We start from the raw sequence: 72,089 nt of genomic DNA, 5'->3' as shown, positions 1-72,089 counted from the left end.
GAACGTGACCATAATGTCCTTATGGCGAAGAGAAAATAGCTGATTTTAGCATATTCTGGCTATTTTCTCTTCGCCGTAAGGACATAACCATGAGAGGGCTAATAAGGTCCTTTTGGATAAGAACGTGACCATAATATCCTTATGGCGAAGAGAAAATAGCTGATATTAGCATATTCTGGCTATTTTCTCTTCGCCGTAAGGACATAACCATGATAGGGCTAATAATGGTCCTTTCGGATAAGAACGTGACCATAATGTCCTTATGGCAAAGAGAAAATAGCTGATTTTAGCATATTCTGGCTATTTTCTCTTCGCCGTAAGGACATAACCATGAGAGGGCTAATAATGGTCCTTTCGGATAAGAACGTGACCATAATGTCCTTATGGCAAAGAGAAAATAGCTGATTTTAGCATATTCTGGCTATTTTCTCTTCGCCGTAAGGACATAACCATGAGAGGGCTAATAAGGTCCTTTTGGATAAGAACGTGACCATAATGTCCTTATGGCGAAGAGAAAATAGCTGATTTTAGCATATTCTGGCTATTTACTCTTCGCCGTAAGGACATAACCATGATAGGGCTAATAATGGTCCTTTCGGATAAGAACGTGACCATAATGTCCTTATGGCGAAGAGAAAATAGCTGATTTTAGCATAATCTGGCTATTTTCCCTTCGCCGTAAGGACATAACCATGAGAGGGATAATAAGGTCCTTTCAGATAAGAACGTGACCATAATGTCCTTATGGCGAAGAGAAAATAGCTGATTTTAGCATATTCTGGCTATTTTCTCTTCGCCGTAAGGACATAACCATGAGAGGGCTAATAAGGTCCTTTCGGATAAGAACGTGACCATAATGTCCTTATGGCGAAGAGAAAATAGCTGATTTTAGGATTATCTGGCTATTTTCTCTTCGCCGTAAGGACATAACCATGATAGGGCTAATAATGGTCCTTTCGGATAAGAACGTGACCATAATGTCCTTATGGTGAAGAGAAAATAGCTGATTTTTGCATATTCTGGCTATTTTCTGTTCGCCGTAAGGACATAACCATGAGAGGGCTAATAATGGTCCTTTCGGATAAGAACGTGATCATAATGTCCTTATGGCGAAGAGAAAATAGCTGATTTTAGCATATTCTGGCTATTTTCTCTTCGCCGTAAGGACATAACCATGATAGGGCTAATAATGGTCCTTTTGGATAAGAACGTGACCATAATGTCCTTATGGCGAAGAGAAAATAGCTGATTTTAGCATATTCTGGCTATTTTCTGTTCGCCTTAAGGACATAACCATGATAGGGCTAATAATGCTCCTTTCTGATAAGAACGTGACCATAATGTCCTTATGGCGAAGAGAAAATAGCTGATTTTAGCATATTCTGGCTATTTTCTCTTCGCCGTAAGGACATAACCATGATAGGGCTAATAATGGTCCTTTCGGATAAGAACGTGACCATAATGTCCTTATGGCGAAGAGAAAATAGCTGATTTTAGCATATTCTGGCTATTTTCTGTTCGCCTTAAGGACATAACCATGATAGGGCTAATAATGCTCCTTTCTGATAAGAACGTGACCATAATGTCCTTATGGCGAAGAGAAAATAGCTGATTTTAGGATTATCTGGCTATTTTCTCTTCGCCGTAAGGACATAACCATGATAGGGCTAATAATGGTCCTTTCGGATAAGAACGTGACCATAATGTCCTTATGGTGAAGAGAAAATAGCTGATTTTTGCATATTCTGGCTATTTTCTGTTCGTCGTAAGGACATAACCATGAGAGGGCTAATAATGGTCCTTTCGGATAAGAACGTGATCATAATGTCCTTATGGCGAAGAGAAAATAGCTGATTTTAGCATATTCTGGCTATTTTCTCTTCGCCGTAAGGACATAACCATGATAGGGCTAATAATGGTCCTTTTGGATAAGAACGTGACCATAATGTCCTTATGGCGAAGAGAAAATAGCTGATTTTAGCATATTCTGGATATTTTCTCTTCGCCGTAAGGACATAACCATGATAGGGCTAATAATGGTCCTTTTGGATAAGAACGTGACCATAATATCCTTATGGTGAAGAGAAAATAGCTGATTTAGGATTATCTGGCTATTTTCTCTTCGCCGTAAGGACATAACCATGATAGGGCTAATAATGGTCCTTTTGGATAAGAACGTGACCATAATGTCCTTATGGCGAAGAGAAAATAGCTGATTTTAGCATATTCTGGCTATTTTCTGTTCGCCGTAAGGACATAACCATGATAGGGCTAATAATGCTCCTTTCTGATAAGAACGTGACCATAATGTCCTTATGGCGAAGAGAAAATAGCTGATTTTAGCATATTCTGGCTATTTTCTCTTCGCCGTAAGGACATAACCATGATAGGGCTAATAATGGTCCTTTCGGATAAGAACGTGACCATAATGTCCTTATGGCGAAGAGAAAATAGCTGATTTTAGCATATTCTGGCTATTTTCTCTTCGCCGTAAGGACATAACCATGAGAGGGCTAATAATGGTCCTTTCGGATAAGAACGTGACCATAATGTCCTTATGGCGAAGAGAAAATAGCTGATTTTAGCATATTCTGGCTATTTTCTCTTCGCCGTAAGGACATAACCATGATAGGGCTAATAATGGTCCTTTTGGATAAGAACGTGACCATAATGTCCTTATGGTGAAGAGAAAATAGCTGATTTTAGGATTATCTGGCTATTTTCTCTTCGCCGTAAGGACATAACCATGATAGGGCTAATAATGGTCCTTTTGGATAAGAACGTGACCATAATGTCCTTATGGTGAAGAGAAAATAGCTGATTTTAGGATTATCTGGCTATTTTCTCTTCGCCGTAAGGACATAACCATGATAGGGCTAATAATGGTCCTTTTGGATAAGAACGTGACCATAATGTCCTTATGGTGAAGAGAAAATAGCTGATTTTAGGATTATCTGGCTATTTTCTCTTCGCCGTAAGGACATAACCATGATAGGGCTAATAATGGTCCTTTTGGATAAGAACGTGACCATAATGTCCTTATGGCGAAGAGAAAATAGCTGATTTTAGCATATTCTGGCTATTTTCTCTTCGCCGTAAGGACATAACCATGATAGGGATAATAATGGTCCTTTCGGATAAGAACGTGACCATAATGTCCTTATGGCGAAGAGAAAATAGCTGATTTTAGCATATTCTGGCTATTTTCTCTTCGCCGTAAGGACATAACCATGATAGGGCTAATAATGGTCCTTTCGGATAAGAACGTGACCATAATGTCCTTATGGCGAAGAGAAAATAGCTGATTTTAGCATATTCTGGCTATTTTCTCTTCGCCGTAAGGACATAACCATGAGAGGGCTAATAAGGTCCTTTTGGATAAGAACGTGACCATAATATCCTTATGGCGAAGAGAAAATAGCTGATATTAGCATATTCTGGCTATTTTCTCTTCGCCGTAAGGACATAACCATGATAGGGCTAATAATGGTCCTTTCGGATAAGAACGTGACCATAATGTCCTTATGGCAAAGAGAAAATAGCTGATTTTAGCATATTCTGGCTATTTTCTCTTCGCCGTAAGGACATAACCATGAGAGGGCTAATAAGGTCCTTTTGGATAAGAACGTGACCATAATGTCCTTATGGCGAAGAGAAAATAGCTGATTTTAGCATATTCTGGCTATTTTCTCTTCGCCGTAAGGACATAACCATGATAGGGCTAATAATGGTCCTTTCGGATAAGAACGTGACCATAATGTCCTTATGGCGAAGAGAAAATAGCTGATTTTAGCATAATCTGGCTATTTTCCCTTCGCCGTAAGGACATAACCATGAGAGGGATAATAAGGTCCTTTCAGATAAGAACGTGACCATAATGTCCTTATGGCGAAGAGAAAATAGCTGATTTTAGCATATTCTGGCTATTTTCTCTTCGCCGTAAGGACATAACCATGAGAGGGCTAATAAGGTCCTTTCGGATAAGAACGTGACCATAATGTCCTTATGGCGAAGAGAAAATAGCTGATTTTAGGATTATCTGGCTATTTTCTCTTCGCCGTAAGGACATAACCATGAGAGGGCTAATAAGGTCCTTTTGGATAAGAACGTGACCATAATATCCTTATGGCGAAGAGAAAATAGCTGATATTAGCATATTCTGGCTATTTTCTCTTCGCCGTAAGGACATAACCATGATAGGGCTAATAATGGTCCTTTCGGATAAGAACGTGACCATAGTGTCCTTATGGCGAAGAGAAAATAGCTGATATTAGCATATTCTGGCTATTTTCTCTTCGCCGTAAGGACATAACCATGATAGGGCTAATAATGGTCCTTTCGGATAAGAACGTGATCATAATGTCCTTATGGAGAAGAGAAAATAGCTGATTTTAGGATTATCTGGCTATTTTCTCTTCGCCGTAAGGACATAACCATGAGAGGGCTAATAAGGTCCTTTTGGATAAGAACGTGACCATAATGTCCTCATGGCGAAGAGAAAATAGCTGATTTTAGCATATTCTGCCTATTTTCTCTTCGCCGTAAGGACATAACCATGATAGGGCTAATAATGGTCCTTTCGGATAAGAACGTGACCATAATGTCCTTATGGCGAAGAGAAAATAGCTGATTTTAGCATAATCTGGCTATTTTCCCTTCGCCGTAAGGACATAACCATGAGAGGGATAATAAGGTCCTTTCAGATAAGAACGTGACCATAATGTCCTTATGGCGAAGAGAAAATAGCTGATTTTAGCATATTCTGGCTATTTTCTCTTCGCCGTAAGGACATAACCATGAGAGGGCTAATAAGGTCCTTTCAGATAAGAACGTGACCATAATGTCCTTATGGCGAAGAGAAAATAGCTGATTTTAGGATTATCTGGCTATTTTCTCTTCGCCGTAAGGACATAACCATGATAGGGCTAATAATGGTCCTTTCGGATAAGAACGTGACCATAATGTCCTTATGGTGAAGAGAAAATAGCTGATTTTTGCATATTCTGGCTATTTTCTGTTCGCCGTAAGGACATAACCATGAGAGGGCTAATAATGGTCCTTTCGGATAAGAACGTGATCATAATGTCCTTATGGCGAAGAGAAAATAGCTGATTTTAGCATATTCTGGCTATTTTCTCTTCGCCGTAAGGACATAACCATGATAGGGCTAATAATGGTCCTTTTGGATAAGAACGTGACCATAATGTCCTTATGGCGAAGAGAAAATAGCTGATTTTAGCATATTCTGGATATTTTCTCTTCGCCGTAAGGACATAACCATGATAGGGCTAATAATGGTCCTTTTGGATAAGAACGTGACCATAATGTCCTTATGGTGAAGAGAAAATAGCTGATTTAGGATTATCTGGCTATTTTCTCTTCGCCGTAAGGACATAACCATGATAGGGATAATAATGGTCCTTTTGGATAAGAACGTGACCATAATGTCCTTATGGCGAAGAGAAAATAGCTGATTTTAGCATATTCTGGCTATTTTCTGTTCGCCTTAAGGACATAACCATGATAGGGCTAATAATGCTCCTTTCTGATAAGAACGTGACCATAATGTCCTTATGGCGAAGAGAAAATAGCTGATTTTAGCATATTCTGGCTATTTTCTCTTCGCCGTAAGGACATAACCATGATAGGGCTAATAATGGTCCTTTCGGATAAGAACGTGACCATAATGTCCTTATGGCGAAGAGAAAATAGCTGATTTTAGCATATTCTGGCTATTTTCTCTTCGCCGTAAGGACATAACCATGAGAGGGCTAATAATGGTCCTTTCGGATAAGAACGTGACCATAATGTCCTTATGGCGAAGAGAAAATAGCTGATTTTAGCATATTCTGGCTATTTTCTCTTCGCCGTAAGGACATAACCATGAGAGGGCTAATAAGGTCCTTTCAGATAAGAACGTGACCATAATATCCTTATGGCGAAGAGAAAATAGCTGATATTAGCATATTCTGGCTATTTTCTCTTCGCCGTAAGGACATAACCATGATAGGGCTAATAATGGTCCTTTCGGATAAGAACGTGACCATAGTGTCCTTATGGCGAAGAGAAAATAGCTGATATTAGCATATTCTGGCTATTTTCTCTTCGCCGTAAGGACATAACCATGATAGGGCTAATAATGGTCCTTTCGGATAAGAACGTGACCATAATGTCCTTATGGAGAAGAGAAAATAGCTGATTTTAGGATTATCTGGCTATTTTCTCTTCGCCGTAAGGACATAACCATGAGAGGGCTAATAAGGTCCTTTCGGATAAGAACGTGACCATAATGTCCTTATGGCGAAGAGAAAATAGCTGATTTTAGCATAATCTGGCTATTTTCTCTTCGCCGTAAGGACATAACCATGAGAGGGATAATAAGGTCCTTTCAGATAAGAACGTGACCATAATGTCCTTATGGCGAAGAGAAAATAGCTGATTTTAGCATATTCTGGCTATTTTCTCTTCGCCGTAAGGACATAACCATGAGAGGGCTAATAAGGTCCTTTCGGATAAGAACGTGACCATAATGTCCTTATGGCGAAGAGAAAATAGCTGATTTTAGGATTATCTGGCTATTTTCTCTTCGCCGTAAGGACATAACCATGATAGGGCTAATAATGGTCCTTTCGGATAAGAACGTGACCATAATGTCCTTATGGTGAAGAGAAAATAGCTGATTTTTGCATATTCTGGCTATTTTCTGTTCGCCGTAAGGACATAACCATGAGAGGGCTAATAATGGTCCTTTCGGATAAGAACGTGATCATAATGTCCTTATGTCGAAGAGAAAATAGCTGATTTTAGCATATTCTGGCTATTTTCTCTTCGCCGTAAGGACATAACCATGATAGGGCTAATAATGGTCCTTTTGGATAAGAACGTGACCATAATGTCCTTATGGCGAAGAGAAAATAGCTGATTTTAGCATATTCTGGATATTTTCTCTTCGCCGTAAGGACATAACCTTGAGAGGGCTAATAATGGTCCTTTTGGATAAGAACGTGACCATAATGTCCTTATGGTGAAGAGAAAATAGCTGATTTAGGATTATCTGGCTATTTTCTCTTCGCCGTAAGGACATAACCATGATAGGGCTAATAATGGTCCTTTTGGATAAGAACGTGACCATAATGTCCTTATGGCAAAGAGAAAATAGCTGATTTTAGCATATTCTGGCTATTTTCTGTTCGCCGTAAGGACATAACCATGATAGGGCTAATAATGCTCCTTTCTGATAAGAACGTGACCATAATGTCCTTATGGCGAAGAGAAAATAGCTGATTTTAGCATATTCTGGCTATTTTCTCTTCGCCGTAAGGACATAACCATGATAGGGCTAATAATGGTCCTTTCGGATAAGAACGTGACCATAATGTCCTTATGGCGAAGAGAAAATAGCTGATTTTAGCATATTCTGGCTATTTTCTCTTCGCCGTAAGGACATAACCATGAGAGGGCTAATAATGGTCCTTTCGGATAAGAACGTGACCATAATGTCCTTATGGCGAAGAGAAAATAGCTGATTTTAGCATATTCTGGCTATTTTCTCTTCGCCGTAAGGACATAACCATGAGAGGGCTAATAAGGTCCTTTTGGATAAGAACGTGACCATAATATCCTTATGGCGAAGAGAAAATAGCTGATATTAGCATATTCTGGCTATTTTTCTCTTCGCCGTAAGGACATAACCATGATAGGGCTAATAATGGTCCTTTCGGATAAGAACGTGACCATAGTGTCCTTATGGCGAAGAGAAAATAGCTGATATTAGCATATTCTGGCTATTTTCTCTTCGCCGTAAGGAAATAACCATGATAGGGCTAATAATGGTCCTTTCGGATAAGAACGTGACCATAATGTCCTTATGGTGAAGAGAAAATAGCTGATTTAGGATTATCTGGCTATTTTCTCTTCGCCGTAAGGACATAACCATGATAGGGCTAATAATGGTCCTTTTGGATAAGAACGTGACCATAATGTCCTTATGGCGAAGAGAAAATAGCTGATTTTAGCATATTCTGGCTATTTTCTGTTCGCCTTAAGGACATAACCATGATAGGGCTAATAATGCTCCTTTCTGATAAGAACGTGACCATAATGTCCTTATGGCGAAGAGAAAATAGCTGATTTTAGCATATTCTGGCTATTTTCTCTTCGCCGTAAGGACATAACCATGATAGGGCTAATAATGGTCCTTTCGGATAAGAAAGTGACCATAATGTCCTTATGGCGAAGAGAAAATAGCTGATTTTAGCATATTCTGGCTATTTCTCTTCGCCGTAAGGACATAACCATGAGAGGGCTAATAATGGTCCTTTCGGATAAGAACGTGACCATAATGTCCTTATGGCGAAGAGAAAATAGCTGATTTTAGCATATTCTGGCTATTTTCTCTTCGCCGTAAGGACATAACCATGAGAGGGCTAATAAGGTCCTTTTGGATAAGAACGTGACCATAATATCCTTATGGCGAAGAGAAAATAGCTGATATTAGCATATTCTGGCTATTTTCTCTTCGCCGTAAGGACATAACCATGATAGGGCTAATAATGGTCCTTTCGGATAAGAACGTGACCATAGTGTCCTTATGGCGAAGAGAAAATAGCTGATATTAGCATATTCTGGCTATTTTCTCTTCGCCGTAAGGACATAACCATGATAGGGCTAATAATGGTCCTTTCGGATAAGAACGTGACCATAATGTCCTTATGGAGAAGAGAAAATAGCTGATTTTAGGATTATCTGGCTATTTTCTCTTCGCCGTAAGGACATAACCATGAGAGGGCTAATAAGGTCCTTTCGGATAAGAACGTGACCATAATGTCCTTATGGCGAAGAGAAAATAGCTGATTTTAGCATAATCTGGCTATTTTCTCTTCGCCGTAAGGACATAACCATGACAGGGATAATAAGGTCCTTTCAGATAAGAACGTGACCATAATGTCCTTATGGCGAAGAGAAAATAGCTGATTTTAGCATATTCTGGCTATTTTCTCTTCGCCGTAAGGACATAACCATGAGAGGGCTAATAAGGTCCTTTCGGATAAGAACGTGACCATAATGTCCTTATGGCGAAGAGAAAATAGCTGATTTTAGGATTATCTGGCTATTTTCTCTTCGCCGTAAGGACATAACCATGATAGGGCTAATAATGGTCCTTTCGGATAAGAACGTGACCATAATGTCCTTATGGTGAAGAGAAAATAGCTGATTTTTGCATATTCTGGCTATTTTCTGTTCGCCGTAAGGACATAACCATGAGAGGGCTAATAATGGTCCTTTCGGATAAGAACGTGATCATAATGTCCTTATGTCGAAGAGAAAATAGCTGATTTTAGCATATTCTGGCTATTTTCTCTTCGCCGTAAGGACATAACCATGATAGGGCTAATAATGGTCCTTTTGGATAAGAACGTGACCATAATGTCCTTATGGCGAAGAGAAAATAGCTGATTTTAGCATATTCTGGATATTTTCTCTTCGCCGTAAGGACATAACCATGATAGGGCTAATAATGGTCTTTTTGGATAAGAACGTGACCATAATGTCCTTATGGTGAAGAGAAAATAGCTGATTTAGGATTATCTGGCTATTTTCTCTTCGCCGTAAGGACATAACCATGATAGGGCTAATAATGGTCCTTTTGGATAAGAACGTGACCATAATGTCCTTATGGCGAAGAGAAAATAGCTAATTTTAGCATATTCTGGCTATTTTCTGTTCGCCGTAAGGACATAACCATGATAGGGCTAATAATGCTCCTTTCTGATAAGAACGTGACCATAATGTCCTTATGGCGAAGAGAAAATAGCTGATTTTAGCATATTCTGGCTATTTTCTCTTCGCCGTAAGGACATAACCATGATAGGGCTAATAATGGTCCTTTCGGATAAGAACGTGACCATAATGTCCTTATGGCGAAGAGAAAATAGCTGATTTTAGCATATTCTGGCTATTTTCTCTTCGCCGTAAGGACATAACCATGAGAGGGCTAATAATGGTCCTTTCGGATAAGAACGTGACCATAATGTCCTTATGGCGAAGAGAAAATAGCTGATTTTAGCATATTCTGGCTATTTTCTCTTCGCCGTAAGGACATAACCATGAGAGGGCTAATAAGGTCCTTTTGGATAAGAACGTGACCATAATATCCTTATGGCGAAGAGAAAATAGCTGATATTAGCATATTCTGGCTATTTTCTCTTCGCCGTAAGGACATAACCATGATAGGGCTAATAATGGTCCTTTCGGATAAGAACGTGACCATAGTGTCCTTATGGCGAAGAGAAAATAGCTGATATTAGCATATTCTGGCTATTTTCTCTTCGCCGTAAGGACATAACCATGATAGGGCTAATAATGGTCCTTTCGGATAAGAACGTGACCATAATGTCCTTATGGCGAAGAGAAAATAGCTGATTTTAGGATTATCTGGCTATTTTCTCTTCGCCGTAAGGACATAACCATGAGAGGGCTAATAAGGTCCTTTCGGATAAGAACGTGACCATAATGTCCTTATGGCGAAGAAAAAATAGCTGATTTTAGCATAATCTGGCTATTTTCTCTTCGCCGTAAGGACATAACCATGAGAGGGATAATAAGGTCCTTTCAGATAAGAACGTGACCATAATGTCCTTATGGCGAAGAGAAAATAGCTGATTTTAGCATATTCTGGCTATTTTCTCTTCGCCGTAAGGACATAACCATGAGAGGGCTAATAAGGTCCTTTCGGATAAGAACGTGACCATAATGTCCTTATGGCGAAGAGAAAATAGCTGATTTTAGGATTATCTGGCTATTTTCTCTTCGCCGTAAGGACATAACCATGATAGGGCTAATAATGGTCCTTTCGGATAAGAACGTGACCATAATGTCCTTATGGTGAAGAGAAAATAGCTGATTTTAGCATATTCTGGCTATTTTCTGTTCGCCGTAAGGACATAACCATGAGAGGGCTAATAATGGTCCTTTCGGATAAGAACGTGATCATAATGTCCTTATGTCGAAGAGAAAATAGCTGATTTTAGCATATTCTGGCTATTTTCTCTTCGCCGTAAGGACATAACCATGATAGGGCTAATAATGGTCCTTTTGGATAAGAACGTGACCATAATGTCCTTATGGCGAAGAGAAAATAGCTGATTTTAGCATATTCTGGATATTTTCTCTTCGCCGTAAGGACATAACCTTGAGAGGGCTAATAATGGTCCTTTTGGATAAGAACGTGACCATAATGTCCTTATGGTGAAGAGAAAATAGCTGATTTAGGATTATCTGGCTATTTTCTCTTCGCCGTAAGGACATAACCATGATAGGGCTAATAATGGTCCTTTTGGATAAGAACGTGACCATAATGTCCTTATGGCAAAGAGAAAATAGCTGATTTTAGCATATTCTGGCTATTTTCTGTTCGCCGTAAGGACATAACCATGATAGGGCTAATAATGCTCCTTTCTGATAAGAACGTGACCATAATGTCCTTATGGCGAAGAGAAAATAGCTGATTTTAGCATATTCTGGCTATTTTCTCTTCGCCGTAAGGACATAACCATGATAGGGCTAATAATGGTCCTTTCGGATAAGAACGTGACCATAATGTCCTTATGGCGAAGAGAAAATAGCTGATTTTAGCATATTCTGGCTATTTTCTCTTCGCCGTAAGGACATAACCATGAGAGGGCTAATAATGGTCCTTTCGGATAAGAACGTGACCATAATGTCCTTATGGCGAAGAGAAAATAGCTGATTTTAGCATATTCTGGCTATTTTCTCTTCGCCGTAAGGACATAACCATGAGAGGGCTAATAAGGTCCTTTTGGATAAGAACGTGACCATAATATCCTTATGGCGAAGAGAAAATAGCTGATATTAGCATATTCTGGCTATTTTTCTCTTCGCCGTAAGGACATAACCATGATAGGGCTAATAATGGTCCTTTCGGATAAGAACGTGACCATAGTGTCCTTATGGCGAAGAGAAAATAGCTGATATTAGCATATTCTGGCTATTTTCTCTTCGCCGTAAGGAAATAACCATGATAGGGCTAATAATGGTCCTTTCGGATAAGAACGTGGCCATAATGTCCTTATGGTGAAGAGAAAATAGCTGATTTAGGATTATCTGGCTATTTTCTCTTCGCCGTAAGGACATAACCATGATAGGGCTAATAATGGTCCTTTTGGATAAGAACGTGACCATAATGTCCTTATGGCGAAGAGAAAATAGCTGATTTTAGCATATTCTGGCTATTTTCTGTTCGCCTTAAGGACATAACCATGATAGGGCTAATAATGCTCCTTTCTGATAAGAACGTGACCATAATGTCCTTATGGCGAAGAGAAAATAGCTGATTTTAGCATATTCTGGCTATTTTCTCTTCGCCGTAAGGACATAACCATGATAGGGCTAATAATGGTCCTTTCGGATAAGAAAGTGACCATAATGTCCTTATGGCGAAGAGAAAATAGCTGATTTTAGCATATTCTGGCTATTTCTCTTCGCCGTAAGGACATAACCATGAGAGGGCTAATAATGGTCCTTTCGGATAAGAACGTGACCATAATGTCCTTATGGCGAAGAGAAAATAGCTGATTTTAGCATATTCTGGCTATTTTCTCTTCGCCGTAAGGACATAACCATGAGAGGGCTAATAAGGTCCTTTTGGATAAGAACGTGACCATAATATCCTTATGGCGAAGAGAAAATAGCTGATATTAGCATATTCTGGCTATTTTCTCTTCGCCGTAAGGACATAACCATGATAGGGCTAATAATGGTCCTTTCGGATAAGAACGTGACCATAGTGTCCTTATGGCGAAGAGAAAATAGCTGATATTAGCATATTCTGGCTATTTTCTCTTCGCCGTAAGGACATAACCATGATAGGGCTAATAATGGTCCTTTCGGATAAGAACGTGACCATAATGTCCTTATGGAGAAGAGAAAATAGCTGATTTTAGGATTATCTGGCTATTTTCTCTTCGCCGTAAGGACATAACCATGAGAGGGCTAATAAGGTCCTTTCGGATAAGAACGTGACCATAATGTCCTTATGGCGAAGAGAAAATAGCTGATTTTAGCATAATCTGGCTATTTTCTCTTCGCCGTAAGGACATAACCATGACAGGGATAATAAGGTCCTTTCAGATAAGAACGTGACCATAATGTCCTTATGGCGAAGAGAAAATAGCTGATTTTAGCATATTCTGGCTATTTTCTCTTCGCCGTAAGGACATAACCATGAGAGGGCTAATAAGGTCCTTTCGGATAAGAACGTGACCATAATGTCCTTATGGCGAAGAGAAAATAGCTGATTTTAGGATTATCTGGCTATTTTCTCTTCGCCGTAAGGACATAACCATGATAGGGCTAATAATGGTCCTTTCGGATAAGAACGTGACCATAATGTCCTTATGGTGAAGAGAAAATAGCTGATTTTTGCATATTCTGGCTATTTTCTGTTCGCCGTAAGGACATAACCATGAGAGGGCTAATAATGGTCCTTTCGGATAAGAACGTGATCATAATGTCCTTATGTCGAAGAGAAAATAGCTGATTTTAGCATATTCTGGCTATTTTCTCTTCGCCGTAAGGACATAACCATGATAGGGCTAATAATGGTCCTTTTGGATAAGAACGTGACCATAATGTCCTTATGGCGAAGAGAAAATAGCTGATTTTAGCATATTCTGGATATTTTCTCTTCGCCGTAAGGACATAACCATGATAGGGCTAATAATGGTCTTTTTGGATAAGAACGTGACCATAATGTCCTTATGGTGAAGAGAAAATAGCTGATTTAGGATTATCTGGCTATTTTCTCTTCGCCGTAAGGACATAACCATGATAGGGCTAATAATGGTCCTTTTGGATAAGAACGTGACCATAATGTCCTTATGGCGAAGAGAAAATAGCTAATTTTAGCATATTCTGGCTATTTTCTGTTCGCCGTAAGGACATAACCATGATAGGGCTAATAATGCTCCTTTCTGATAAGAACGTGACCATAATGTCCTTATGGCGAAGAGAAAATAGCTGATTTTAGCATATTCTGGCTATTTTCTCTTCGCCGTAAGGACATAACCATGATAGGGCTAATAATGGTCCTTTCGGATAAGAACGTGACCATAATGTCCTTATGGCGAAGAGAAAATAGCTGATTTTAGCATATTCTGGCTATTTTCTCTTCGCCGTAAGGACATAACCATGAGAGGGCTAATAATGGTCCTTTCGGATAAGAACGTGACCATAATGTCCTTATGGCGAAGAGAAAATAGCTGATTTTAGCATATTCTGGCTATTTTCTCTTCGCCGTAAGGACATAACCATGAGAGGGCTAATAAGGTCCTTTTGGATAAGAACGTGACCATAATATCCTTATGGCGAAGAGAAAATAGCTGATATTAGCATATTCTGGCTATTTTCTCTTCGCCGTAAGGACATAACCATGATAGGGCTAATAATGGTCCTTTCGGATAAGAACGTGACCATAGTGTCCTTATGGCGAAGAGAAAATAGCTGATATTAGCATATTCTGGCTATTTTCTCTTCGCCGTAAGGACATAACCATGATAGGGCTAATAATGGTCCTTTCGGATAAGAACGTGACCATAATGTCCTTATGGCGAAGAGAAAATAGCTGATTTTAGGATTATCTGGCTATTTTCTCTTCGCCGTAAGGACATAACCATGAGAGGGCTAATAAGGTCCTTTCGGATAAGAACGTGACCATAATGTCCTTATGGCGAAGAAAAAATAGCTGATTTTAGCATAATCTGGCTATTTTCTCTTCGCCGTAAGGACATAACCATGAGAGGGATAATAAGGTCCTTTCAGATAAGAACGTGACCATAATGTCCTTATGGCGAAGAGAAAATAGCTGATTTTAGCATATTCTGGCTATTTTCTCTTCGCCGTAAGGACATAACCATGATAGGGCTAATAATGGTCCTTTCGGATAAGAACGTGACCATAATGTCCTTATGGTGAAGAGAAAATAGCTGATTTTAGCATATTCTGGCTATTTTCTGTTCGCCGTAAGGACATAACCATGAGAGGCTAATAATGGTCCTTTCGGATAAGAACGTGATCATAATGTCCTTATGTCGAAGAGAAAATAGCTGATTTTAGCATATTCTGGCTATTTTCTCTTCGCCGTAAGGACATAACCATGAGAGGGATAATAATGGTCCTTTCGGAAAAGAACGTGACCATAATGTCCTTATGGCGAAGAGAAAATAGCTGATTTTAGCATATTCTGGCTATTTTCTCTTCGCCGTAAGGACATAACCATGATAGGGCTAATAATGGTCCTTTTGGATAAGAACGTGACCATAATGTCCTTATGGCGAAGAGAAAATAGCTGATTTTAGCATATTCTGGCTATTTTCTCTTCGCCGTAAGGACATAACCATGATAGGGATAATAATGGTCCTTTCGGATAAGAACGTGACCATAATGTCCTTATGGCGAAGAGAAAATAGCTGATTCTAGGATTATCTGGCTATTTTTTCTTCGCCGTAAGGACATAACCATGATAGGGATAATAATGGTCCTTTCGGATAAGAACGTGACCATAATGTCCTTATGGTGAAGAGAAAATAGCTGATTTTAGCATATTCTGGCTAATTTCTGTTCGCCGTAAGGACATAACCATGAGAGGCTAATAATGGTCCTTTCGGATAAGAACGTGATCATAATGTCCTTATGGCGAAGAGAAAATAGCTGATTTTAGCATATTCTGGCTATTTTCTCTTCGCCGTAAGGACATAACCATGATAGGGCTAATAATGGTCCTTTTGGATAAGAACGTGACCATAATGTCCTTATGGCGAAGAGAAAATAGCTGATTTTAGCATATTCTGGCTATTTTCTCTTCGCCGTAAGGACATAACCATGATAGTGATAATAATGGTCCTTTCGGATAAGAACGTGACCATAATGTCCTTATGGCGAAAAGAAAATAGCTGATTTTAGCATATTCTGGCTATTTTCTCTTCGCCGTAAGGACATAACCATGATAGGGCTAATAATGGACCTTTCGGATAAGAACGTGACCATAATGTCCTTATGGCAAAGAGAAAATAGCTGATTTTAGCATATTCTGGCTATTTTCTCTTCGCCGTAAGGACATAACCATGAGAGGGCTAATAAGGTCCTTTTGGATAAGAACGTGACCATAATGTCCTTATGGCGAAGAGAAAATAGCTGATTTTAGCATATTCTGGCTATTTTCTCTTCGCCGTAAGGACATAACCATGATAGGGCTAATAATGGTCCTTTTGGATAAGAACGTGACCATAATGTCCTTATGGCGAAGAGAAAATAGCTGATTTTAGCATAATCTGGCTATTTTCTCTTCGCCGTAAGGACATAACCATGAGAGGGATAATAAGGTCCTTTCGGATAAGAACGTGACCATAATGTCCTTATGGCGAAGAGAAAATAGCTGATTTTAGCATATTCTGGCTATTTTCTCTTCGTCGTAAGGACATAACCATGATAGGGCTAATAATGGTCCTTTCGGATAAGAACGTGACCATAATGTCCTTATGGCGAAGAGAAAATAGCTGATTTTAGCATATTCTGGCTATTTTCTCTTCGCCGTAAGGACATAACCATGAGAGGGATAATAATGGTCCTTTCGGAAAAGAACGTGACCATAATGTCCTTATGGCGAAGAGAAAATAGCTGATTTTAGCATATTCTGGCTATTTTCTCTTCGCCGTAAGGACATAACCATGATAGGGCTAATAATGGTCCTTTTGGATAAGAACGTGACCATAATGTCCTTATGGCGAAGAGAAAATAGCTGATTTTAGCATATTCTGGCTATTTTCTCTTCGCCGTAAGGACATAACCATGATAGGGATAATAATGGTCCTTTCGGATAAGAACGTGACCATAATGTCCTTATGGCGAAGAGAAAATAGCTGATTCTAGGATTATCTGGCTATTTTTTCTTCGCCGTAAGGACATAACCATGATAGGGATAATAATGGTCCTTTCGGATAAGAACGTGACCATAATGTCCTTATGGTGAAGAGAAAATAGCTGATTTTAGCATATTCTGGCTAATTTCTGTTCGCCGTAAGGACATAACCATGAGAGGCTAATAATGGTCCTTTCGGATAAGAACGTGATCATAATGTCCTTATGGCGAAGAGAAAATAGCTGATTTTAGCATATTCTGGCTATTTTCTCTTCGCCGTAAGGACATAACCATGATAGGGCTAATAATGGTCCTTTCGGATAAGAACGTGACCATAATGTCCTTATGGCGAAGAGAAAATAGCTGATTTTAGCATATTCTGGCTATTTTCTCTTCGCCGTAAGGACATAACCATGATAGGGATAATAATGGTCCTTTCGGATAAGAACGTGACCATAATGTCCTTATGGCGAAAAGAAAATAGCTGATTTTAGCATATTCTGGCTATTTTCTCTTCGCCGTAAGGACATAACCATGATAGGGCTAATAATGGTCCTTTTGGATAAGAACGTGACCATAATGTCCTTATGGCGAAGAGAAAATAGCTGATTTTAGCATATTCTGGCTATTTTCTCTTCGCCGTAAGGACATAACCATGATAGGGCTAATAATGGACCTTTCGGATAAGAACGTGACCATAATGTCCTTATGGCAAAGAGAAAATAGCTGATTTTAGCATATTCTGGCTATTTTCTCTTCGCCGTAAGGACATAACCATGAGAGGGCTAATAAGGTCCTTTTGGATAAGAACGTGACCATAATGTCCTTATGGCGAAGAGAAAATAGCTGATTTTAGCATATTCTGGCTATTTTCTCTTCGCCGTAAGGACATAACCATGATAGGGCTAATAATGGTCCTTTCGGATAAGAACGTGACCATAATGTCCTTATGGCGAAGAGAAAATAGCTGATTTTAGCATATTCTGGATATTTTCTCTTCGCCGTTAGGACATAACCATGATAGGGCTAATAATGGTCCTTTTGGATAAGAACGTGACCATAATGTCCTTATGGTGAAGAGAAAATAGCTGATTTAGGATTATCTGGCTATTTTCTCTTCGCCGTAAGGACATAACCATGATAGGCCTAATAATGGTCCTTTTGGATAAGAACGTGACCATAATGTCCTTATGGCGAAGAGAAAATAGCTGATTTTAGCATATTCTGGCTATTTTCTGTTCGCCGTAAGGACATAACCATGATAGGGCTAATAATGCTCCTTTCTGATAAGAACGTGACCATAATGTCCTTATGGCGAAGAGAAAATAGATGATTTTAGCATATTCTGGCTATTTTCTCTTTGCCGTAAGGACATAACCATGATAGGGCTAATAATGGTCCTTTCGGATAAGAACGTGACCATAATGTCCTTATGGCGAAGAGAAAATAGCTGATTTTAGCATATTCTGGCTATTTTCTCTTCGCCGTAAGGACATAACCATGAGAGGGCTAATAATGGTCCTTTCTGATAAGAACGTGACCATAATGTCCTTATGGCGAAGAGAAAATAGCTGATTTTAGCATATTCTGGCTATTTTCTCTTCGCTAGGGAAATGGGTTTAGAAGGGAACCGCACCAGTACAAACAATAATGTATGAACAATTAATAACCTCTAAAAAACTGAATTTAAATAGAATTTCTTCTGTATATGGCAAGTAAAGGTGTAGTAGGAATTATTCCCAACACCAAAGTTGCTTTCAGTGGTGCTCCCTAGAGTCAGAGAGTATCAAGTATCAAAAAAATAACCAAAGAAGGTTCAAAGAAAAGGACTCTTTTGTGGGAGCACTCTTGATTCAGAGGAAAATATTAAACTTAGTGAATTTTCAAAATGACAAATAAATTAACATAAGTCAAATCCTAGGAGTAAATGTGTGTGAAATACATAGCTATGCGAATTATTGATAATAATAATGAATATCCGTGATATTAAATTCACGATTGTTGAGTTGCCGGAGAGTAAAGTTCTGTGATGCCTATACCGAAAAGAATCTGCATTTATTGAAATAAATGACCATCATTCATACTGCTAATATCCATTTAAGGATTATATAGGTGCAGAAAATAAAATCATTGGTCATGCAAATCCCAATATGACCTAAAGTTGAGTGCCACTGTGTCCAATAGTCAACGCTTTTTTGCAGTACCAGAGTGTTCAAAGGAGGTCTCCCTTCCTTGTACTAACCCGGCCTTTCACTGCTTAGCTTCCAAGTTCGGAAGAGATTGGGCATCTCCAGTGAAGTATGACCGCAAATGTTGGACTTTCCTCCCAGGTCACTCCAATTATATGTCAAATAATAGCTGTATGTTAGGAATGGAAATAGCAAGTGATTCGTAACAAATGTGTTGCAAAGGAAAATTACATGCAATCAGCTAAATCATCAACACATGACACGGTGGTCACAGGGGTTAGTTACATCTGAATGACACGGCGGTCATAAGAATACAAATAAATGATTATGAATAATCAGCAGATGCAAATGAGAACAGTCACAAACAGGGGAGGAGAAAATAAACGTATGCAATTATCCTAATAATCACCAGCTGGTTAATCAGCATAAGACACAGTGGTCATAGACAGAGATAATTGTACATACACCTCCTAATTAAGTGACTGAGTTTTGTTGAATGACCTATAATTAGCTGAAAGAACAAATATATGGCACGGCGGCCATATAGAAAAAATAGTATGCATGTAATGATACAATAATCACCTAATTAATTGGTATATGACACAATGGTCACCAAATAGATGAGTATAAGCATTATTCCTTCATTATACAGCATGTGATATTGAAATCACAGAAGACATTTAATTAAGGATAATAAATGTGGGAAATTTGCAGATGCCACATTTGATTACTAAATAGTTATCCTTATATAATTTCTTGGCTCAGAACAAATTATATCTGACAGACGGGCGGTATGACAGAAAACGAGCAGAATAAGTGAAGCAGCGGGTTATAATTTCACCCGCAATATCTATGAATTAATTATACAAAAAAAAGGGGGAGAAAATAAAAATAAAAATAACAAATGAGGGAAAAAAATATATATAATGAAAAAATAATAAATGAAAATATCAGATTGGTACTGAGAGAGTAGAGAGATTTTTTCTCAGTGTCGTTTATACGATACCAGTACTGTCATAAATTCCGTGTGAGGCTGTGTGGAAGCTCCAGGGATTGCAGCGGCATGTGTCCGTGTAGACGCTCCGGGTGAGCGACGGTTAGGTGCCGTTGCTAAGGGGATGCTTCTGAAGTCACTGCCGCGTCTGTCCGTGGTCTCTCCAAGGAGAGCGATGGCTGAGGCCGTTGCCTAGCAAAAGGTCTGAGCGCTCCGGCTGGCGCGGTCACGTGTGCGCATCACGTGATCGCTATACCTCCTGACGTACGTTTCGCAAGAAAAGCTTGGTCACAGGACGTAATGAGGTCACTGGGGATTCCAGTTTAAGTAGGGCAGAGCTCATGATTGATTGGATATAGTTGATGATGGACATACTGATCCCCCAATCATAGTAACATGGGGTGAATCCTGGCTAATTATAGCCGCCTGGGTTTAATAAGTTTGACAGAATGATTAATTAACTAGTTGCGCTTGAGAGAAATTAATATTTATAAATTGTATAAAGTATATAATAGAAAGGAAAAGATATCCAAGCTAAAAAATATATATATACATATATGTGTATATAAATAAGTGGGAGAGTAAAAGAAATTGATTGAGAGGATTCTTGGTCTATCTTAGAGATAGGCAAAAAAATGTGTTGGCTGGTATTGATTATATGTGGTTAATTATGTGGCTGCTAATGTTAATTGTCTGTGTCAGTGATGGAGATGCTTGATTGATGAATTGGGTAATATTGTATGATAATTGGACATATAATATATATTGGATGAGGGGATGGGATGTGAGAGTGAAGAGTGAATAAGAAAAATAGATATGGAGTGAGCTAAATTAAATATAATGAGAAAAGCAATTGTAGTGTTTATTAAGGAAACCTATGTGATATTGTGAAGGAAAGGAGAAATATAAATAAAATAAAAGAATAGTGGTTAAGCACTAGTGTGAAAGTGTAAAGTGTAAAGAGGATTATATATATATATATATATTTTTTTTTTACTGATTATTTACTAATGTTTGGCTGTGAGGAGATGAGAAGGAGTACTAAATGGGATACCAGAGGTTGTGGTAGAGGGGCATTAATTTAAATATACCCCATAATTTATATGTTCATTCATGCCTGCTGGTTGTAAAGATCCCATTTTAAAGATCCATTCACTTTCTCTTTGTAGTAAGTTGTCAGTTAGGTTGCCTCCTCGTATTCCAAGTTTAATTTTCTCCAAGCCGAAGACTTTAAGCTCCTCCCATCTGTTTTCATGATGGGTATTGAAGTGGCGAGCGACTGAGGTAAGTTGTTTCATTTTAGCCTTATCTGAGATGGCGTTGCGTATAGATCCTACATGTTCTAGTACCCGCTGTTTAAGCGGACGGGTTGTCATGCCAATGTAGTTTTGGTTACAGCTACATTTTAGGCAATAGATAACCCCTTCAGTTTGGCAGTTCATGTAGTCTTTAATTAGTATTTTCTTTCCGAATTTGTCTTCTACTTCCTTTATTGGGTGCATGTATCTGCAAGCTTTACACTTGCCACAGGGATATGTTCCAGTGACGGTTGGTTTTTTAGCAGAAAGTTTTTGAAAATGACTGCTTACAAGTCTGTCTTTGAGGTTAGTGGATCTACGCCAACTCATGGCGACCTTTGGACCTAAATTTTCGGATAAAGTGGGGTCTGCATGCAAAATATGCCAATGCTTTTGTATTGCTGTGTTCACCTTCTTCCATTCTTGACAAAAATTTCCGACAAAGCGAATGGTATTGTCAGTGTTGGAATTCTTGGGTTTTCTCTTGAAGATTAGATCCTCTCTTTTGATAGTTTTGACAGTTTTTAAACCTTTTTTTATGGAGGTATTGCTATATCCCCTTTCACATAATCTGTTTGTCAATTCTATACTTTGTGTTATAAATTCCTTATCATCTGAACAGTTCCTACGGAGTCGGAGAAATTCCCCTTTTGGTATATTTTCGATAGTTGGAGGAAAATGGGAACTGGTTTGGTGTAATAGGGTGTTTGTTGCTGTACTCTTCCGAAATAGTTTTGTGGCAATCATTCCTTCAGAATTTTTGTAGATCATTAAATCCAAAAATGACAGTTCTGATTGGCTTATGCTGTGTGTAAGATGAATATTTAGATCATTCTGGTTAAGATGCTCTATAAATTGGTGCAACAGATGTAAATCACCCTCCCAGATCATGAAAATGTCATCTATGTATCTGTTCCACATGACGATATGGGACGTAAATTGATCATTATGGTCTTTGAAGATAATTTCCTGCTCCCACCAGCCAAGAAATATATTGGCATATGTGGGCGCACAGGCCGCCCCCATAGCCGTACCCCTCGTTTGGAGGTAGTATTTGTCGTTGAATGTGAAGAAATTGTAATGTAATACAAAATACAATAACTTGATCAAAAAAGGATGAAAATCATTCTTGGGTTCATTGTGTAGAAAGTGTTCTACTGCTCTTATTCCATCTTTGTGACCTATTGATGTATATAAAGCTTCGACATCCAGTGACACCAGGTATTGATTTTCTTCCAATTTTAAATCGTGCAGTTTCCTCAATATATCTGTTGTGTCCTGGACATATGAGGGAAGGTTCAGGACATAATGCCTGAGATGTAGATCAAGAAAAGTACTGGCTTTTTCTGTTAAACCCCCTATCCCAGACACAATGGGTCTACCTGGGGGAGTTGCAATATTTTTGTGTACTTTAGGTAGTAAGTAATAGGTTGGAATCTTGGGGTTTGGTGTTAATAGATAGTCATATTCCTGTTTTGTAATTGTTCCTTGTGCTAGTGCTTGATTGAGGATATTTTCATAAATTCTTTTGTAGTCTTGGAGAGGATTAAGTAGTATCCGTTTATAGCAGTTGGTGGTATCAAGTTGTCGATATGCTTCTTTAATATATGCCGTTGTGGGCCAAATGACAACATTACCTCCTTTGTCTGAAGATTTGATAACGACATCTTGCCATGTCTGTATTTGCCTGAGAGCAGTCCTTTCTTGTCGGGTAAGATTAGAATTACCCCGCCATTTATATTTGTTAATGTGAATGAGATCAAATTCTTTCGCTACAAGTTTCATAAATACCGATACTTCTGGACAGATTTGTTCCTGTGGAAAGAAGGTAGACTTCTTTTTACATCTCGGTCTGGTAGTGGGATCCACTTCCATTTGCTGGTGTTGTTCTTGTTCAAGTTCCTGCAGTGCATCTAGTGCTTCTTGTTCCATCTGTGATATATCTGAAGATTGGGATTCTAAAGATAGTAGTGGTGTTGTTGCCTTATCAGCGTATAGTTTGGTTAGTAGCAACTTCCTACCAAAAAGCTTCAGGTCTTTTTCCCACTTGAATCTGTCGAAATGCTCTGTAGGCGAGAAAGTCAGACCTTTTTGAAGTACAGATTCTTGAGCTTGTGTAAGTTCATGATCTGAGAGATTAATGATTTTTAATTTTGAGTCTTGGTCATAGTTCTGGGTTACCACCGCTCCTGTTGATGTTGTCGTCTGTATGTGTTGCGGGTCGTTGGAGGTGAGGAGTCCCATTGTCGCTGTCCTCTTCTTTTTGCGCCCCCGCCTCGTCTTCCCTCTCTTTGTCTTCCTCTTCCTATCCGTGAATCGCCTAAAAAAGATGCTGAGTTTTGAGGGTTGGAAGGGATGTCACTTCTGTGGTTGGAATGTCCTTCTCTGGTATAGTCAGTGGTATCCTCAGTTCCCGAGGTCTCCGCCTCAGATGATGAATACTGGCCTGTGTATTTGGGAGGATCTTTTCTCCAAGTGGGCTTTTGCCATTTGAAGATTTTCCCGGATGCAAAATCCCTTTTATCTCTCACAAATTTGGTCTTTTTTCTGTCTATGATGGTTTGTTCATAAGTGTGAAGTTCCAATTTGTTTTTCTCAAAACACCGTTGGAATTGGGGGTCTTTCTCCCAATTTTCCAATTTCTTGCCCAATTCTTCTAGATTTTTTTCACATTCTTCTAGAACAAGATTATTGTGTTTAATAAGTACATTCATTAAGTCATTAGAGCATTTCAAGAGAATGTTTTCCCATTCTTTAGTCAGATTTTCACTCGCCAGATCAAAGGTCGGGAAGACTCTTGGGCGGAGGCCACGTGGGGATATTTTGTTCTTAATATAATTTTCCAACGTCGTAAGATCCCAATTAGTCCTGATTTGTTTTCTCAGTGTCAAATTCAATTTCTGAAAGTCCTCTTCCCAGCTGATGTGGGGTTCAGTGTTAACTAGATCACTTGGAAAAATATCATCCAAGTTGTCCTTGTTTTTTCGTCTAGCGCTGAGCTCTTGTCTTAAACTGAAACTCATAGTCTGGTAAATTGTATACAGTACTCCTGGATTGAAAATATATGAACGGGACAGGGAGTTCTAAGAGAAGAAAACCAGGACCCCTTGATATTATGACTGTGCAGGTATTCCCTGGAAAGCTGAGTTATCAGCCAAAAACTAGATTAGGGAAATGGGTTTAGAAGGGAACCGCACCAGTACAAACAATAATGTATGAACAATTAATAACCTCTAAAAAACTGAATTTAAATAGAATTTCTTCTGTATATGGCAAGTAAAGGTGTAGTAGGAATTATTCCCAACACCAAAGTTGCTTTCAGTGGTGCTCCCTAGAGTCAGAGAGTATCAAGTACCAAAAAAATAACCAAAGAAGGTTCAAAGAAAAGGACTCTTTTGTGGGAGCACTCTTGATTCAGAGGAAAATATTAAACTTAGTGAATTTTCAAAATGACAAATAAATTAACATAAGTCAAATCCTAGGAGTAAATGTGTGTGAAATACATAGCTATGCGAATTATTGATAATAATAATGAATATCCGTGATATTAAATTCACGATTGTTGAGTTGCCGGAGAGTAAAGTTCTGTGATGCCTATACCGAAAAGAATCTGCATTTATTGAAATAAATGACCATCATTCATACTGCTAATATCCATTTAAGGATTATATAGGTGCAGAAAATAAAATCATTGGTCATGCAAATCCCAATATGACATAAAGTTGAGTGCCACTGTGTCCAATAGTCAACGCTTTTTTGCAGTACCAGAGTGTTCAAAGGAGGTCTCCCTTCCTTGTACTAACCCGGCCTTTCACTGCTTAGCTTCCAAGTTCGGAAGAGATTGGGCATCTCCAGTGAAGTATGACCGCAAATGTTGGACTTTCCTTATGGCGAAGAGAAAATAGCTGATATTAGCATATTCTGGCTATTTTCTCTTCGCCGTAAGGACATAACCATGATAGGGCTAATAATGGTCCTTTCGGATAAGAACGTGACCATAATGTCCTTATGGAGAAGAGAAAATAGCTGATTTTAGGATTATCTGGCTATTTTCTCTTCGCCGTAAGGACATAACCATGAGAGGGCTAATAAGGTCCTTTCGGATAAGAACGTGACCATAATGTCCTTATGGCGAAGAGAAAATAGCTGATTTTAGCATAATCTGGCTATTTTCTCTTCGCCGTAAGGACATAACCATGACAGGGATAATAAGGTCCTTTCAGATAAGAACGTGACCATAATGTCCTTATGGCGAAGAGAAAATAGCTGATTTTAGCATATTCTGGCTATTTTCTCTTCGCCGTAAGGACATAACCATGAGAGGGCTAATAAGGTCCTTTCGGATAAGAACGTGACCATAATGTCCTTATGGCGAAGAGAAAATAGCTGATTTTAGGATTATCTGGCTATTTTCTCTTCGCCGTAAGGACATAACCATGATAGGGCTAATAATGGTCCTTTCGGATAAGAACGTGACCATAATGTCCTTATGGTGAAGAGAAAATAGCTGATTTTTGCATATTCTGGCTATTTTCTGTTCGCCGTAAGGACATAACCATGAGAGGGCTAATAATGGTCCTTTCGGATAAGAACGTGATCATAATGTCCTTATGTCGAAGAGAAAATAGCTGATTTTAGCATATTCTGGCTATTTTCTCTTCGCCGTAAGGACATAACCATGATAGGGCTAATAATGGTCCTTTTGGATAAGAACGTGACCATAATGTCCTTATGGCGAAGAGAAAATAGCTGATTTTAGCATATTCTGGATATTTTCTCTTCGCCGTAAGGACATAACCATGATAGGGCTAATAATGGTCTTTTTGGATAAGAACGTGACCATAATGTCTTTATGGTGAAGAGAAAATAGCTGATTTAGGATTATCTGGCTATTTTCTCTTCGCCGTAAGGACATAACCATGATAGGGCTAATAATGGTCCTTTTGGATAAGAACGTGACCATAATGTCCTTATGGCGAAGAGAAAATAGCTAATTTTAGCATATTCTGGCTATTTTCTGTTCGCCGTAAGGACATAACCATGATAGGGCTAATAATGCTCCTTTCTGATAAGAACGTGACCATAATGTCCTTATGGCGAAGAGAAAATAGCTGATTTTAGCATATTCTGGCTATTTTCTCTTCGCCGTAAGGACATAACCATGAGAGGGCTAATAATGGTCCTTTCGGATAAGAACGTGACCATAATGTCCTTATGGCGAAGAGAAAATAGCTGATTTTAGCATATTCTGGCTATTTTCTCTTCGCCGTAAGGACATAACCATGAGAGGGCTAATAAGGTCCTTTTGGATAAGAACGTGACCATAATATCCTTATGGCGAAGAGAAAATAGCTGATATTAGCATATTCTGGCTATTTTATCTTCGCCGTAAGGACATAACCATGATAGGGCTAATAATGGTCCTTTCGGATAAGAACGTGACCATAGTGTCCTTATGGCGAAGAGAAAATAGCTGATATTAGCATATTCTGGCTATTTTCTCTTCGCCGTAAGGACATAACCATGATAGGGCTAATAATGGTCCTTTCGGATAAGAACGTGACCATAATGTCCTTATGGCGAAGAGAAAATAGCTGATTTTAGGATTATCTGGCTATTTTCTCTTCGCCGTAAGGACATAACCATGAGAGGGCTAATAAGGTCCTTTCGGATAAGAACGTGGCCATAATGTCCTTATGGCGAAGAAAAAATAGCTGATTTTAGCATAATCTGGCTATTTTCTCTTCGCCGTAAGGACATAACCATGAGAGGGATAATAAGGTCCTTTCAGATAAGAACGTGACCATAATGTCCTTATGGCGAAGAGAAAATAGCTGATTTTAGCATATTCTTGCTATTTTCTCTTCGCCGTAAGGACATAACCATGAGAGGGCTAATAAGGTCCTTTCGGATAAGAACGTGACCATAATGTCCTTATGGCGAAGAGAAAATAGCTGATTTTAGGATTATCTGGCTATTTTCTCTTCGCCGTAAGGACATAACCATGATAGGGCTAATAATGGTCCTTTTGGATAAGAACGTGACCATAATGTCCTTATGGTGAAGAGAAAATAGCTGATTTTAGCATATTCTGGCTATTTTCTGTTCGCCGTAAGGACATAACCATGAGAGGCTAATAATGGTCCTTTCGGATAAGAACGTGATCATAATGTCCTTATGTCGAAGAGAAAATAGCTGATTTTAGCATATTCTGGCTATTTTCTCTTCGCCGTAAGGACATAACCATGATAGGGCTAATAATGGTCCTTTTGGATAAGAACGTGACCATAATGTCCTTATGGCGAAGAGAAAATAGCTGATTTTAGCATAATCTGGCTATTTTCTCTTCGCCGTAAGGACATAACCATGAGAGGGATAATAAGGTCCTTTCGGATAAGAACGTGACCATAATGTCCTTATGGCGAAGAGAAAATAGCTGATTTTAGCATATTCTGGCTATTTTCTCTTCGTCGTAAGGACATAACCATGATAGGGCTAATAATGGTCCTTTCGGATAAGAACGTGACCATAATGTCCTTATGGCGAAGAGAAAATAGCTGATTTTAGCATATTCTGGCTATTTTCTCTTCGCCGTAAGGACATAACCATGAGAGGGATAATAATGGTCCTTTCGGAAAAGAACGTGACCATAATGTCCTTATGGCGAAGAGAAATAGCTGATTTTAGCATATTCTGGCTATTTTCTCTTCGCCGTAAGGACATAACCATGATAGGGCTAATAATGGTCCTTTTGGATAAGAACGTGACCATAATGTCCTTATGGCGAAGAGAAAATAGCTGATTTTAGCATATTCTGGCTATTTTCTCTTCGCCGTAAGGACATAACCATGATAGGGATAATAATGTTCCTTTCGGATAAGAACGTGACCATAATGTCCTTATGGCGAAGAGAAAATAGCTGATTCTAGGATTATCTGGCTATTTTTTCTTCGCCGTAAGGACATAACCATGATAGGAATAATAATGGTCCTTTCGGATAAGAACGTGACCATAATGTCCTTATGGTGAAGAGAAAATAGCTGATTTTAGCATATTCTGGCTAATTTCTGTTCGCCGTAAGGACATAACCATGAGAGGCTAATAATGGTCCTTTCGGATAAGAACGTGATCATAATGTCCTTATGGCGAAGAGAAAATAGCTGATTTTAGCATATTCTGGCTATTTTCTCTTTGCCGTAAGGACATAACCATGATAGGGCTAATAATGGTCCTTTTGGATAAGAACGTGACCATAATGTCCTTATGGCGAAGAGAAAATAGCTGATTTTAGCATATTCTGGCTATTTTCTCTTCGCCGTAAGGACATAACCATGATAGGGATAATAATGGTCCTTTCGGATAAGAACGTGACCATAATGTCCTTATGGCGAAAAGAAAATAGCTGATTTTAGCATATTCTGGCTATTTTCTCTTCGCCGTAAGGACATAACCATGATAGGGCTAATAATGGTCCTTTTGGATAAGAACGTGACCATAATGTCCTTATGGCGAAGAGAAAATAGCTGATTTTAGCATATTCTGGCTATTTTCTCTTCGCCGTAAGGACATAACCATGATAGGGCTAATAATGGACCTTTCGGATAAGAACGTGACCATAATGTCCTTATGGCAAAGAGAAAATAGCTGATTTTAGCATATTCTGGCTATTTTCTCTTCGCCGTAAGGACATAACCATGAGAGGGCTAATAAGGTCCTTTTGGATAAGAACGTGACCATAATGTCCTTATGGCGAAGAGAAAATAGCTGATTTTAGCATATTCTGGCTATTTTCTCTTCGCCGTAAGGACATAACCATGATAGGGCTAATAATGGTCCTTTCGGATAAGAACGTGACCATAATGTCCTTATGGCGAAGAGAAAATAGCTGATTTTAGCATATTCTGGATATTTTCTCTTCGCCGTTAGGACATAACCATGATAGGGCTAATAATGGTCCTTTTGGATAAGAACGTGACCATAATGTCCTTATGGTGAAGAGAAAATAGCTGATTTAGGATTATCTGGCTATTTTCTCTTCGCCGTAAGGACATAACCATGATAGGGCTAATAATGGTCCTTTTGGATAAGAACGTGACCATAATGTCCTTATGGCGAAGAGAAAATAGCTGATTTTAGCATATTCTGGCTATTTTCTGTTCGCCGTAAGGACATAACCATGATAGGGCTAATAATGCTCCTTTCTGATAAGAACGTGACCATAATGTCCTTATGGCGAAGAGAAAATAGCTGATTTTAGCATATTCTGGCTATTTTCTCTTTGCCGTAAGGACATAACCATGATAGGGCTAATAATGGTCCTTTCGGATAAGAACGTGACCATAATGTCCTTATGGCGAAGAGAAAATAGCTGATTTTAGCATATTCTGGCTATTTTCTCTTCGCCGTAAGGACATAACCATGAGAGGGCTAATAATGGTCCTTTCTGATAAGAACGTGACCATAATGTCCTTATGGCGAAGAGAAAATAGCTGATTTTAGCATATTCTGGCTATTTTCTCTTCGCTAGGGAAATGGGTTTAGAAGGGAACCGCACCAGTACAAACAATAATGTATGAACAATTAATAAACTCTAAAAAACTGAATTTAAATAGAATTTCTTCTGTATATGGCAAGTAAAGGTGTAGTAGGAATTATTCCCAACACCAAAGTTGCTTTCAGTGGTGCTCCCTAGAGTCAGAGAGTATCAAGTATCAAAAAAATAACCAAAGAAGGTTCAAAGAAAAGGACTCTTTTGTGGGAGCACTCTTGATTCAGAGGAAAATATTAAACTTAGTGAATTTTCAAAATGACAAATAAATTAACATAAGTCAAATCCTAGGAGTAAATGTGTGTGAAATACATAGCTATGCGAATTATTGATAATAATAATGAATATCCGTGATATTAAATTCACGATTGTTGAGTTGCCGGAGAGTAAAGTTCTGTGATGCCTATACCGAAAAGAATCTGCATTTATTGAAATAAATGACCATCATTCATACTGCTAATATCCATTTAAGGATTATATAGGTGCAGAAAATAAAATCATTGGTCATGCAAATCCCAATATGACCTAAAGTTGAGTGCCACTGTGTCCAATAGTCAACGCTTTTTTGCAGTACCAGAGTGTTCAAAGGAGGTCTCCCTTCCTTGTACTAACCCGGCCTTTCACTGCTTAGCTTCCAAGTTCGGAAGAGATTGGGCATCTCCAGTGAAGTATGACCGCAAATGTTGGACTTTCCTCCCAGGTCACTCCAATTATATGTCAAATAATAGCTGTATGTTAGGAATGGAAATAGCAAGTGATTCGTAACAAATGTGTTGCAAAGGAAAATTACATGCAATCAGCTAAATCATCAACACATGACACGGTGGTCACAGGGGTTAGTTACATCTGAATGACACGGCGGTCATAAGAATACAAATAAATGATTATGAATAATCAGCAGATGCAAATGAGAACAGTCACAAACAGGGGAGGAGAAAATAAACGTATGCAATTATCCTAATAATCACCAGCTGGTTAATCAGCATAAGACACAGTGGTCATAGACAGAGATAATTGTACATACACCTCCTAATTAAGTGACTGAGTTTTGTTGAATGACCTATAATTAGCTGAAAGAACAAATATATGGCACGGCGGCCATATAGAAAAAATAGTATGCATGTAATGATACAATAATCACCTAATTAATTGGTATATGACACAATGGTCACCAAATAGATGAGTATAAGCATTATTCCTTCATTATACAGCATGTGATATTGAAATCACAGAAGACATTTAATTAAGGATAATAAATGTGGGAAATTTGCAGATGCCACATTTGATTACTAAATAGTTATCCTTATATAATTTCTTGGCTCAGAACAAATTATATCTGACAGACGGGCGGTATGACAGAAAACGAGCAGAATAAGTGAAGCAGCGGGTTATAATTTCACCCGCAATATCTATGAATTAATTATACAAAAAAAAGGGGGAGAAAAGAAAAATAAAAATAACAAATGAGGGAAAAAAATATATATAATGAAAAAATAATAAATGAAAATATCAGATTGGTACTGAGAGAGTAGAGAGATTTTTTCTCAGTGTCGTTTATACGATACCAGTACTGTCATAAATTCCGTGTGAGGCTGTGTGGAAGCTCCAGGGATTGCAGCGGCATGTGTCCGTGTAGACGCTCCGGGTGAGCGACGGTTAGGTGCCGTTGCTAAGGGGATGCTTCTGAAGTCACTGCCGCGTCTGTCCGTGGTCTCTCCGAGGAGAGCGATGGCTGAGGCCGTTGCCTAGCAAAAGGTCTGAGCGCTCCGGCTGGCGCGGTCACGTGTGCGCATCACGTGATCGCTATACCTCCTGACGTACGTTTCGCAAGAAAAGCTTGGTCACAGGACGTAATGAGGTCACTGGGGATTCCAGTTTAAGTAGGGCAGAGCTCATGATTGATTGGATATAGTTGATGATGGACATACTGATCCCCCAATCATAGTAACATGGGGTGAATCCTGGCTAATTATAGCCGCCTGGGTTTAATAAGTTTGACAGAATGATTAATTAACTAGTTGCGCTTGAGAGAAATTAATATTTATAAATTGTATAAAGTATATAATAGAAAGGAAAAGATATCCAAGCTAAAAAATATATATATATACATATATGTGTATATAAATAAGTGGGAGAGTAAAAGAAATTGATTGAGAGGATTCTTGGTCTATCTTAGAGATAGGCAAAAAAATGTGTTGGCTGGTATTGATTATATGTGGTTAATTATGTGGCTGCTAATGTTAATTGTCTGTGTCAGTGATGGAGATGCTTGATTGATGAATTGGGTAATATTGTATGATAATTGGACATATAATATATATTGGATGAGGGGATGGGATGTGAGAGTGAAGAGTGAATAAGAAAAATAGATATGGAGTGAGATAAATTAAATATAATGAGAAAAGCAATTGTAGTGTTTATTAAGGAAACCTATGTGATATTGTGAAGGAAAGGAGAAATATAAATAAAATAAAAGAATAGTGGTTAAGCACTAGTGTGAAAGTGTAAAGTGTAAAGAGGATTATATATATATATATATATATATATTTTTTTTTTACTGATTATTTACTAATGTTTGGCTGTGAGGAGATGAGAAGGAGTACTAAATGGGATACCAGAGGTTGTGGTAGAGGGGCATTAATTTAAATATACCCCATAATTTATATGTTCATTCATGCCTGCTGGTTGTAAAGATCCCATTTTAAAGATCCATTCACTTTCTCTTTGTAGTAAGTTGTCAGTTAGGTTGCCTCCTCGTATTCCAAGTTTAATTTTCTCCAAGCCGAAGACTTTAAGCTCCTCCCATCTGTTTTCATGATGGGTATTGAAGTGGCGAGCGACTGAGGTAAGTTGTTTCATTTTAGCCTTATCTGAGATGGCGTTGCGTATAGATCCTACATGTTCTAGTACCCGCTGTTTAAGCGGACGGGTTGTCATGCCAATGTAGTTTTGGTTACAGCTACATTTTAGGCAATAGATAACCCCTTCAGTTTGGCAGTTCATGTAGTCTTTAATTAGTATTTTCTTTCCGAATTTGTCTTCTACTTCCTTTATTGGGTGCATGTATCTGCAAGCTTTACACTTGCCACAGGGATATGTTCCAGTGACGGTTGGTTTTTTAGCAGAAAGTTTTTGAAAATGACTGCTTACAAGTCTGTCTTTGAGGTTAGTGGATCTACGCCAACTCATGGCGACCTTTGGACCTAAATTTTCGGATAAAGTGGGGTCTGCATGCAAAATATGCCAATGCTTTTGTATTGCTGTGTTCACCTTCTTCCATTCTTGACAAAAATTTCCGACAAAGCGAATGGTATTGTCAGTGTTGGAATTCTTGGGTTTTCTCTTGAAGATTAGATCCTCTCTTTTGATAGTTTTGACAGTTTTTAAACCTTTTTTTATGGAGGTATTGCTATATCCCCTTTCACATAATCTGTTTGTCAATTCTATACTTTGTGTTATAAATTCCTTATCATCTGAACAGTTCCTACGGAGTCGGAGAAATTCCCCTTTTGGTATATTTTCGATAGTTGGAGGAAAATGGGAACTGGTTTGGTGTAATAGGGTGTTTGTTGCTGTACTCTTCCGAAATAGTTTTGTGGCAATCATTCCTTCAGAATTTTTGTAGATCATTAAATCCAAAAATGACAGTTCTGATTGGCTTATGCTGTGTGTAAGATGAATATTTAGATCATTCTGGTTAAGATGCTCTATAAATTGGTGCAACAGATGTAAATCACCCTCCCAGATCATGAAAATGTCATCTATGTATCTGTTCCACATGACGATATGGGACGTAAATTGATCATTATGGTCTTTGAAGATAATTTCCTGCTCCCACCAGCCAAGAAATATATTGGCATATGTGGGCGCACAGGCCGCCCCCATAGCCGTACCCCTCGTTTGGAGGTAGTATTTGTCGTTGAATGTGAAGAAATTGTAATGTAATACAAAATACAATAACTTGATCAAAAAAGGATGAAAATCATTCTTGGGTTCATTGTGTAGAAAGTGTTCTACTGCTCTTATTCCATCTTTGTGACCTATTGATGTATATAAAGCTTCGACATCCAGTGACACCAGGTATTGATTTTCTTCCAATTTTAAATCGTGCAGTTTCCTCAATATATCTGTTGTGTCCTGGACATATGAGGGAAGGTTCAGGACATAATGCCTGAGATGTAGATCAAGAAAAGTACTGGCTTTTTCTGTTAAACCCCCTATCCCAGACACAATGGGTCTACCTGGGGGAGTTGCAATATTTTTGTGTACTTTAGGTAGTAAGTAATAGGTTGGAATCTTGGGGTTTGGTGTTAATAGATAGTCATATTCCTGTTTTGTAATTGTTCCTTGTGCTAGTGCTTGATTGAGGATATTTTCATAAATTCTTTTGTAGTCTTGGAGAGGATTAAGTAGTATCCGTTTATAGCAGTTGGTGGTATCAAGTTGTCGATATGCTTCTTTAATATATGCCGTTGTGGGCCAAATGACAACATTACCTCCTTTGTCTGAAGATTTGATAACGACATCTTGCCATGTCTGTATTTGCCTGAGAGCAGTCCTTTCTTGTCGGGTAAGATTAGAATTACCCCGCCATTTATATTTGTTAATGTGAATGAGATCAAATTCTTTCGCTACAAGTTTCATAAATACCGATACTTCTGGACAGATTTGTTCCTGTGGAAAGAAGGTAGACTTCTTTTTACATCTCGGTCTGGTAGTGGGATCCACTTCCATTTGCTGGTGTTGTTCTTGTTCAAGTTCCTGCAGTGCATCTAGTGCTTCTTGTTCCATCTGTGATATATCTGAAGATTGGGATTCTAAAGATAGTAGTGGTGTTGTTGCCTTATCAGCGTATAGTTTGGTTAGTAGCAACTTCCTACCAAAAAGCTTCAGGTCTTTTTCCCACTTGAATCTGTCGAAATGCTCTGTAGGCGAGAAAGTCAGACCTTTTTGAAGTACAGATTCTTGAGCTTGTGTAAGTTCATGATCTGAGAGATTAATGATTTTTAATTTTGAGTCTTGGTCATAGTTCTGGGTTACCACCGCTCCTGTTGATGTTGTCGTCTGTATGTGTTGCGGGTCGTTGGAGGTGAGGAGTCCCATTGTCGCTGTCCTCTTCTTTTTGCGCCCCCGCCTCGTCTTCCCTCTCTTTGTCTTCCTCTTCCTATCCGTGAATCGCCTAAAAAAGATGCTGAGTTTTGAGGGTTGGAAGGGATGTCACTTCTGTGGTTGGAATGTCCTTCTCTGGTATAGTCAGTGGTATCCTCAGTTCCCGAGGTCTCCGCCTCAGATGATGAATACTGGCCTGTGTATTTGGGAGGATCTTTTCTCCAAGTGGGCTTTTGCCATTTGAAGATTTTCCCGGATGCAAAATCCCTTTTATCTCTCACAAATTTGGTCTTTTTTCTGTCTATGATGGTTTGTTCATAAGTGTGAAGTTCCAATTTGTTTTTCTCAAAACACCGTTGGAATTGGGGGTCTTTCTCCCAATTTTCCAATTTCTTGCCCAATTCTTCTAGATTTTTTTCACATTCTTCTAGAACAAGATTATTGTGTTTAATAAGTACATTCATTAAGTCATTAGAGCATTTCAAGAGAATGTTTTCCCATTCTTTAGTCAGATTTTCACTCGCCAGATCAAAGGTCGGGAAGACTCTTGGGCGAAGGCCACGTGGGGATATTTTGTTCTTAATATAATTTTCCAACGTCGTAAGATCCCAATTAGTCCTGATTTGTTTTCTCAGTGTCAAATTCAATTTCTGAAAGTCCTCTTCCCAGCTGATGTGGGGTTCAGTGTTAACTAGATCACTTGGAAAAATATCATCCAAGTTGTCCTTGTTTTTTCGTCTAGCGCTGAGCTCTTGTCTTAAACTGAAACTCATAGTCTGGTAAATTGTATACAGTACTCCTGGATTGAAAATATATGAACGGGACAGGGAGTTCTAAGAGAAGAAAACCAGGACCCCTTGATATTATGACTGTGCAGGTATTCCCTGGAAAGCTGAGTTATCAGCCAAAAACTAGATTAGGGAAATGGGTTTAGAAGGGAACCGCACCAGTACAAACAATAATGTATGAACAATTAATAACCTCTAAAAAACTGAATTTAAATAGAATTTCTTCTGTATATGGCAAGTAAAGGTGTAGTAGGAATTATTCCCTACACCAAAGTTGCTTTCAGTGGTGCTCCCTAGAGTCAGAGAGTATCAAGTACCAAAAAAATAACCAAAGAAGGTTCAAAGAAAAGGACTCTTTTGTGGGAGCACTCTTGATTCAGAGGAAAATATTAAACTTAGTGAATTTTCAAAATGACAAATAAATTAACATAAGTCAAATCCTAGGAGTAAATGTGTGTGAAATACATAGCTATGCGAATTATTGATAATAATAATGAATATCCGTGATATTAAATTCACGATTGTTGAGTTGCCGGAGAGTAAAGTTCTGTGATGCCTATACCGAAAAGAATCTGCATTTATTGAAATAAATGACCATCATTCATACTGCTAATATCCATTTAAGGATTATATAGGTGCAGAAAATAAAATCATTGGTCATGCAAATCCCAATATGACATAAAGTTGAGTGCCACTGTGTCCAATAGTCAACGCTTTTTTGCAGTACCAGAGTGTTCAAAGGAGGTCTCCCTTCCTTGTACTAACCCGGCCTTTCACTGCTTAGCTTCCAAGTTCGGAAGAGATTGGGCATCTCCAGTGAAGTATGACCGCAAATGTTGGACTTTCCTCCCAGGTCACTCCAATTATATGTCAAATAATAGCTGTATGTTAGGAATGGAAATAGCAAGTGATTCGTAACAAATGTGTTACAAAGGAAAATTACATGCAATCAGCTAAATCATCAACACATGACACGGTGGTCACAGGGGTTAGTTACATCTGAATGACACGGCGGTCATAAGAATACAAATAAATGATTATGAATAATCAGCAGATGCAAATGAGAACAGTCACAAACAGGGGAGGAGAAAATAAACGTATGCAATTATCCTAATAATCACCAGCTGGTTAATCAGCATAAGACACAGTGGTCATAGACAGAGATAATTGTACATACACCTCCTAATTAAGTGACTGAGTTTTGTTGAATGACCTATAATTAGCTGAAAGAACAAATATATGGCACGGCGGCCATATAGAAAAAATAGTATGCATGTAATGATACAATAATCACCTAATTAATTGGTATATGACACAATGGTCACCAAATAGATGAGTATAAGCATTATTCCTTCATTATACAGCATGTGATATTGAAATCACAGAAGACATTTAATTAAGGATAATAAATGTGGGAAATTTGCAGATGCCACATTTGATTACTAAATAGTTATCCTTATATAATTTCTTGGCTCAGAACAAATTATATCTGACAGACGGGCGGTATGACAGAAAACGAGCAGAATAAGTGAAGCAGCGGGTTATAATTTCACCCGCAATATCTATGAATTAATTATACAAAAAAAAGGGGGAGAAAAGAAAAATAAAAATAACAAATGAGGGAAAAAAATATATATAATGAAAAAATAATAAATGAAAATATCAGATTGGTACTGAGAGAGTAGAGAGATTTTTTCTCAGTGTCGTTTATACGATACCAGTACTGTCATAAATTCCGTGTGAGGCTGTGTGGAAGCTCCAGGGATTGCAGCGGCATGTGTCCGTGTAGACGCTCCGGGTGAGCGACGGTTAGGTGCCGTTGCTAAGGGGATGCTTCTGAAGTCACTGCCGCGTCTGTCCGTGGTCTCTCTGAGGAAAGCGATGGCTGAGGCCGTTGCCTAGCAAAAGGTCTGAGCGCTCCGGCTGGCGCGGTCACGTGTGCGCATCACGTGATCGCTATACCTCCTGACGTACGTTTCGCAAGAAAAGCTTGGTCATATACCAATTGTGTCATATACCAATTAATTAGGTGATTATTGTATCATTACATGCATACTATTTTTTCTATATGGCCGCCGTGCCATATATTTGTTCTTTCAGCTAATTATAGGTCATTCAACAAAACTCAGTCACTTAATTAGGAGGTGTATGTACAATTATCTCTGTCTATGACCACTGTGTCTTATGCTGATTAACCAGCTGGTGATTATTAGGATTATTTCATACGTTTATTTTCTCCTCCCCTGTTTGTGACTGTTCTCATTTGCATCTGCTGATTATTCATAATCATTTATTTGTATTCTTATGACCGCCGTGTCATTCAGATGTAACTAACCCCTGTGACCACCGTGTCATGTGTTGATGATTTAGCTGATTGCATGTAATTTTCCTTTGTAACACATTTGTTACGAATCACTTGCTATTTCCATTCCTAACATACAGCTATTATTTGACATATAATTGGAGTGACCTGGGAGGAAAGTCCAACATTTGCGGTCATACTTCACTGGAGATGCCCAATCTCTTCCGAACTTGGAAGCTAAGCAGTGAAAGGCCGGGTTAGTACAAGGAAGGGAGACCTCCTTTGAACACTCTGGTACTGCAAAAAAGCGTTGACTATTGGACACAGTGGCACTCAACTTTATGTCATATTGGGATTTGCATGACCAATGATTTTATTTTCTGCACCTATATAATCCTTAAATGGATATTAGCAGTATGAATGATGGTCATTTATTTCAATAAATGCAGATTCTTTTCGGTATAGGCATCACAGAACTTTACTCTCCGGCAACTCAACAATCGTGAATTTAATATCACGGATATTCATTATTATTATCAATAATTCGCATAGCTATGTATTTCACACACATTTACTCCTAGGATTTGACTTATGTTAATTTATTTGTCATTTTGAAAATTCACTAAGTTTAATATTTTCCTCTGAATCAAGAGTGCTCCCACAAAAGAGTCCTTTTCTTTGAACCTTCTTTGGTTATTTTTTTGGTACTTGATACTCTCTGACTCTAGGGAGCACCACTGAAAGCAACTTTGGTGTTGGGAATAATTCCTACTACACCTTTACTTGCCATATACAGAAGAAATTCTATTTAAATTCAGTTTTTTAGAGGTTATTAATTGTTCATACATTATTGTTTGTACTGGTGCGGTTCCCTTCTAAACCCATTTCCCTAATCTAGTTTTTGGCTGATAACTCAGCTTTCCAGGGAATACCTGCACAGTCATAATATCAAGGGGTCCTGGTTTTCTTCTCTTAGAATTCCCTGTCCCGTTCATATATTTTCAATCCAGGAGTACTGTATACAATTTACCAGACTATGAGTTTCAGTTTAAGACAAGAGCTCAGCGCTAGACGAAAAAACAAGGACAACTTGGATGATATTTTTCCAAGTGATCTAGTTAACACTGAACCCCACATCAGCTGGGAAGAGGACTTTCAGAAATTGAATTTGACACTGAGAAAACAAATCAGGACTAATTGGGATCTTACGACGTTGGAAAATTATATTAAGAACAAAATATCCCCACGTGGCCTTCGCCCAAGAGTCTTCCCGACCTTTGATCTGGCGAGTGAAAATCTGACTAAAGAATGGGAAAACATTCTCTTGAAATGCTCTAATGACTTAATGAATGTACTCATTAAACACAATAATCTTGTTCTAGAAGAATGTGAAAAAAATCTAGAAGAATTGGGCAAGAAATTGGAAAATTGGGAGAAAGACCCCCAATTCCAACGGTGTTTTGAGAAAAACAAATTGGAACTTCACACTTATGAACAAACCATCATAGACAGAAAAAAGACCAAATTTGTGAGAGATAAAAGGGATTTTGCATCCGGGAAAATCTTCAAATGGCAAAAGCCCACTTGGAGAAAAGATCCTCCCAAATACACAGGCCAGTATTCATCATCTGAGGCGGAGACCTCGGGAACTGAGGATACCACTGACTATACCAGAGAAGGACATTCCAACCACAGAAGTGACATCCCTTCCAACCCTCAAAACTCAGCATCTTTTTTAGGCGATTCACGGATAGGAAGAGGAAGACAAAGAGAGGGAAGACGAGGCGGGGGCGCAAAAAGAAGAGGACAGCGACAATGGGACTCCTCACCTCCAACGACCCGCAACACATACAGACGACAACATCAACAGGAGCGGTGGTAACCCAGAACTATGACCAAGACTCAAAATTAAAAATCATTAATCTCTCAGATCATGAACTTACATAAGCTCAAGAATCTGTACTTCAAAAAGGTCTGACTTTCTCGCCTACAGAGCATTTCGACAGATTCAAGTGGGAAAAAGACCTGAAGCTTTTTGGTAGGAAGTTGCTACTAACCAAACTATACGCTGATAAGGCAACAACACCACTACTATCTTTAGAATCCCAATCTTCAGATATATCACAGATGGAACAAGAAGCACTAGATGCACTGCAGGAACTTGAACAAGAACAACACCAGCAAATGGAAGTGGATCCCACTACCAGACCGAGATGTAAAAAGAAGTCTACCTTCTTTCCACAGGAACAAATCTGTCCAGAAGTATCGGTATTTATGAAACTTGTAGCGAAAGAATTTGATCTCATTCACATTAACAAATATAAATGGCGGGGTAATTCTAATCTTACCCGACAAGAAAGGACTGCTCTCAGGCAAATACAGACATGGCAAGATGTCGTTATCAAATCTTCAGACAAAGGAGGTAATGTTGTCATTTGGCCCACAACGGCATATATTAAAGAAGCATATCGACAACTTGATACCACCAACTGCTATAAACGGATACTACTTAATCCTCTCCAAGACTACAAAAGAATTTATGAAAATATCCTCAATCAAGCACTAGCACAAGGAACAATTACAAAACAGGAATATGACTATCTATTAACACCAAACCCCAAGATTCCAACCTATTACTTACTACCTAAAGTACACAAAAATATTGCAACTCCCCCAGGTAGACCCATTGTGTCTGGGATAGGGGGTTTAACAGAAAAAGCCAGTACTTTTCTTGATCTACATCTCAGGCATTATGTCCTGAACCTTCCCTCATATGTCCAGGACACAACAGATATATTGAGGAAACTGCACGATTTAAAATTGGAAGAAAATCAATACCTGGTGTCACTGGATGTCGAAGCTTTATATACATCAATAGGTCACAAAGATGGAATAAGAGCAGTAGAACACTTTCTACACAATGAACCCAAGAATGATTTTCATCCTTTTTTGATCAAGTTATTGTATTTTGTATTACATTACAATTTCTTCACATTCAACGACAAATACTACCTCCAAACGAGGGGTACGGCTATGGGGGCGGCCTGTGCGCCCACATATGCCAATATATTTCTTGGCTGGTGGGAGCAGGAAATTATCTTCAAAGACCATAATGATCAATTTACGTCCCATATCGTCATGTGGAACAGATACATAGATGACATTTTCATGATCTGGGAGGGTGATTTACATCTGTTGCACCAATTTATAGAGCATCTTAACCAGAATGATCTAAATATTCATCTTACACACAGCATAAGCCAATCAGAACTTTCATTTTTGGATTTAATGATCTACAAAAATTCTGAAGGAATGATTGCCACAAAACTATTTCGGAAGAGTACAGCAACAAACACCCTATTACACCAAACCAGTTCCCATTTTCCTCCAACTATCGAAAATATACCAAAAGGGGAATTTCTCCGACTCCGTAGGAACTGTTCAGATGATAAGGAATTTATAACACAAAGTATAGAATTGACAAACAGATTATGTGAAAGGGGATATAGCAATACCTCCATAAAAAAAAGGTTTAAAAACTGTCAAAACTATCAAAAGAGAGGATCTAATCTTCAAGAGAAAACCCAAGAATTCCAACACTGACAATACCATTCGCTTTGTCGGAAATTTTTGTCAAGAATGGAAGAAGGTGAACACAGCAATACAAAAGCATTGGCATATTTTGCATGCAGACCCCACTTTATCCGAAAATTTAGGTCCAAAGGTCGCCATGAGTTGGCGTAGATCCACTAACCTCAAAGACAGACTTGTAAGCAGTCATTTTCAAAAACTTTCTGCTAAAAAACCAACCGTCACTGGAACATATCCCTGTGGCAAGTGTAAAGCTTGCAGATACATGCACCCAATAAAGGAAGTAGAACACAAATTCGGAAAGAAAATACTAATTAAAGACTACATGAACTGCCAAACTGAAGGGGTTATCTATTGCCTAAAATGTAGCTGTAACCAAAACTACATTGGCATGACAACCCGTCCGCTTAAACAGCGGGTACTAGAACATGTAGGATCTATACGCAACGCCATCTCAGATAAGGCTAAAATGAAACAACTTACCTCAGTCGCTCGCCACTTCAATACCCATCATGAAAACAGATGGGAGGAGCTTAAAGTCTTCGGCTTGGAGAAAATTAAACTTGGAATACGAGGAGGCAACCTAACTGACAACTTACTACAAAGAGAAAGTGAATGGATCTTTAAAATGGGATCTTTACAACCAGCAGGCATGAATGAACATATAAATTATGGGGTATATTTAAATTAATGCCCCTCTACCACAACCTCTGGTATCCCATTTAGTACTCCTTCTCATCTCCTCACAGCCAAACATTAGTAAATAATCAGTAAAAAATATATATATATATATATATAATCCTCTTTACACTTTACACTTTCACACTAGTGCTTAACCACTATTTTATTTTATTTATATTTCTCATTTCCTTCACAATATCACATAGGTTTCCTTAATAAACACTACAATTGCTTTTCTCATTATATTTAATTTATCTCACTCCATATCTATTTTTCTTATTCACTCTTCACTCTCACATCCCATCCCCTCATCCAATATATATTATATGTCCAATTATCATACAATATTACCCAATTCATCAATCAAGCATCTCCATCACTGACACAGACAATTAACATTAGCAGCCACATAATTAACCACATATAATCAATACCAGCCAACACATTTTTTTGCCTATCTCTAAGATAGACCAAGAATCCTCTCAATCAATTTCTTTTACTCTCCCACTTATTTATATACACATATATGTATATATATATTTTTTAGCTTGGATATCTTTTCCTTTCTATTATATACTTTATACAATTTATAAATATTAATTTCTCTCAAGCGCAACTAGTTAATTAATCATTCTGTCAAACTTATTAAACCCAGGCGGCTATAATTAGCCAGGATTCACCCCATGTTACTATGATTGGGGGATCAGTATGTCCATCATCAACTATATCCAATCAATCATGAGCTCTGCCCTACTTAAACTGGAATCCCCAGTGACCTCATTACGTCCTGTGACCAAGCTTTTCTTGCGAAACGTACGTCAGGAGGTATAGCGATCACGTGATGCGCACACGTGACCGCGCCAGCCGAAGCGCTCAGACCTTTTGCTAGGCAACGGCCTCAGCCATCGCTCTCCTTGGAGAGACCACGGACAGACGCGGCAGTGACTTCAGAAGCATCCCCTTAGCAACGGCACCTAACCGTCGCTCACCCGGAGCGTCTACACGGACACATGCCGCTGCAATCCCTGGAGCTTCCACACAGCCTCACACGGAATTTATGACAGTACTGGTATCGTATAAACGACACTGAGAAAAAATCTCTCTACTCTCTCAGTACCAATCTGATATTTTCATTTATTATTTTTTCATTATATATATTTTTTCCCCTCATTTGTTATTTTTATTTTTCTTTTCTCCCCCTTTTTTTTGTATAATTAATTCATAGATATTGCGGGTGAAATTATAACCCGCTGCTTCACTTATTCTGCTCGTTTTCTGTCATACCGCCCGTCTGTCAGATATAATTTGTTCTGAGCCAAGAAATTATATAAGGATAACTATTTAGTAATCAAATGTGGCATCTGCAAATTTCCCACATTTATTATCCTTAATTAAATGTCTTCTGTGATTTCAATATCACATGCTGTATAATGAAGGAATAATGCTTATACTCATCTATTTGGTGACCATTGTGTCATATACCAATTAATTAGGTGATTATTGTATCATTACATGCATACTATTTTTTCTATATGGCCGCCGTGCCATATATTTGTTCTTTCAGCTAATTATAGGTCATTCAACAAAACTCAGTCACTTAATTAGGAGGTGTATGTACAATTATCTCTGTCTATGACCACTGTGTCTTATGCTGATTAACCAGCTGGTGATTATTAGGATAATTGCATACGTTTATTTTCTCCTCCCCTGTTTGTGACTGTTCTCATTTGCATCTGCTGATTATTCATAATCATTTATTTGTATTCTTATGACCGCCGTGTCATTCAGATGTAACTAACCCCTGTGACCACCGTGTCATGTGTTGATGATTTAGCTGATTGCATGTAATTTTCCTTTGTAACACATTTGTTACGAATCACTTGCTATTTCCATTCCTAACATACAGCTATTATTTGACATATAATTGGAGTGACCTGGGAGGAAAGTCCAACATTTGCGGTCATACTTCACTGGAGATGCCCAATCTCTTCCGAACTTGGAAGCTAAGCAGTGAAAGGCCGGGTTAGTACAAGGAAGGGAGACCTCCTTTGAACACTCTGGTACTGCAAAAAAGCGTTGACTATTGGACACAGTGGCACTCAACTTTATGTCATATTGGGATTTGCATGACCAATGATTTTATTTTCTGCACCTATATAATCCTTAAATGGATATTAGCAGTATGAATGATGGTCATTTATTTCAATAAATGCAGATTCTTTTCGGTATAGGCATCACAGAACTTTACTCTCCGGCAACTCAACAATCGTGAATTTAATATCACGGATATTCATTATTATTATCAATAATTCGCATAGCTATGTATTTCACACACATTTACTCCTAGGATTTGACTTATGTTAATTTATTTGTCATTTTGAAAATTCACTAAGTTTAATATTTTCCTCTGAATCAAGAGTGCTCCCACAAAAGAGTCCTTTTCTTTGAACCTTCTTTGGTTATTTTTTTGGTATTTTCTCTTCGCCGTAAGGACATAACCATGAGAGGGCTAATAAGGTCCTTTTGGATAAGAACGTGACCATAATATCCTTATGGCGAAGAGAAAATAGCTGATATTAGCATATTCTGGCTATTTTCTCTTCGCCGTAAGGACATAACCATGATAGGGCTAATAATGGTCCTTTCGGATAAGAACGTGACCATAGTGTCCTTATGGCGAAGAGAAAATAGCTGATTTTAGCATAATCTGGCTATTTTCTCTTCGCCGTAAGGACATAACCATGAGAGGGATAATAAGGTCCTTTCAGATAAGAACGTGACCATAATGTCCTTATGGCGAAGAGAAAATAGCTGATTTTAGCATATTCTGGCTATTTTCTCTTCGCCGTAAGGACATAACCATGATAGGGCTAATAATGGTCCTTTCGGATAAGAACGTGACCATAATGTCCTTATGGCTAAGAGAAAATAGCTGATTTTAGGATTATCTGGCTATTTTCTCTTCGCCGTAAGGACATAACCATGAGAGGGCTAATAAGGTCCTTTCGGATAAGAACGTGACCATAATGTCCTTATGGCGAAGAGAAAATTGCTGATTTTAGCATAATCTGGCTATTTTCTCTTCGCCGTAAGGACATAACCATGAGAGGGATAATAAGGTCCTTTCAGATAAGAACGTGACCATAATGTCCTTATGGCGAAGAGAAAATAGCTGATTTTAGCATATTCTGGCTATTTTCTCTTCGCCGTAAGGACATAACCATGATAGGGCTAATAATGGTCCTTTTGGATAAGAACGTGACCATAATGTCCTTATGGCGAAGAGAAAATAGCTGATTTTAGCATATTCTGGCTATTTTCTCTTCGCCGTAAGGACATAACCATGATAGGGATAATAATGGTCCTTTCGGATAAGAACGTGACCATAATGTCCTTATGGCGAAGAGAAAATAGCTAATTCTAGGATTATCTGGCTATTTTCTCTTCGCCGTAAGGACATAACCATGATAGGGATAATAATGGTCCTTTCGGATAAGAATGTGACCATAATGTCCTTATGGTGAAGAGAAAATAGCTGATTTTAGCATATTCTGGCTATTTTCTGTTCGCCGTAAGGACATAACCATGAGAGGCTAATAATGGTCCTTTCGGATAAGAACGTGATCATAATGTCCTTATGGCGAAGAGAAAATAGCTGATTTTAGCATATTCTGGCTATTTTCTCTTCGCCGTAAGGACATAACCATGATAGGGCTAATAATGGTCCTTTTGGATAAGAACGTGACCATAATGTCCTTATGGCGAAGAGAAAATAGCTGATTTTAGCATATTCTGGCTATTTTCTCTTCGCCGTAAGGACATAACCATGAGAGGGATAATAAGGTCCTTTCGGATAAGAACGTGACCATAATGTCCTTATGGCGAAGAGAAAATAGCTGATTTTAGCATATTCTGGCTATTTTCTCTTCGTCGTAAGGACATAACCATGAGAGGGATAATAATGGTCCTTTCGGATAAGAACGTGACCATAATGTCCTTATGGCGAAGAGAAAATAGCTGATTTTAGCATATTCTGGCTATTTTCTCTTCGCCGTAAGGACATAACCATGATAGGGCTAATAATGGTCCTTTTGGATAAGAACGTGACCATAATGTCCTTATGGTGAAGAGAAAATAGCTGATTTTAGGATTATCTGGCTATTTTCTCTTCGCCGTAAGGACATAACCATGATAGGGCTAATAATGGTCCTTTTGGATAAGAACGTGACCATAATGTCCTTATGGTGAAGAGAAAATAGCTGATTTTAGGATGATCTGGCTATTTTCTCTTCGCCGTAAGGACATAACCATGATAGGGCTAATAATGGTCCTTTTGGATAAGAACGTGACCATAATGTCCTTATGGTGAAGAGAAAATAGCTGATTTTAGGATTATCTGGCTATTTTTTTTCGCCGTAAGGACATAACCATGATAGGGCTAATAATGGTCCTTTTGGATAAGAACGTGACCATAATGTCCTTATGGCGAAGAGAAAATAGCTGATTTTAGCATATTCTGGCTATTTTCTCTTCGCCGTAAGGACATAACCATGATAGGGATAATAATGGTCCTTTCGGATAAGAACGTGACCATAATGTCCTTATGGCGAAGAGAAAATAGCTGATTTTAGCATATTCTGGCTATTTTCTCTTCGCCGTAAGGACATAACCATGATAGGACTAATAATGGTCCTTTCGGATAAGAACGTGACCATAATGTCCTTATGGCGAAAAGAAAATAGCTGATTTTAGCATATTCTGGCTATTTTCTCTTCGCCGTAAGGACATAACCATGATAGGGCTAATAATGGTCCTTTTGGATAAGAACGTGACCATAATGTCCTTATGGCGAAGAGAAAATAGCTGATTTTAGCATATTCTGGCTATTTTCTCTTCGCCGTAAGGACATAACCATGATAGGGCTAATAATGGACCTTTCGGATAAGAACGTGACCATAATGTCCTTATGGCAAAGAGAAAATAGCTGATTTTAGCATATTCTGGCTATTTTCTCTTCGCCGTAAGGACATAACCATGAGAGGGCTAATAAGGTCCTTTTGGATAAGAACGTGACCATAATGTCCTTATGGCGAAGAGAAAATAGCTGATTTTAGCATATTCTGGCTATTTTCTCTTCGCCGTAAGGACATAACCATGATAGGGCTAATAATGGTCCTTTCGGATAAGAACGTGACCATAATGTCCTTATGGCGAAGAGAAAATAGCTGATTTTAGCATAATCTGGCTATTTTCCCTTCGCCGTAAGGACATAACCATGAGAGGGATAATAAGGTCCTTTCAGATAAGAACGTGACCATAATGTCCTTATGGCGAAGAGAAAATAGCTGATTTTAGCATATTCTGGCTATTTTCTCTTCGCCGTAAGGACATAACCATGTGAGGGCTAATAAGGTCCTTTCGGATAAGAACGTGACCATAATGTCCTTATGGCGAAGAGAAAATAGCTGAATTTAGGATTATCTGGCTATTTTCTCTTCGCCGTAAGGACATAACCATGATAGGGCTAATAATGGTCCTTTCGGATAAGAACGTGACCATAATGTCCTTATGGTGAAGAGAAAATAGCTGATTTTAGCATATTCTGGCTATTTTCAGTTCGCCGTAAGGACATAACCATGAGAGGGCTAATAATGGTCCTTTCGGATAAGAACGTGATCATAATGTCCTTATGGCGAAGAGAAAATAGCTGATTTTAGCATATTCTGGCTATTTTCTCTTTGCCGTAAGGACATAACCATGATAGGGCTAATAATGGTCCTTTTGGATAAGAACGTGACCATAATGTCCTTATGGCGAAGAGAAAATAGCTGATTTTAGCATATTCTGGATATTTTCTCTTCGCAGTAAGGACATAACCATGATAGGGCTAATAATGGTCCTTTTGGATAAGAATGTGACCATAATGTCCTTATGGTGAAGAGAAAATAGCTGATTTAGGATTATCTGGCTATTTTCTCTTCGCCGTAAGGACATAACCATGATAGGGCTAATAATGGTCCTTTTGGATAAGAACGTGACCATAATGTCCTTATGGCGAAGAGAAAATAGCTGATTTTAGCATATTCTGGCTATTTTCTGTTTCGCCGTAAGGACATAACCATAATAGGGCTAATAATGCTCCTTTCTGATAAGAACGTGACCATAATGTCCTTATGGCGAAGAGAAAATAGCTGATTTTAGCATATTCTGGCTATTTTCTCTTCGCCGTAAGGACATAACCATGATAGGGCTAATAATGGTCCTTTCGGATAAGAACGTGACCATAATGTCCTTATGGCGAAGAGAAAATAGCTGATTTTAGCATATTCTGGCTATTTTCTCTTCGCCGTAAGGACATAACCATGAGAGGGCTAATAATGGTCCTTTCGGATAAGAACGTGACCATAATGTCCTTATGGCGAAGAGAAAATAGCTGATTTTAGCATATTCTGGCTATTTTCTCTTCGCCGTAAGGACATAACCATGAGAGGGCTAATAAGGTCCTTTTGGATAAGAACGTGACCATAATATCCTTATGGCGAAGAGAAAATAGCTGATATTAGCATATTCTGGCTATTTTCTCTTCGCCGTAAGGACATAACCATGATAGGGCTAATAATGGTCCTTTCGGATAAGAACGTGACCATAGTGTCCTTATGGCGAAGAGAAAATAGCTGATATTAGCATATTCTGGCTATTTTCTCTTCGCCGTAAGGACATAACCATGATAGGGCTAATAATGGTCCTTTCGGATAAGAACGTGACCATAATGTCCTTATGGCGAAGAGAAAATAGCTGATTTTAGGATTATCTGGCTATTTTCTCTTCGCCGTAAGGACATAACCATGAGAGGGCTAATAAGGTCCTTTCGGATAAGAACGTGACCATAATGTCCTTATGGCGAAGAGAAAATAGCTGATTTTAGCATAATCTGGCTATTTTCTTTTCGCCGTAAGGACATAACCATGAGAGGGATAATAAGGTCCTTTCAGATAAGAACGTGACCATAATGTCCTTATGGCGAAGAGAAAATAGCTGATTTTAGCATATTCTGGCTATTTTCTCTTCGCCGTAAGGACATAACCATGAGAGGGCTAATAAGGTCCTTTCGGATAAGAACGTGACCATAATGTCCTTATGGCGAAGAGAAAATAGCTGATTTTAGGATTATCTGGCTATTTTCTCTTCGACGTAAGGACATAACCATGATAGGGCTAATAATGGTCCTTTCGGATAAGAACGTGACCATAATGTCCTTATGGTGAAGAGAAAATAGCTGATTTTTGCATATTCTGGCTATTTTCTGTTCGCCGTAAGGACATAACCATGAGAGGGCTAATAATGGTCCTTTCGGATAAGAACGTGATCATAATGTCCTTATGTCGAAGAGAAAATAGCTGATTTTAGCATATTCTGGCTATTTTCTCTTCGCCGTAAGGACATAACCATGATAGGGCTAATAATGGTCCTTTTGGATAAGAACGTGACCATAATGTCCTTATGGCGAAGAGAAAATAGCTGATTTTAGCATATTCTGGATATTTTCTCTTCGCCGTAAGAACATAACCATGATAGGGCTAATAATGGTCCTTTTGGATAAGAACGTGACCATAATGTCCTTATGGTGAAGAGAAAATAGCTGATTTAGGATTATCTGGCTTTTTTCTCTTCGCCGTAAGGACATAACCATGATAGGGCTAATAATGGTCCTTTTGGATAAGAACGTGACCATAATGTCCTTATGGCGAAGAGAAAATAGCTGATTTTAGCATATTCTGGCTATTTTCTCTTCGCCGTAAGGACATAACCATGAGAGGGATAATAAGGTCCTTTCGGATAAGAACGTGACCATAATGTCCTTATGGCGAAGAGAAAATAGCTGATTTTAGCATATTCTGGCTATTTTCTCTTCGTCGTAAGGACATAACCATGATAGGGCTAATAATGGTCCTTTCGGATAAGAACGTGACCATAATGTCCTTATGGCGAAGAGAAAATAGCTGATTTTAGCATATTCTGGCTATTTTCTCTTCGTCGTAAGGACATAACCATGAGAGGGATAATAATGGTCCTTTCGGATAAGAACGTGACCATAATGTCCTTATGGCGAAGAGAAAATAGCTGATTTTAGCATATTCTGGCTATTTTCTCTTCGCCGTCAGGACATAACCATGATAGGGCTAATAATGGTCCTTTTGGATAAGAACGTGACCATAATGTCCTTATGGTGAAGAGAAAATAGCTGATTTTAGGATTATCTGGCTATTTTCTCTTCGCCGTAAGGACATAACCATGATAGGGCTAATAATGGTCCTTTTGGATAAGAACGTGACCATAATGTCCTTATGGTGAAGAGAAAATAGCTGATTTTAGGATTATCTGGCTATTTTCTCTTCGCCGTAAGGACATAACCATGATAGGGCTGATAATGGTCCTTTTGGATAAGAACGTGACCATAATGTCCTTATGGTGAAGAGAAAATAGCTGATTTTAGGATTATCTGGCTATTTTTTTTCGCCGTAAGGACATAACCATGATAGGGCTAATAATGGTCCTTTTGGATAAGAACGTGACCATAATGTCCTTATGGCGAAGAGAAAATAGCTGATTTTAGCATATTCTGGCTATTTTCTCTTCGCCGTAAGGACATAACCATGATAGGGATAATAATGGTCCTTTCGGATAAGAACGTGACCATAATGTCCTTATGGCGAAGAGAAAATAGCTGATTTTAGCATATTCTGGCTATTTTCTCTTCGCCGTAAGGACATAACCATGATAGGGCTAATAATGGTCCTTTCGGATAAGAACGTGACCATAATGTCCTTATGGCGAAAAGAAAATAGCTGATTTTAGCATATTCTGGCTATTTTCTCTTCGCCGTAAGGACATAACCATGATAGGGCTAATAATGGTCCTTTTGGATAAGAACGTGACCATAATGTCCTTATGGCGAAGAGAAAATAGCTGATTTTAGCATATTCTGGCTATTTTCTCTTCGCCGTAAGGACATAACCATGATAGGGCTAATAATGGACCTTTCGGATAAGAACGTGACCATAATGTCCTTATGGCAAAGAGAAAATAGCTGATTTTAGCATATTCTGGCTATTTTCTCTTCGCCGTAAGGACATAACCATGATAGGGCTAATAATGGTCCTTTCGGATAAGAACGTGACCATAATGTCCTTATGGCGAAGAGAAAATAGCTGATTTTAGCATAATCTGGCTATTTTCCCTTCGCCGTAAGGACATAACCATGAGAGGGATAATAAGGTCCTTTCAGATAAGAACGTGACCATAATGTCCTTATGGCGAAGAGAAAATAGCTGATTTTAGCATATTCTGGCTATTTTCTCTTCGCCGTAAGGACATAACCATGTGAGGGCTAATAAGGTCCTTTCGGATAAGAACGTGACCATAATGTCCTTATGGCGAAGAGAAAATAGCTGAATTTAGGATTATATGGCTATTTTCTCTTCGCCGTAAGGACATAACCATGATAGGGCTAATAATGGTCCTTTCGGATAAGAACGTGACCATAATGTCCTTATGGTGAAGAGAAAATAGCTGATTTTAGCATATTCTGGCTATTTTCTGTTCGCCGTAAGGACATAACCATGAGAGGGCTAATAATGGTCCTTTCGGATAAGAACGTGATCATAATGTCCTTATGGCGAAGAGAAAATAGCTGATTTTAGCATATTCTGGCTATTTTCTCTTCGCCGTAAGGACATAACCATGATAGGGCTAATAATGGTCCTTTTGGATAAGAACGTGACCATAATGTCCTTATGGCGAAGAGAAAATAGCTGATTTTAGCATATTCTGGATATTTTCTCTTCGCAGTAAGGACATAACCATGATAGGGCTAATAATGGTCCTTTTGGATAAGAACGTGACCATAATGTCCTTATGGTGAAGAGAAAATAGCTGATTTAGGATTATCTGGCTATTTTCTCTTCGCCGTAAGGACATAACCATGATAGGGCTAATAATGGTCCTTTTGGATAAGAACGTGACCATAATGTCCTTATGGCGAAGAGAAAATAGCTGATTTTAGCATATTCTGGCTATTTTCTGTTCGCCGTAAGGACATAACCATAATAGGGCTAATAATGCTCCTTTCTGATAAGAACGTGACCATAATGTCCTTATGGCGAAGAGAAAATAGCTGATTTTAGCATATTCTGGCTATTTTCTCTTCGCCGTAAGGACATAACCATGATAGGGCTAATAATGGTCCTTTCGGATAAGAACGTGACCATAATGTCCTTATGGCGAAGAGAAAATAGCTGATTTTAGCATATTCTGGCTATTTTCTCTTCGCCGTAAGGACATAACCATGAGAGGGCTAATAATGGTCCTTTCGGATAAGAACGTGACCATAATGTCCTTATGGCGAAGAGAAAATAGCTGATTTTAGCATATTCTGGCTATTTTCTCTTCGCCGTAAGGACATAACCATGAGAGGGCTAATAAGGTCCTTTTGGATAAGAACGTGACCATAATATCCTTATGGCGAAGAGAAAATAGCTGATATTAGCATATTCTGGCTATTTTCTCTTCGCCGTAAGGACATAACCATGATAGGGCTAATAATGGTCCTTTCGGATAAGAACGTGACCATAGTGTCCTTATGGCGAAGAGAAAATAGCTGATATTAGCATATTCTGGCTATTTTCTCTTCGCCGTAAGGACATAACCATGATAGGGCTAATAATGGTCCTTTCGGATAAGAACGTGACCATAATGTCCTTATGGCGAAGAGAAAATAGCTGATTTTAGGATTATCTGGCTATTTTCTCTTCGCCGTAAGGACATAACCATGAGAGGGCTAATAAGGTCCTTTCGGATAAGAACGTGACCATAATGTCCTTATGGCGAAGAGAAAATAGCTGATTTTAGCATAATCTGGCTATTTTCTCTTCGCCGTAAGGACATAACCATGAGAGGGATAATAAGGTCCTTTCAGATAAGAACGTGACCATAATGTCCTTATGGCGAAGAGAAAATAGCTGATTTTAGCATATTCTGGCTATTTTCTCTTCGCCGTAAGGACATAACCATGAGAGGGCTAATAAGGTCCTTTCGGATAAGAACGTGACCATAATGTCCTTATGGCGAAGAGAAAATAGCTGATTTTAGGATTATCTGGCTATTTTCTCTTCGCCGTAAGGACATAACCATGATAGGGCTAATATTGGTCCCATCGGATAAGAACGTGACCATAATGTCCTTATGGTGAAGAGAAAATAGCTGATTTTTGCATATTCTGGCTATTTTCTGTTCGCCGTAAGGACATAACCATAATAGGGCTAATAATGCTCCTTTCTGATAAGAACGTGACCATAATGTCCTTATGGCGAAGAGAAAATAGCTGATTTTAGCATATTCTGGCTATTTTCTCTTCGCCGTAAGGACATAACCATGATAGGGCTAATAATGGTCCTTTCGGATAAGAACGTGACCATAATGTCCTTATGGCGAAGAGAAAATAGCTGATTTTAGCATATTCTGGCTATTTTCTCTTCGCCGTAAGGACATAACCATGAGAGGGCTAATAATGGTCCTTTCGGATAAGAACGTGACCATAATGTCCTTATGGCGAAGAGAAAATAGCTGATTTTAGCATATTCTGGCTATTTTCTCTTCGCCGTAAGGACATAACCATGAGAGGGCTAATAAGGTCCTTTTGGATAAGAACGTGACCATAATATCCTTATGGCGAAGAGAAAATAGCTGATATTAGCATATTCTGGCTATTTTCTCTTCGCCGTAAGGACATAACCATGATAGGGCTAATAATGGTCCTTTCGGATAAGAACGTGACCATAGTGTCCTTATGGCGAAGAGAAAATAGCTGATATTAGCATATTCTGGCTATTTTCTCTTCGCCGTAAGGACATAACCATGATAGGGCTAATAATGGTCCTTTCGGATAAGAACGTGACCATAATGTCCTTATGGCGAAGAGAAAATAGCTGATTTTAGGATTATCTGGCTATTTTCTCTTCGCCGTAAGGACATAACCATGAGAGGGCTAATAAGGTCCTTTCGGATAAGAACGTGACCATAATGTCCTTATGGCGAAGAGAAAATAGCTGATTTTAGCATAATCTGGCTATTTTCTTTTCGCCGTAAGGACATAACCATGAGAGGGATAATAAGGTCCTTTCAGATAAGAACGTGACCATAATGTCCTTATGGCGAAGAGAAAATAGCTGATTTTAGCATATTCTGGCTATTTTCTCTTCGCCGTAAGGACATAACCATGAGAGGGCTAATAAGGTCCTTTCGGATAAGAACGTGACCATAATGTCCTTATGGCGAAGAGAAAATAGCTGATTTTAGGATTATCTGGCTATTTTCTCTTCGCCGTAAGGACATAACCATGATAGGGCTAATAATGGTCCTTTCGGATAAGAACGTGACCATAATGTCCTTATGGTGAAGAGAAAATAGCTGATTTTTGCATATTCTGGCTATTTTCTGTTCGCCGTAAGGACATAACCATGAGAGGGCTAATAATGGTCCTTTCGGATAAGAACGTGATCATAATGTCCTTATGTCGAAGAGAAAATAGCTGATTTTAGCATATTCTGGCTATTTTCTCTTCGCCGTAAGGACATAACCATGATAGGGCTAATAATGGTCCTTTTGGATAAGAACGTGACCATAATGTCCTTATGGCGAAGAGAAAATAGCTGATTTTAGCATATTCTGGATATTTTCTCTTCGCCGTAAGAACATAACCATGATAGGGCTAATAATGGTCCTTTTGGATAAGAACGTGACCATAATGTCCTTATGGTGAAGAGAAAATAGCTGATTTAGGATTATCTGGCTATTTTCTCTTCGCCGTAAGGACATAACCATGATAGGGCTAATAATGGTCCTTTTGGATAAGAACGTGACCATAATGTCCTTATGGCGAAGAGAAAATAGCTGATTTTAGCATATTCTGGCTATTTTCTCTTCGCCGTAAGGACATAACCATGAGAGGGATAATAAGGTCCTTTCGGATAAGAACGTGACCATAATGTCCTTATGGCGAAGAGAAAATAGCTGATTTTAGCATATTCTGGCTATTTTCTCTTCGTCGTAAGGACATAACCATGATAGGGCTAATAATGGTCCTTTCGGATAAGAACGTGACCATAATGTCCTTATGGCGAAGAGAAAATAGCTGATTTTAGCATATTCTGGCTATTTTCTCTTCGTCGTAAGGACATAACCATGAGAGGGATAATAATGGTCCTTTCGGATAAGAACGTGACCATAATGTCCTTATGGCGAAGAGAAAATAGCTGATTTTAGCATATTCTGGCTATTTTCTCTTCGCCGTAAGGACATAACCATGATAGGGCTAATAATGGTCCTTTTGGATAAGAACGTGACCATAATGTCCTTATGGTGAAGAGAAAATAGCTGATTTTAGGATTATCTGGCTATTTTCTCTTCGCCGTAAGGACATAACCATGATAGGGCTAATAATGGTCCTTTTGGATAAGAACGTGACCATAATGTCCTTATGGTGAAGAGAAAATAGCTGATTTTAGGATTATCTGGCTATTTTCTCTTCGCCGTAAGGACATAACCATGATAGGGCTAATAATGGTCCTTTTGGATAAGAACGTGACCATAATGTCCTTATGGTGAAGAGAAAATAGCTGATTTTAGGATTATCTGGCTATTTTTTTTCGCCGTAAGGACATAACCATGATAGGGCTAATAATGGTCCTTTTGGATAAGAACGTGACCATAATGTCCTTATGGCGAAGAGAAAATAGCTGATTTTAGCATATTCTGGCTATTTTCTCTTCGCCGTAAGGACATAACCATGATAGGGATAATAATGGTCCTTTCGGATAAGAACGTGACCATAATGTCCTTATGGCGAAGAGAAAATAGCTGATTTTAGCATATTCTGGCTATTTTCTCTTCGCCGTAAGGACATAACCATGATAGGGCTAATAATGGTCCTTTCGGATAAGAACGTGACCATAATGTCCTTATGGCGAAAAGAAAATAGCTGATTTTAGCATATTCTGGCTATTTTCTCTTCGCCGTAAGGACATAACCATGATAGGGCTAATAATGGTCCTTTTGGATAAGAACGTGACCATAATGTCCTTATGGCGAAGAGAAAATAGCTGATTTTAGCATATTCTGGCTATTTTCTCTTCGCCGTAAGGACATAACCATGATAGGGCTAATAATGGACCTTTCGGATAAGAACGTGACCATAATGTCCTTATGGCAAAGAGAAAATAGCTGATTTTAGCATATTCTGGCTATTTTCTCTTCGCCGTAAGGACATAACCATGAGAGGGCTAATAAGGTCCTTTTGGATAAGAACGTGACCATAATGTCCTTATGGCGAAGAGAAAATAGCTGATTTTAGCATATTCTGGCTATTTTCTCTTCGCCGTAAGGACATAACCATGATAGGGCTAATAATGGTCCTTTCGGATAAGAACGTGACCATAATGTCCTTATGGCGAAGAGAAAATAGCTGATTTTAGCATAATCTGGCTATTTTCCCTTCGCCGTAAGGACATAACCATGAGAGGGATAATAAGGTCCTTTCAGATAAGAACGTGACCATAATGTCCTTATGGCGAAGAGAAAATAGCTGATTTTAGCATATTCTGGCTATTTTCTCTTCGCCGTAAGGACATAACCATGTGAGGGCTAATAAGGTCCTTTCGGATAAGAACGTGACCATAATGTCCTTATGGCGAAGAGAAAATAGCTGAATTTAGGATTATCTGGCTATTTTCTCTTCGCCGTAAGGACATAACCATGATAGGGCTAATAATGGTCCTTTCGGATAAGAACGTGACCATAATGTCCTTATGGTGAAGAGAAAATAGCTGATTTTAGCATATTCTGGCTATTTTCTGTTCGCCGTAAGGACATAACCATGAGAGGGCTAATAATGGTCCTTTCGGATAAGAACGTGATCATAATGTCCTTATGGCGAAGAGAAAATAGCTGATTTTAGCATATTCTGGCTATTTTCTCTTCGCCGTAAGGACATAACCATGATAGGGCTAATAATGGTCCTTTTGGATAAGAACGTGACCATAATGTCCTTATGGCGAAGAGAAAATAGCTGATTTTAGCATATTCTGGATATTTTCTCTTCGCAGTAAGGACATAACCATGATAGGGCTAATAATGGTCCTTTTGGATAAGAACGTGACCATAATGTCCTTATGGTGAAGAGAAAATAGCTGATTTAGGATTATCTGGCTATTTTCTCTTCGCCGTAAGGACATAACCATGATAGGGCTAATAATGGTCCTTTTGGATAAGAACGTGACCATAATGTCCTTATGGCGAAGAGAAAATAGCTGATTTTAGCATATTCTGGCTATTTTCTGTTCGCCGTAAGGACATAACCATAATAGGGCTAATAATGCTCCTTTCTGATAAGAACGTGACCATAATGTCCTTATGGCGAAGAGAAAATAGCTGATTTTAGCATATTCTGGCTATTTTCTCTTCGCCGTAAGGACATAACCATGATAGGGCTAATAATGGTCCTTTCGGATAAGAACGTGACCATAATGTCCTTATGGCGAAGAGAAAATAGCTGATTTTAGCATATTCTGGCTATTTTCTCTTCGCCGTAAGGACATAACCATGAGAGGGCTAATAATGGTCCTTTCGGATAAGAACGTGACCATAATGTCCTTATGGCGAAGAGAAAATAGCTGATTTTAGCATATTCTGGCTATTTTCTCTACGCCGTAAGGACATAACCATGAGAGGGCTAATAAGGTCCTTTTGGATAAGAACGTGACCATAATATCCTTATGGCGAAGAGAAAATAGCTGATATTAGCATATTCTGGCTATTTTCTCTTCGCCGTAAGGACATAACCATGATAGGGCTAATAATGGTCCTTTCGGATAAGAACGTGACCATAGTGTCCTTATGGCGAAGAGAAAATAGCTGATATTAGCATATTCTGGCTATTTTCTCTTCGCCGTAAGGACATAACCATGATAGGGCTAATAATGGTCCTTTCGGATAAGAACGTGACCATAATGTCCTTATGGCGAAGAGAAAATAGCTGATTTTAGGATTATCTGGCTATTTTCTCTTCGCCGTAAGGACATAACCATGAGAGGGCTAATAAGGTCCTTTCGGATAAGAACGTGACCATAATGTCCTTATGGCGAAGAGAAAATAGCTGATTTTAGCATAATCTGGCTATTTTCTCTTCGCCGTAAGGACATAACCATGAGAGGGATAATAAGGTCCTTTCAGATAAGAACGTGACCATAATGTCCTTATGGCGAAGAGAAAATAGCTGATTTTAGCATATTCTGGCTATTTTCTCTTCGCCGTAAGGACATAACCATGAGAGGGCTAATAAGGTCCTTTCGGATAAGAACGTGACCATAATGTCCTTATGGCGAAGAGAAAATAGCTGATTTTAGGATTATCTGGCTATTTTCTCTTCGCCGTAAGGACATAACCATTATAGGGCTAATAATGGTCCTTTCGGATAAGAACGTGACCATAATGTCCTTATGGTGAAGAGAAAATAGCTGATTTTTGCATATTCTGGCTATTTTCTGTTCGCCGTAAGGACATAACCATGAGAGGGCTAATAATGGTCCTTTCGGATAAGAACGTGATCATAATGTCCTTATGTCGAAGAGAAAATAGCTGATTTTAGCATATTCTGGCTATTTTCTCTTCGCCGTAAGGACATAACCATGATAGGGCTAATAATGGTCCTTTTGGATAAGAACGTGACCATAATGTCCTTATGGCGAAGAGAAAATAGCTGATTTTAGCATATTCTGGATATTTTCTCTTCGCCGTAAGAACATAACCATGATAGGGCTAATAATGGTCCTTTTGGATAAGAACGTGACCATAATGTCCTTATGGTGAAGAGAAAATAGCTGATTTAGGATTATCTGGCTATTTTCTCTTCGCCGTAAGGACATAACCATGATAGGGCTAATAATGGTCCTTTTGGATAAGAACGTGACCATAATGTCCTTATGGCGAAGAGAAAATAGCTGATTTTAGCATATTCTGGCTATTTTCTCTTCGCCGTAAGGACATAACCATGATAGGGATAATAATGGTCCTTTCGGATAAGAACGTGACCATAATGTCCTTATGGCGAAAAGAAAATAGCTGATTTTAGCATATTCTGGCTATTTTCTCTTCGCCGTAAGGACATAACCATGATAGGGCTGATAATGGTCCTTTTGGATAAGAACGTGACCATAATGTCCTTATGGTGAAGAGAAAATAGCTGATTTTAGGATTATCTGGCTATTTTTTTTCGCCGTAAGGACATAACCATGATAGGGCTAATAATGGTCCTTTTGGATAAGAACGTGACCATAATGTCCTTATGGCGAAGAGAAAATAGCTGATTTTAGCATATTCTGGCTATTTTCTCTTCGCCGTAAGGACATAACCATGATAGGGCTAATAATGGTCCTTTCGGATAAGAACGTGACCATAATGTCCTTATGGCGAAGAGAAAATAGCTGATTTTAGCATATTCTGGCTATTTTCTCTTCGCCGTAAGGACATAACCATGAGAGGGCTAATAATGGTCCTTTCGGATAAGAACGTGACCATAATGTCCTTATGGCGAAGAGAAAATAGCTGATTTTAGCATATTCTGGCTATTTTCTCTACGCCGTAAGGACATAACCATGAGAGGGCTAATAAGGTCCTTTTGGATAAGAACGTGACCATAATATCCTTATGGCGAAGAGAAAATAGCTGATATTAGCATATTCTGGCTATTTTCTCTTCGCCGTAAGGACATAACCATGATAGGGCTAATAATGGTCCTTTCGGATAAGAACGTGACCATAGTGTCCTTATGGCGAAGAGAAAATAGCTGATATTAGCATATTCTGGCTATTTTCTCTTCGCCGTAAGGACATAACCATGATAGGGCTAATAATGGTCCTTTCGGATAAGAACGTGACCATAATGTCCTTATGGCGAAGAGAAAATAGCTGATTTTAGGATTATCTGGCTATTTTCTCTTCGCCGTAAGGACATAACCATGAGAGGGCTAATAAGGTCCTTTCGGATAAGAACGTGACCATAATGTCCTTATGGCGAAGAGAAAATAGCTGATTTTAGCATAATCTGGCTATTTTCTCTTCGCCGTAAGGACATAACCATGAGAGGGATAATAAGGTCCTTTCAGATAAGAACGTGACCATAATGTCCTTATGGCGAAGAGAAAATAGCTGATTTTAGCATATTCTGGCTATTTTCTCTTCGCCGTAAGGACATAACCATGAGAGGGCTAATAAGGTCCTTTCGGATAAGAACGTGACCATAATGTCCTTATGGCGAAGAGAAAATAGCTGATTTTAGGATTATCTGGCTATTTTCTCTTCGCCGTAAGGACATAACCATTATAGGGCTAATAATGGTCCTTTCGGATAAGAACGTGACCATAATGTCCTTATGGTGAAGAGAAAATAGCTGATTTTTGCATATTCTGGCTATTTTCTGTTCGCCGTAAGGACATAACCATGAGAGGGCTAATAATGGTCCTTTCGGATAAGAACGTGATCATAATGTCCTTATGTCGAAGAGAAAATAGCTGATTTTAGCATATTCTGGCTATTTTCTCTTCGCCGTAAGGACATAACCATGATAGGGCTAATAATGGTCCTTTTGGATAAGAACGTGACCATAATGTCCTTATGGCGAAGAGAAAATAGCTGATTTTAGCATATTCTGGATATTTTCTCTTCGCCGTAAGAACATAACCATGATAGGGCTAATAATGGTCCTTTTGGATAAGAACGTGACCATAATGTCCTTATGGTGAAGAGAAAATAGCTGATTTAGGATTATCTGGCTATTTTCTCTTCGCCGTAAGGACATAACCATGATAGGGCTAATAATGGTCCTTTTGGATAAGAACGTGACCATAATGTCCTTATGGCGAAGAGAAAATAGCTGATTTTAGCATATTCTGGCTATTTTCTCTTCGCCGTAAGGACATAACCATGATAGGGATAATAATGGTCCTTTCGGATAAGAACGTGACCATAATGTCCTTATGGCGAAAAGAAAATAGCTGATTTTAGCATATTCTGGCTATTTTCTCTTCGCCGTAAGGACATAACCATGATAGGGCTAATAATGGTCCTTTTGGATAAGAACGTGACCATAATGTCCTTATGGCGAAGAGAAAATAGCTGATTTTAGCATATTCTGGCTATTTTCTCTTCGCCGTAAGGACATAACCATGATAGGGCTAATAATGGTCCTTTCGGATAAGAACGTGACCATAATGTCCTTATGGCGAAGAGAAAATAGCTGATTTTAGGATTATCTGGCTATTTTCTCTTCGTCGTAAGGACATAACCATGAGAGGGCTAATAAGGTCCTTTCGGATAAGAACGTGACCATAATGTCCTTATGGCGAAGAGAAAATAGCTGATTTTAGCATAATCTGGCTATTTTCTCTTCGCCGTAAGGACATAACCATGAGAGGGATAATAAGGTCCTTTCAGATAAGAACGTGACCATAATGTCCTTATGGCGAAGAGAAAATAGCTGATTTTAGCATATTCTGGCTATTTTCTCTTCGCCGTAAGGACATAACCATGAGAGGGCTAATAAGGTCCTTTCGGATAAGAACGTGACCATAATGTCCTTATGGCGAAGAGAAAATAGCTGATTTTAGGATTATCTGGCTATTTTCTCTTCGCCGTAAGGACATAACCATTATAGGGCTAATAATGGTCCTTTCGGATAAGAACGTGACCATAATGTCCTTATGGTGAAGAGAAAATAGCTGATTTTTGCATATTCTGGCTATTTTCTGTTCGCCGTAAGGACATAACCATGAGAGGGCTAATAATGGTCCTTTCGGATAAGAACGTGATCATAATGTCCTTATGTCGAAGAGAAAATAGCTGATTTTAGCATATTCTGGCTATTTTCTCTTCGCCGTAAGGACATAACCATGATAGGGCTAATAATGGTCCTTTTGGATAAGAACGTGACCATAATGTCCTTATGGCGAAGAGAAAATAGCTGATTTTAGCATATTCTGGATATTTTCTCTTCGCCGTAAGAACATAACCATGATAGGGCTAATAATGGTCCTTTTGGATAAGAACGTGACCATAATGTCCTTATGGTGAAGAGAAAATAGCTGATTTAGGATTATCTGGCTATTTTCTCTTCGCCGTAAGGACATAACCATGATAGGGCTAATAATGGTCCTTTTGGATAAGAACGTGACCATAATGTCCTTATGGCGAAGAGAAAATAGCTGATTTTAGCATATTCTGGCTATTTTCTCTTCGCCGTAAGGACATAACCATGATAGGGATAATAATGGTCCTTTCGGATAAGAACGTGACCATAATGTCCTTATGGCGAAAAGAAAATAGCTGATTTTAGCATATTCTGGCTATTTTCTCTTCGCCGTAAGGACATAACCATGATAGGGCTAATAATGGTCCTTTTGGATAAGAACGTGACCATAATGTCCTTATGGCGAAGAGAAAATAGCTGATTTTAGCATATTCTGGCTATTTTCTCTTCGCCGTAAGGACATAACCATGATAGGGCTAATAATGGTCCTTTCGGATAAGAACGTGACCATAATGTCCTTATGGCGAAGAGAAAATAGCTGATTTTAGGATTATCTGGCTATTTTCTCTTCGTCGTAAGGACATAACCATGAGAGGGCTAATAAGGTCCTTTCGGATAAGAACGTGACCATAATGTCCTTATGGCGAAGAGAAAATAGCTGATTTTAGCATAATCTGGCTATTTTCTCTTCGCCGTAAGGACATAACCATGAGAGGGATAATAAGGTCCTTTCAGATAAGAACGTGACCATAATGTCCTTATGGCGAAGAGAAAATAGCTGATTTTAGCATATTCTGGCTATTTTCTCTTCGCCGTAAGGACATAACCATGAGAGGGCTAATAAGGTCCTTTCGGATAAGAACGTGACCATAATGTCCTTATGGCGAAGAGAAAATAGCTGATTTTAGGATTATCTGGCTATTTTCTCTTCGCCGTAAGGACATAACCATTATAGGGCTAATAATGGTCCTTTCGGATAAGAACGTGACCATAATGTCCTTATGGTGAAGAGAAAATAGCTGATTTTTGCATATTCTGGCTATTTTCTGTTCGCCGTAAGGACATAACCATGAGAGGGCTAATAATGGTCCTTTCGGATAAGAACGTGATCATAATGTCCTTATGTCGAAGAGAAAATAGCTGATTTTAGCATATTCTGGCTATTTTCTCTTCGCCGTAAGGACATAACCATGATAGGGCTAATAATGGTCCTTTTGGATAAGAACGTGACCATAATGTCCTTATGGCGAAGAGAAAATAGCTGATTTTAGCATATTCTGGATATTTTCTCTTCGCCGTAAGAACATAACCATGATAGGGCTAATAATGGTCCTTTTGGATAAGAACGTGACCATAATGTCCTTATGGTGAAGAGAAAATAGCTGATTTAGGATTATCTGGCTATTTTCTCTTCGCCGTAAGGACATAACCATGATAGGGCTAATAATGGTCCTTTTGGATAAGAACGTGACCATAATGTCCTTATGGCGAAGAGAAAATAGCTGATTTTAGCATATTCTGGCTATTTTCTCTTCGCCGTAAGGACATAACCATGATAGGGATAATAATGGTCCTTTCGGATAAGAACGTGACCATAATGTCCTTATGGCGAAAAGAAAATAGCTGATTTTAGCATATTCTGGCTATTTTCTCTTCGCCGTAAGGACATAACCATGATAGGGCTAATAATGGTCCTTTTGGATAAGAACGTGACCATAATGTCCTTATGGCGAAGAGAAAATAGCTGATTTTAGCATATTCTGGCTATTTTCTCTTCGCCGTAAGGACATAACCATGATAGGGCTAATAATGGTCCTTTCGGATAACAACGTGACCATAATGTCCTTATGGCAAAGAGAAAATAGCTGATTTTAGCATATTCTGGCTATTTTCTCTTCGCCGTAAGGACATAACCATGATAGGGCTAATAATGGTCCTTTCGGATAAGAACGTGACCATAATGTCCTTATGGCGAAGAGAAAATAGCTGATTTTAGCATATTCTGGATATTTTCTCTTCGCCGTTAGGACATAACCATGATAGGGCTAATAATGGTCCTTTTGGATAAGAACGTGACCATAATGTCCTTATGGTGAAGAGAAAATAGCTGATTTAGGATTATCTGGCTATTTTCTCTTCGCCGTAAGGACATAACCATGATAGGGCTAATAATGGTCCTTTTGGATAAGAACGTGACCATAATGTCCTTATGGCGAAGAGAAAATAGCTGATTTTAGCATATTCTGGCTATTTTCTGTTCGCCGTAAGGACATAACCATGATAGGGCTAATAATGCTCCTTTCTGATAAGAACGTGACCATAATGTCCTTATGGCGAAGAGAAAATAGCTGATTTTAGCATATTCTGGCTATTTTCTCTTTGCCGTAAGGACATAACCATGATAGGGCTAATAATGGTCCTTTCGGATAAGAACGTGACCATAATGTCCTTATGGCGAAGAGAAAATAGCTGATTTTAGCATATTCTGGCTATTTTCTCTTCGCCGTAAGGACATAACCATGAGAGGGCTAATAATGGTCCTTTCGGATAAGAACGTGACCATAATGTCCTTATGGCGAAGAGAAAATAGCTGATTTTAGCATATTCTGGCTATTTTCTCTTCGCTAGGGAAATGGGTTTAGAAGGGAACCGCACCAGTACAAACAATAATGTATGAACAATTAATAACCTCTAAAAAACTGAATTTAAATAGAATTTCTTCTGTATATGGCAAGTAAAGGTGTAGTAGGAATTATTCCCAACACCAAAGTTGCTTTCAGTGGTGCTCCCTAGAGTCAGAGAGTATCAAGTACCAAAAAAATAACCAAAGAAGGTTCAAAGAAAAGGACTCTTTTGTGGGAGCACTCTTGATTCAGAGGAAAATATTAAACTTAGTGAATTTTCAAAATGACAAATAAATTAACATAAGTCAAATCCTAGGAGTAAATGTGTGTGAAATACATAGCTATGCGAATTATTGATAATAATAATGAATATCCGTGATATTAAATTCACGATTGTTGAGTTGCCGGAGAGTAAAGTTCTGTGATGCCTATACCGAAAAGAATCTGCATTTATTGAAATAAATGACCATCATTCATACTGCTAATATCCATTTAAGGATTATATAGGTGCAGAAAATAAAATCATTGGTCATGCAAATCCCAATATGACATAAAGTTGAGTGCCACTGTGTCCAATAGTCAACGCTTTTTTGCAGTACCAGAGTGTTCAAAGGAGGTCTCCCTTCCTTGTACTAACCCGGCCTTTCACTGCTTAGCTTCCAAGTTCGGAAGAGATTGGGCATCTCCAGTGAAGTATGACCGCAAATGTTGGACTTTCCTCCCAGGTCACTCCAATTATATGTCAAATAATAGCTGTATGTTAGGAATGGAAATAGCAAGTGATTCGTAACAAATGTGTTACAAAGGAAAATTACATGCAATCAGCTAAATCATCAACACATGACACGGTGGTCACAGGGGTTAGTTACATCTGAATGACACGGCGGTCATAAGAATACAAATAAATGATTATGAATAATCAGCAGATGCAAATGAGAACAGTCACAAACAGGGGAGGAGAAAATAAACGTATGCAATTATCCTAATAATCACCAGCTGGTTAATCAGCATAAGACACAGTGGTCATAGACAGAGATAATTGTACATACACCTCCTAATTAAGTGACTGAGTTTTGTTGAATGACCTATAATTAGCTGAAAGAACAAATATATGGCACGGCGGCCATATAGAAAAAATAGTATGCATGTAATGATACAATAATCACCGAATTAATTGGTATATGACACAATGGTCACCAAATAGATGAGTATAAGCATTATTCCTTCATTATACAGCATGTGATATTGAAATCACAGAAGACATTTAATTAAGGATAATAAATGTGGGAAATTTGCAGATGCCACATTTGATTACTAAATAGTTATCCTTATATAATTTCTTGGCTCAGAACAAATTATATCTGACAGACGGGCGGTATGACAGAAAACGAGCAGAATAAGTGAAGCAGCGGGTTATAATTTCACCCGCAATATCTATGAATTAATTATACAAAAAAAAGGGGGAGAAAAGAAAAATAAAAATAACAAATGAGGGAAAAAAATATATATAATGAAAAAATAATAAATGAAAATATCAGATTGGTACTGAGAGAGTAGAGAGATTTTTTCTCAGTGTCGTTTATACGATACCAGTACTGTCATAAATTCCGTGTGAGGCTGTGTGGAAGCTCCAGGGATTGCAGCGGCATGTGTCCGTGTAGACGCTCCGGGTGAGCGACGGTTAGGTGCCGTTGCTAAGGGGATGCTTCTGAAGTCACTGCCGCGTCTGTCCGTGGTCTCTCCGAGGAGAGCGATGGCTGAGGCCGTTGCCTAGCAAAAGGTCTGAGCGCTCCGGCTGGCGCGGTCACGTGTGCGCATCACGTGATCGCTATACCTCCTGACGTACGTTTCGCAAGAAAAGCTTGGTCACAGGACGTAATGAGGTCACTGGGGATTCCAGTTTAAGTAGGGCAGAGCTCATGATTGATTGGATATAGTTGATGATGGACATACTGATCCCCCAATCATAGTAACATGGGGTGAATCCTGGCTAATTATAGCCGCCTGGGTTTAATAAGTTTGACAGAATGATTAATTAACTAGTTGCGCTTGAGAGAAATTAATATTTATAAATTGTATAAAGTATATAATAGAAAGGAAAAGATATCCAAGCTAAAAAATATATATATACATATATGTGTATATAAATAAGTGGGAGAGTAAAAGAAATTGATTGAGAGGATTCTTGGTCTATCTTAGAGATAGGCAAAAAAATGTGTTGGCTGGTATTGATTATATGTGGTTAATTATGTGGCTGCTAATGTTAATTGTCTGTGTCAGTGATGGAGATGCTTGATTGATGAATTGGGTAATATTGTATGATAATTGGACATATAATATATATTGGATGAGGGGATGGGATGTGAGAGTGAAGAGTGAATAAGAAAAATAGATATGGAGTGAGATAAATTAAATATAATGAGAAAAGCAATTGTAGTGTTTATTAAGGAAACCTATGTGATATTGTGAAGGAAAGGAGAAATATAAATAAAATAAAAGAATAGTGGTTAAGCACTAGTGTGAAAGTGTAAAGTGTAAAGAGGATTATATATATATATATTTTTTTTACTGATTATTTACTAATGTTTGGCTGTGAGGAGATGAGAAGGAGTACTAAATGGGATACCAGAGGTTGTGGTAGAGGGGCATTAATTTAAATATACCCCATAATTTATATGTTCATTCATGCCTGCTGGTTGTAAAGATCCCATTTTAAAGATCCATTCACTTTCTCTTTGTAGTAAGTTGTCAGTTAGGTTGCCTCCTCGTATTCCAAGTTTAATTTTCTCCAAGCCGAAGACTTTAAGCTCCTCCCATCTGTTTTCATGATGGGTATTGAAGTGGCGAGCGACTGAGGTAAGTTGTTTCATTTTAGCCTTATCTGAGATGGCGTTGCGTATAGATCCTACATGTTCTAGTACCCGCTGTTTAAGCGGACGGGTTGTCATGCCAATGTAGTTTTGGTTACAGCTACATTTTAGGCAATAGATAACCCCTTCAGTTTGGCAGTTCATGTAGTCTTTAATTAGTATTTTCTTTCCGAATTTGTCTTCTACTTCCTTTATTGGGTGCATGTATCTGCAAGCTTTACACTTGCCACAGGGATATGTTCCAGTGACGGTTGGTTTTTTAGCAGAAAGTTTTTGAAAATGACTGCTTACAAGTCTGTCTTTGAGGTTAGTGGATCTACGCCAACTCATGGCGACCTTTGGACCTAAATTTTCGGATAAAGTGGGGTCTGCATGCAAAATATGCCAATGCTTTTGTATTGCTGTGTTCACCTTCTTCCATTCTTGACAAAAATTTCCGACAAAGCGAATGGTATTGTCAGTGTTGGAATTCTTGGGTTTTCTCTTGAAGATTAGATCCTCTCTTTTGATAGTTTTGACAGTTTTTAAACCTTTTTTTATGGAGGTATTGCTATATCCCCTTTCACATAATCTGTTTGTCAATTCTATACTTTGTGTTATAAATTCCTTATCATCTGAACAGTTCCTACGGAGTCGGAGAAATTCCCCTTTTGGTATATTTTCGATAGTTGGAGGAAAATGGGAACTGGTTTGGTGTAATAGGGTGTTTGTTGCTGTACTCTTCCGAAATAGTTTTGTGGCAATCATTCCTTCAGAATTTTTGTAGATCATTAAATCCAAAAATGAAAGTTCTGATTGGCTTATGCTGTGTGTAAGATGAATATTTAGATCATTCTGGTTAAGATGCTCTATAAATTGGTGCAACAGATGTAAATCACCCTCCCAGATCATGAAAATGTCATCTATGTATCTGTTCCACATGACGATATGGGACGTAAATTGATCATTATGGTCTTTGAAGATAATTTCCTGCTCCCACCAGCCAAGAAATATATTGGCATATGTGGGCGCACAGGCCGCCCCCATAGCCGTACCCCTCGTTTGGAGGTAGTATTTGTCGTTGAATGTGAAGAAATTGTAATGTAATACAAAATACAATAACTTGATCAAAAAAGGATGAAAATCATTCTTGGGTTCATTGTGTAGAAAGTGTTCTACTGCTCTTATTCCATCTTTGTGACCTATTGATGTATATAAAGCTTCGACATCCAGTGACACCAGGTATTGATTTTCTTCCAATTTTAAATCGTGCAGTTTCCTCAATATATCTGTTGTGTCCTGGACATATGAGGGAAGGTTCAGGACATAATGCCTGAGATGTAGATCAAGAAAAGTACTGGCTTTTTCTGTTAAACCCCCTATCCCAGACACAATGGGTCTACCTGGGGGAGTTGCAATATTTTTGTGTACTTTAGGTAGTAAGTAATAGGTTGGAATCTTGGGGTTTGGTGTTAATAGATAGTCATATTCCTGTTTTGTAATTGTTCCTTGTGCTAGTGCTTGATTGAGGATATTTTCATAAATTCTTTTGTAGTCTTGGAGAGGATTAAGTAGTATCCGTTTATAGCAGTTGGTGGTATCAAGTTGTCGATATGCTTCTTTAATATATGCCGTTGTGGGCCAAATGACAACATTACCTCCTTTGTCTGAAGATTTGATAACGACATCTTGCCATGTCTGTATTTGCCTGAGAGCAGTCCTTTCTTGTCGGGTAAGATTAGAATTACCCCGCCATTTATATTTGTTAATGTGAATGAGATCAAATTCTTTCGCTACAAGTTTCATAAATACCGATACTTCTGGACAGATTTGTTCCTGTGGAAAGAAGGTAGACTTCTTTTTACATCTCGGTCTGGTAGTGGGATCCACTTCCATTTGCTGGTGTTGTTCTTGTTCAAGTTCCTGCAGTGCATCTAGTGCTTCTTGTTCCATCTGTGATATATCTGAAGATTGGGATTCTAAAGATAGTAGTGGTGTTGTTGCCTTATCAGCGTATAGTTTGGTTAGTAGCAACTTCCTACCAAAAAGCTTCAGGTCTTTTTCCCACTTGAATCTGTCGAAATGCTCTGTAGGCGAGAAAGTCAGACCTTTTTGAAGTACAGATTCTTGAGCTTGTGTAAGTTCATGATCTGAGAGATTAATGATTTTTAATTTTGAGTCTTGGTCATAGTTCTGGGTTACCACCGCTCCTGTTGATGTTGTCGTCTGTATGTGTTGCGGGTCGTTGGAGGTGAGGAGTCCCATTGTCGCTGTCCTCTTCTTTTTGCGCCCCCGCCACGTCTTCCCTCTCTTTGTCTTCCTCTTCCTATCCGTGAATCGTCTAAAAAAGATGCTGAGTTTTGAGGGTTGGAAGGGATGTCACTTCTGTGGTTGGAATGTCCTTCTCTGGTATAGTCAGTGGTATCCTCAGTTCCCGAGGTCTCCGCCTCAGATGATGAATACTGGCCTGTGTATTTGGGAGGATCTTTTCTCCAAGTGGGCTTTTGCCATTTGAAGATTTTCCCGGATGCAAAATCCCTTTTATCTCTCACAAATTTGGTCTTTTTTCTGTCTATGATGGTTTGTTCATAAGTGTGAAGTTCCAATTTGTTTTTCTCAAAACACCGTTGGAATTGGGGGTCTTTCTCCCAATTTTCCAATTTCTTGCCCAATTCTTCTAGATTTTTTTCACATTCTTCTAGAACAAGATTATTGTGTTTAATAAGTACATTCATTAAGTCATTAGAGCATTTCAAGAGAATGTTTTCCCATTCTTTAGTCAGATTTTCACTCGCCAGATCAAAGGTCGGGAAGACTCTTGGGCGAAGGCCACGTGGGGATATTTTGTTCTTAATATAATTTTCCAACGTCGTAAGATCCCAATTAGTCCTGATTTGTTTTCTCAGTGTCAAATTCAATTTCTGAAAGTCCTCTTCCCAGCTGATGTGGGGTTCAGTGTTAACTAGATCACTTGGAAAAATATCATCCAAGTTGTCCTTGTTTTTTCATCTAGCGCTGAGCTCTTGTCTTAAACTGAAACTCATAGTCTGGTAAATTGTATACAGTACTCCTGGATTGAAAATATATGAACGGGACAGGGAGTTCTAAGAGAAGAAAACCAGGACCCCTTGATATTATGACTGTGCAGGTATTCCCTGGAAAGCTGAGTTATCAGCCAAAAACTAGATTAGGGAAATGGGTTTAGAAGGGAACCGCACCAGTACAAACAATAATGTATGAACAATTAATAACCTCTAAAAAACTGAATTTAAATAGAATTTCTTCTGTATATGGCAAGTAAAGGTGTAGTAGGAATTATTCCCAACACCAAAGTTGCTTTCAGTGGTGCTCCCTAGAGTCAGAGAGTATCAAGTACCAAAAAAATAACCAAAGAAGGTTCAAAGAAAAGGACTCTTTTGTGGGAGCACTCTTGATTCAGAGGAAAATATTAAACTTAGTGAATTTTCAAAATGACAAATAAATTAACATAAGTCAAATCCTAGGAGTAAATGTGTGTGAAATACATAGCTATGCGAATTATTGATAATAATAATGAATATCCGTGATATTAAATTCACGATTGTTGAGTTGCCGGAGAGTAAAGTTCTGTGATGCCTATACCGAAAAGAATCTGCATTTATTGAAATAAATGACCATCATTCATACTGCTAATATCCATTTAAGGATTATATAGGTGCAGAAAATAAAATCATTGGTCATGCAAATCCCAATATGACATAAAGTTGAGTGCCACTGTGTCCAATAGTCAACGCTTTTTTGCAGTACCAGAGTGTTCAAAGGAGGTCTCCCTTCCTTGTACTAACCCGGCCTTTCACTGCTTAGCTTCCAAGTTCGGAAGAGATTGGGCATCTCCAGTGAAGTATGACCGCAAATGTTGGACTTTCCTCCCAGGTCACTCCAATTATATGTCAAATAATAGCTGTATGTTAGGAATGGAAATAGCAAGTGATTCGTAACAAATGTGTTACAAAGGAAAATTACATGCAATCAGCTAAATCATCAACACATGACACGGTGGTCACAGGGGTT

The 72,089-nt window shown here is 38.5% G+C and overlaps 8 pseudogenes; 2 read left to right on the top strand and 6 right to left on the bottom strand.

Moving 5' to 3' along the window:
* Positions 1-19,125: 19,125 nt before the first annotated feature.
* LOC134913057 (5S ribosomal RNA) lies at positions 19,126-19,245 on the bottom strand (annotated as a pseudogene).
* A 5,922-nt stretch (positions 19,246-25,167) lies between these two features.
* On the bottom strand, positions 25,168-25,287 carry LOC134913056 (5S ribosomal RNA; annotated as a pseudogene).
* A 5,237-nt stretch (positions 25,288-30,524) lies between these two features.
* Positions 30,525-30,644, bottom strand: LOC134913055 (5S ribosomal RNA; annotated as a pseudogene).
* Positions 30,645-36,574: 5,930 nt separating this feature from the next.
* On the bottom strand, positions 36,575-36,694 carry LOC134913054 (5S ribosomal RNA; annotated as a pseudogene).
* Positions 36,695-38,347: 1,653 nt separating this feature from the next.
* On the top strand, positions 38,348-38,467 carry LOC134913053 (5S ribosomal RNA; annotated as a pseudogene).
* Positions 38,468-44,385: 5,918 nt separating this feature from the next.
* Positions 44,386-44,505, top strand: LOC134913051 (5S ribosomal RNA; annotated as a pseudogene).
* A 21,272-nt stretch (positions 44,506-65,777) lies between these two features.
* On the bottom strand, positions 65,778-65,897 carry LOC134913050 (5S ribosomal RNA; annotated as a pseudogene).
* Positions 65,898-71,813: 5,916 nt separating this feature from the next.
* LOC134913040 (5S ribosomal RNA) lies at positions 71,814-71,933 on the bottom strand (annotated as a pseudogene).
* Positions 71,934-72,089: the final 156 nt, after the last annotated feature.

The sequence above is a fragment of the Pseudophryne corroboree genome, chromosome 4 (genome assembly GCF_028390025.1).
Source record: "Pseudophryne corroboree isolate aPseCor3 chromosome 4, aPseCor3.hap2, whole genome shotgun sequence".
Taxonomy (NCBI): domain Eukaryota; kingdom Metazoa; phylum Chordata; class Amphibia; order Anura; family Myobatrachidae; genus Pseudophryne; species Pseudophryne corroboree.
The sequence above is the reverse complement of the archived record's forward strand: the minus strand, read 5'-3'. Positions and strand labels throughout refer to the sequence as shown.